Here is a 54,768-nt window from a genome sequence, read left to right on the forward strand (position 1 = left end):
TAAAAAAATAGTACAATAAAAGTTTCAAAAATACTAAATATAAATCTAAAAAATACTAAGTCCCACAAGGATATCGTGATGCCCGTGGTCGCTTGGACCTTCTAAGGAAGATCCTCAACGGCCGCTCCTACTCCTGTATCTGCTGTGATGGCTCCTCTATATCAATGGAGGTCTGCTGGTCATGCTGCTCAAGAATAACCTCCTCAATCTCTTCAGAAATGATCTGCTGTGCTGTCGGAGCATTTGCGGACTGAGTGACACCCTCAATCCCCTCATCTGAATTTACGGATGGCCCTGAAAAGAAAATGTCATACTCATGTGGCCAATTGGTACTCGGTGATGTTATCTGGGGTATGTAGGAAGAAGAAGGCTCTGTCATCCATAGATCAAGTGATGACATCTGTGGAATATGCGGTGATGGCATATGTGAAACATATGATGATGGCGTATATCTCATATGTGACGCATCGGCTGCCCCATACCAAGACGCACAGCTATCTGGGTCAACGCCAATCACCACCAATGGTCCCGAACTTATTCTCTCTATCTCACGTAGTATGTGGATTCGCTCGTCCTCATCAGCCGTAGATAAAGCACGACGAGCATCCAACATAAGACCTGACATAGAATCAGTTTACGTAATAAAAATAAAATTAACAATATATTATAAAATATAAAATAAAAATATAACAGAACTACATAAAATATTTTTTAACTTAAATTATTAGAAATAAATAAAGTATAATTTTCGTGATCTTACCAAAAGACGTACAGTAGAACTCTCATCCTCATACCCTGGAACTGCATACCGAAGCTATCCAATGACTCGCACTGTAATGCTAAGAAATTAAGCCATGTAGTCTTCGATATATAGACGACCTCTCAAAATAGGATCACCATGAACTATGTGATCTCGACATGCATCCCAAATGGTGATGTACTCTGCATGTCTGATACGCCAGTCAATACGAGCTCTCCCTCATCGATCAATACGATGAAGTCTCTGGCTGATATCAAACTACTCTGAGATGCTCTGAATCTGGCCAAACTGCCGCATGACACGATCTGAAAGATGCCACTCCACCACATCAAAACAAATAAGTAGTATCTTAGCAGTCCATATATCATGTCCAACTGTACACATCTGTGGCAATATAGCCAATATCTCGTCTGTATATGGCTCCCACAAAAATTGATAGAGTTAAAATAAAAATAAAATTAGTAAGCTAAAATTTTAATAGATTATGAATACTATAAAATGATATTTGTAAATAAATCAAATTTATCCATCTATATGTATCAACTAATGTATCCAGTTGGCACCTATAAACCCGTGCCACTCTTGTCGATACGTGATGAACGTTGAATGCAACGTTCCATCTGTTTCACAGTTTACACATGTTAAATAAATTTTATCGAATTTAAAATAGTACTAAATTTTAAATAAAAGAAGTAATATTTTTATACATATATCCCAATGATCCGTCTAGTCTGAATAGAACATCAGGATCATGCTGCTCCGGTGGCATCTCGAGCAACTATCGTCGTAATAGACTGATAGTCGGTATACGCTTTCATACCCAAATCTACAAATTTAAAAAAAATCATACATGATATACCCAATCTGAGCTACAATAGAATATCGATAACGATAAAAATTTTTAATTCACATACCTGTAATAATACAAGATAACCACAAATCTCGCTCTGATCAGCATAAAAACTCCAACACATAGCTCTGTACAAACAAGCTAGTACTGCATTGTGCCAATTGAGTCTACGAGCGAAATCTAAATTCTCTAATAATAATAAAAATATTAACTTCATCTTATTCGATGAAGTATCAGATAATAAAACACCATCTAACAACTGCACTCCTAACATACTAATAAAATTTATTTACAAATATCATAAAATACCACCAAGAGAAGAAGATCTCTCCCCAAAATACCACTGGGAGAAGAAGAATGGATAGAGGAAACAAAACGGCGGACACCATGGCTGAGTGGATGTCTCAGGTGCAGTCGGATTCCCCGGAAGCTCATAATGATGCCCTGCAGGCGCTCTCTTCCCTCACCAAGGTCAGCACTCACAACAGGAACCTCCTCGCCCAGACACAGGACGCCATCCCCCACATCCTCGCCCTCTCCCAGTCCCCCTCCACCCTCACCCAGACCCTCTCCCTCTCCGTGCTCTTCAACCTCTCCCTCAACCCCAACCTCAAGCAGTCCTTGGTCGAAGCCAACATCATCCACCACCTCAACTCCATCATCTTCTCCCCCAGCTCGCCGCAGGCCGGCAAGCTGGCCGCCTTCCTTCTCTGCAGCCTCGCCATGCTGGTCAAGAACAAGGCACCTTTCGGCGTCGCGGGCACCGTGGAAGTGGTCATCCAAGCGCTCAAAAGCCATTCCAACAGCTCTGCGGCCCACCACCTTCTCAGCTCTTTGTCTGAGCTGGTGCAGTTCCACGGCAACTGCACCCTCGCTATCCGGGCCGGAGCGGTGCTTGCCCTGGTTCAGATCATGGAAGGACCCGCACGGGACCTCGCCGGCCCTTCCCTTGCAATACTTGGCCTCATGGCAAGGTTCGAGGAAGGCATCCAGGCAATTCGGGCGGTCGATGGAGTTGTCGGCTTGCTGGTGGATGGGCTGACGTCGGGATGCATGGTGAGCAGGGAGAGCGCCGCGGAAATTCTAATCACATTGTTCGCGGCGAGTGAGGAGTGTCTGAGGGAGGCTGCGAGGAAGCACGAATTCTCTTCTGTGCTCGCCGATTTGTCGATTCGGGGCTCAGACAAGGCTCGCCAGAAGGCCGGGGTGCTCATGCAGATAGATACTCATGGAGGCCAATTTGGATTGCTATGTTCAAGAAGGGGGTCTCCATGCCTCCGTGGTTCTGAGATGAGATCACCAAGCAGGCAGTTGCAGCTAGCGGAACAACAAAAGCATCAGAAACTCCTTCAAGATTCTCTTCCTTCATGGGCTTTGCTCCCTTCCATATTTTGTTTCATTGTTTGCCGGCACCTTCCTCTACGTCATATGTAGGTTTCTTCTGTTCCGGACACCGTTTTCTAATCGTCATGATTATTCTGAGATTGTGATGCATGTGGTGATCCAATGATTTAGCTCTTTGCAAATTCTAGACTTGCAAATTTAGGCTTGGATTTAATATGAAAGCATCAAAATCGTTTCGTACGTAGGCATTATACGTTGCACATCCCAGGCTTACAGTCCATGATGAATTTCAGATTTTTTTCTTTATTTATATCCAAATTTATTTCTTCTTATATCCCTCTAAACTAAAATTCTAAAAGATTCCTTCAAGAAAATTGAATTCTTGATGAATTAAACAAAAAATCATTTTTTGTATTACTTGATCTAAATAGAAGTGGAAATCAAGTAATTTTAAGGAAAATTTCTCCAAATTCTTATCAAAAATTATGAATCTTAAAATTTAGAATTCAAGCTCGACAATTCTTCTTATCTATTTTATCTATTCTTTTTTATCTTCTTTATTATAGAGATGCAACAAGATCATGGTCGTTGTCTATCCCTTCCTTTAGTCCATCCTTGCGAAGGCCACACAATCCTCCCATCTATACAAATACCCACATTTCCCAACTAGTATTGCTGCCTCCAACACCTGGACTAGTTCATGCTAGGCCTCATCATAGTCACTGGTATTGGCCAACGAGGCGATCATGATCAAGAGGGTGACATTTTGAAAGTGATAACATCATTGAGTAAGGTGAAGTATCCGAACTTCATGGTGTCAAGGGGATACACAAGATACTATACCAGTCGATAGCTAGATTTTTTATTGTTAATTGATAATTATATGTCTAGCAATAAGCTGATAACATCATTAAGCATTTTGCTAGGATGGCCACGTCCTTAAGTCGCCCATGCACCACCTCATTGTGTTCAATATGGTCGGTGATCTAGTTTTCTTAGCAACATCATCCATAAGGACATCAAGTCCCTTAGCATACTAATCGATATGGATTTCGAGATACATCTATCAAACTTTTAGCTAGAGCAACCGGTGGTGATGGCAATAATGGCAAAGGAGACAGTAATGGTGTTGATGTCATTGATGCTAGTGGAGTTATTGAGATATGTAGCATCAAAAACCATGATAGCATAGTGCATGATGAGGGAAGGAGGTGTGTATTGATTTAGGATAGTGTTGTCAGAGTCACTGAGTAGGCCACGGCCGAGAATGTTCGCAAGCAAGGAGGATATCATGAAGTGGGTGAAGACTTAGTTCTAACAAGTCCTAATCTTAGAGCTCTTAGAGCCTAAGTTGCTAGAGCTAGACTCTTAATCATTGAAGCGGAAGGGCTTCCACCTCAAAATGAATGTAGTCTCCTCTATGCAACCTCTAAGCTGCTTGATCAACCCTCCATGTGGGCATTATCTTCATGCTTGAAAGCTGTTGGGTGTAGAGAGGAGAGAGAGAGTAGCATCAACGTTGACAAAAAGAATGGAGGGAGTGGATAAGGAGGATTGGGAGCTACCTTTGGTGGTTGGCATGGTGGAGGATTAGATTCCTCTTTGCCACAAGAACTCCAAACCTCTCCACCAATTGTGCTAGGATTTCTTAGAGTACTCTCTCGTGGTCTAATTAAAAGAAAGAGATACTCAAGGAACAACATCATCTATTAGTTATCATATAATGATCACATGATAATTTATGCTAAACTTTGCCTTACAAATTTAGGCAGCAACCGGACCGCATCACTGTGATAAATTAATTTGATAGTGCTACTTAAAATTTTTTTAGTTTTGGACCCAAGTACTATTCATGAAAATGTGAAGGATCAAAGTGTATTTTTGTCATTTTCGCCAATTGAACTCGTTTCCCTTTCGATTCCCATGCGTAGCAAGATCCCTGCCCTTTGTGGCCATTGCCATTCTCCCACGACGCCTTCCTAGGCACCGGGGAGAACCCAATTCCCGCCCTTCTCTCCACTCTCCTCCTCCTCGAGACCTCTCCGCTCTCTGGCGTCTCCTCCCCCTCTCCTCCCGCCTCCTCCCCTTTCTCTCGTTGGTCCAACATTCGATCTATATGAAGAGGCCCAGATGTGTTCTTCTTCCCCAGACCCCATTTTCTCGTCTCCTGCTCATTTTTTACATCATTTCGAGCTCTGTTCCCGGTAAAGAAATCAATTTCTCTACCTTTTTCTTGATGTATGTATGTATGTATTTGCAGATACTTTGTGTGGATTTCCCTCTTATTTGAAAAGGGAAAGTATTTGCAGATACTTTGTGTGGATTTCCCTCTTATTTGAAAAGGGAAAAGAGAGAAAATTGATTGTCTGCATATGTTGTTATTAGAATTTTCTGGGAAACGTTGGGAGATTTCATAGGCTTCCAATTGACGTGGTGAGAAAGAGGAAGATAAAGAATAGAGTTTGAACTGATGCTAAACTCTACTTAAATTTTAGATATGATTTTCGGGATTTACAAGTAAAATGACGAAAACAAGAGTTGGGAGTTTGGAGATTAATTTATTTAAGCATCACATGGTGAAAGTACAAGTTTTGTTTAGGGTAGGTGTGAAATTATTATTGTTCATCAGATTCTTCATTGTTCATTGATTTTTTTTTCCCTTTTTCCTCAAAAATACTTAATATGAGCTTGAGGGTGCAGGTTGACATACAGTGCTTGATTGTTGCATGTGTAGCTCCTTTGCCCATATAAATTTGTGGCTTACTATATCTACCATGAAAGATATGGAATATACATCCAAGCCTAAAGGTGTTTAGGAAGAATAGGAAAATTTGGAAATTGAGCTATAGTGGAGTTTGCAGCAGTTGATAGAATAGACAATATTTCAGTGCAAACTGAAAAGAAGATATGGTTTTCTTTGCATACGTTTATATATTTATTGAAAAGATTAAAATTCATAAACACAATGAAGCATGATGATTGGTGTGATATGATGCCTTGCTGGAAAATGCTATCAAGTTGTCAATTATGTATTTGTATTGGTTTCTATCATTATGTGGTGGAGGTTTTGAAGACTTTCTTTGCAGGAAGTTTCTCAACAGAGACTGTTACACTTGGGTCAATCCAGATTTTTAAAACGCATGAATTTCTGGCTCGAAAACCAACCATTTATTTTTATTGTAAAGGAGAGAACAAGATAATCCTGCCAGATGTGAAGGAAAAACACTTCCTCTATACTTTCAAGGGCAAAGAATCTTGGCAGGTCTGCAATTCTTCCATTATGTAGATTACTCTGAATTCGTCAATGTTTCATAATTATGCTATGTTTTTTTATTTATCATCCACAATTACTATTTTCTCTTGGTGTAGTGTGAATAACCTTAGATAAATCAAGTTAGTACTAAATGCATAAACAACAATCATTCTCCTATCTGTTAGTGGTTAGCCCTAATTAACTGTGCTTGTGTGCGAGAATTACTTCATAGCTATATATATTGTTTTCCTTTGGTCAATTTAATTTGCAACAAACAAAGGTATATATGGTTGGTCCCAGGGGAGCACCTTTGCTGAATAATCATGACTGTTGTAAGCTTATTCTGAATTATAATTGGAATATGCCTTCTCTTGAATGCTTAGAGAAAAAAAGGATGAATAATTTGGTATGTGTGTTAATAAGGTTATTGTTTTCCGATTCTACTATTGTCTCCTCATTTTATAGCGGCCTCATGTTCTACTGCTGATTCAAACTAGTTTTTCTAGAAGTTTGTTATTGGGAATTGGGTTCGCTAGTTGGTACCCCTCTCCTCAGCTCAAGCGCAGGGAAAAGGTTATGGGTTCCAACCAAGAAAAATTGAAAAAATATAAAAGTTCATGAGTTTTGCTCTTTTTGGAATGTTAATAAGTGAATCCTGTCCATTTTCAATTCTGCACTCTTCTAGAATTTTTGGTTTCATGTAAGCTTTTTTTTTTTGGTTGGGGTTGGAGGGGTGGCAAGGCAGGCTAGATATGGTTAAAACCAAAATATTTGAAAGATATTAGCCTCAGCAGAGTCAGCAATGCCCAACTGGCTGCTGTACTTATGTGGGGAATAGAGAGCCTTGTGTTGTATTTGTTTTTCTTGCTCTAAGTTCTAATAGGTTGTGGTATGTTGATTCAATAGCCCTAATCATTGCCATGGCCATATTTAAGATCTTAGAAATTCTTGTAAAGATGAGATCGAGCCTATAAAAATGTTAACTTGAGACTGTATTCTTTTCTTCTGAACTGAAGAAAGATATATTTTCCCATTTGCCTCCGAAGTCGATTGAAAAATGAATTTTTCTCCTATAATTCATCATTCAAGAGTAACTCTGCATATAACTTATTTTAGATCATCACACCTTTTGCAGTTTAAAAGGTTTACTTGATTTTGCTGCTAATAATTCATCAATTTACATTAAAAATTCCCTGAATAATTGATGCTTTATTTGTTGTTTTTGACTGGTATGAAGAATAAATAGAAATCAATCCATGTTTATCTTATCATGCCTCTTCTTAAGAAATTCAAGACATGATGTCTTTGATCATCTAGAGGGCTTAACAGTTGTATACAACTCTTGACATCACCCTAGCAACAATGTCAATCTTAAGCATCCAGAACAAGTATATATTCTCAAGAGCACAAAACCTCCATAATGTCCTCTCTGGTATATAAGCACACTCATTTAAGCAATTAGGTTGAAACTCTTTTTTTTAATGGCTGAGCATGGAACTCAAATTTTGGGAGTCCATACTCTACAAAGTACCATATTGTTTTCCAAATTATAAGGTGGCCTTGTGATTTAAGCACTGAATCAAAGACGTTCTTGGCAAATCATCAACATACAGCAATTCTTCACTAAATTTTGCATGGATAATTGTAATGTGATGAAGGCATAGGCATGCTTGAATATTTTGCTCAATGTCTGAGCGGGATCACAGATTTTTTACCTCCATACTTAAACTATAGAAAGGCAGATAATTATATTCCAATTAGTTTCAAACATACTTGAATATAATCCTAAAAAAAATAAAAAATTGAAAACTCATTGTCTTTCAATTAGTTCCATCATTATATTGAAGATGCTCTTCAAAAAAGGCATCTGACTACGATCAAGACATGGTTCTTCAAGGAGATGACATCCTCCTTGCTATATCTGGCTTTTCTTCAGCATTGACATCAGCTTTTTTAATTACTATCTTTGAAATAGGAGGCCTAAAGTTCCCCCCTAATTTTCATTGAATGATGAAAGATATACAAAGTTTAGAATGAAATTCTTACAAAACCAGTATGGAACTGATAATAGATATCCTATTTACCAGCTTTTCTGTCAATTAGAAGGTCCAGTGGAGAAAGTTACCTCTGATGTGATTAGCTACTGTGGCATCTCGGGTGATAGTGTTGAAAATTCTGTTATTACACTCTTTCCAAATATGTCAGATGCCTGCTGCAGATGAGTGGTCCCTGCCTTGCCGAATAGGAGGATGTGAGTCATTTGTCCAAGTCGACCAGAAGGACTCAAGATTGGCTGTTGGAGGCTTGCTGATATTTAAGAAAGAGAGAAAATGTTGCCAAATCTGGGCTGTGTAATTTTGGGATAAGAATAGATGGTCATTATTTTCCGATAAGGTTGACAAAGCACATATTTTGAGCTTATGGCTGGTTTTTAGCTTTGCAATTTGACTTCTTTTAGTTTTGAACTTTTCTCATCATCACCTCTATGCTGACGATTATGAGAGTTTGCCTGCAATGTCTCTCCTAAGCAGAAAATTACAACCTATTGTAAATGCTAAGGCACTTGTTCAGCAAATCCATAATCCTCTCTTGTCTGCAAGTCCTAAGAGCAACCAAGGACCCTCTTGTCCCTGTTTTTGCCTCAAACTTCTACTTCACTGACAGAGGGTCTTTCAACTGCCATCTGTCAATGTTTCAGCTTTAAATACAGAAGCCTAGCTGACAAGAGAAGTGTTTGTTTTTGGGAAATTAACCATAATACTTTATTCCACTTGCAGCCTCTGACAGAGCTTACAGAAAATAAGTGCAAGCGCTGTGGTCTCTATGAGATGGACAGGATAAAATCTGATGATGTTTTTGATGAGTGGGAGCTGTGCCTTGATGATTTTATTGATGGAAAATCTATACATTTTAAGGAGAAGGAGTTCAATGCCACATTCATATGTGAGCAATGTAGAGCTGCTGCTGGTCAGCTGTCCATCTCTCTCTCTCTCTGTCTCCACCACTCCCTCCTCCTCAACCCCCCCCCCTTCTCACTCTCTGCTTTGTATATATTTAATGTTTTTGCATTCACAATTTTCATCCTAATTCACAGATTTAGTGCTGTAGTGGTGAGGAGAATTGCTTTTTAAAGTCTTATTAGCAGATTTGTCCAATTTTTCTTTTTTTCTTTTTTTTTTTTAAAAAGACCAAATTTTCAGCATGCTTATCTCTGAATTTTATCTTCAACAATATATTTTGCATCTATCATGTCCTCTTCATGCCATTTCTGAGTTATGGCCACCAATGTTATGTTGACAGCTGTTCCAGTTGTAGATTCTGGTATGACTTCTAGCTCAAAGAGTGGTTCTGCCAACAAGAAAATGAATGTGGTTCTAGTGATGGTTATCAGTGCATTGGTTTCTGTTATAGCTGCTGCGGGAACGGTTGGTGCATACAAATACTGGCAGAAGAGGAAGAGGGAACAAGACCAAGCTCGATTTCTAAAGCTTTTCGAAGATGGAGATGACATTGAAGATGAACTTGGTCTGGAGCAGATATAACAAAAACCTATAGCTTCATTTTTTCAAAAAATCAACAATGTACTATATATGGTGTTCGACCAATTTCTGTTGGATGTTCTACAGGCATCAGAATACTCTACCCAGATTCTGGATCACACACCAAGGCAACTTAAGGAGTGGACAAATACAATGTTCTTTGGAAGAATTCTCATAATTTTGAGCTGAAGTTCAACATTGTGTTGTATCACGATGAGAGATCAGAACAGATTCAAATATATCTGGGAGGTGAGATAGAGATACTTGAGCTTTTGATAAGATTTCATGCTGTTTTTATATTTTTGCCAAGCATCATGATGAAATGGCAATTAACTTATTCTTGCCCATACCTACACGGAAATTTTATCATATAAAATCCTCATTAGGCTAATCAAGCTGGCAAGTTTGTAATATATTTCTTTAGCTTTTTATATACGCATGAGACAGGCTCTTCCATCGTGGAACTATCAATAACCAAAGTGAACATTCACTTCTATCAAAGGATATAAGACTCTTGGACCATGCAGGTTTGGTTGGAGTCAGTCATGTTTTAATGCTTATCCAAGTGTACAATTCGTTGACTAATTAGGTGCTTTATGAAGACGGTCAGAAAGAAGCGGCCTTAGAGGTGGGGGAGGTGGAATAAACAAGGTCAGATATTGGGAAACAACACCAAGATTTGAATCCAGAATTTCCTACGAAAGCTGCAAATGAAACTGGTGGAGTATAAGCAGTCACATTCTGGTTAATTTACAAGGTTGCTCTTATCAATGGTGATGCAATTCCGGGAGCCTCATTTGTGGGTGTCGCTGAATGGGATTTTGTGGATTAAGCTAACTTCTATACGGCCAACTCATTACAGATTGCAAGGTTAAAACTCAATGCCCTATGTTCCTACAATCACCAAACTGTTTAAGTATTGATTTTTGCAGAGGCCGTAACCTACAAAATATGTTGATTTATGCAAGATTTTAAATTTCATGGGACAGGACTGTTCTGATTTTTTCATGAAACAGAATGCGAAGCCATCCTGTCCCGCCCCAACATTTGTCCCAAAGAATGTCTCAAAGCATCCCGATCAGAACGCTGAGATGCTAGTAGAACGGTTTGTCCCAATGTACCGGATGGTATCCTATCTCGATGTCTCACCGGATGTTTTGAAACGTTCTGCTGGAACTTGAATCTTCGAATTTATGATTATGAGAGACCACAACCTCCCAATATAGAAGGATTTTGCATTCAAGGAGATTGCTAACTTACTGATGCTATAGTACTCATGCTCTGTATTGTATCATCGCATTCCAAAACGACCCAGGATTTACAGGGACGCAAAATTGGCTAGCCAATTTGCTGCATATTGCCCTCATGGAAGATATGAGATAACCACACATCCTGGAGTGAATCCAGCCAAGAACAAACCTGACGTAAAACATGGTTATAGATTATATAAGATCTTTGGGGAAGCCAAAATATGACAGTGGAAGAATTCTCCTCAATCCACAATTTCAGAACCTGTAGATGAAAGAAAGAATAAATTTACCTATCGAAGCAGCACATAGCTCTGATTAGGTGACTGAAACTCCTGACAAATGGCTGCATTACGCTGCCGCAAATAAAACATTTCTAAATTCAACACCTCTGTCACCATTCAGTCCATTCATAACTGGAGCAAAGGGGCAAACCCATAGGATAACCCAGAGTAAAACCCTGGCTGTCAGAAATAAAATGGTACAAATTTTCTCTCTCTTTACCTTAATAATACCATGCAGCCTTTGATTTCACAAAAATAAAACATTAAGAAAATCCATTGGGAATAGAAACTGTACAAAGTACGGGTTACATCGATAGAGTTTACAGATGATATGGTAGTCAAGCACAAAGTCCCCTCGAACAGAGTCAACAGAAATCTATGCAATAGTCATTGGAGAATATAAAGCATAGCTAGCAATGTCAACCATCTAAGAACCTCAACAATCACTTCCACTTCTTGAACTTGCCAAACATTCGATGCTTCCCTCCAAACATTCGATGCTTCCCAAACCTCATATGCTTCCCATGTTTGAACTTGCCATGCTTGAACTTTCCATGATGGTACCCATGGAACATCCCATGGCCAAGATGATGATAGCCATGGGCCATATGGTGAGCCCCATAAGCAGCTGCAGCAGCAGCTGCACCCCCAGCCATTAGTGCCCCCATGCCACTAGATCCATGACCTGGATACAGAATTTCCAAAGTAAATAACAATAAAATAGTAGAAATTCAAGAAAAAAGGGGGGGAAAACATAGCAACACTGAAGGCTCTTCAAGTTATTTCCTTGTCTAGTGTTCACTGAAGTTGAGTTTTAGGAGCGTGTCCAATAAAATCGGAAAAGGGCTCATCCTAATGAGAACAAGCATCTTTTCTTTGGTTTTTTCTTTTTTTTTTTTTTTTGTTCTTGAAGCTGATGATGGTAATGATGGTGATAATGATATATAAAAGCAACAAATATCTACGATGATGTTATCAGTGTTTTACAGCCTTGAAGGCATTGGCTAATTTATTGTTGGAATATAGAAGACCGATGGGTTTATACTACTAAAATAGCATGAAATGAAGCACTATATAATTTCTGATATATTAACAAGGTCGCTAAGCATATCAGTAAGGGTTTGGAAAAATAATCACAGATGCTCTATGATGAATACCATGATATGGGGGAGCAGATGGACTAGCACCAGGATAACCTGATGGTGGGTATCCACCAGCAGGTGGATATCCAGAGGGTGGGTATCCATGAGGGGGATACCCTGCTGGGGGGTAACCATGTGGGGGGTAACCATGTGGAGGATATGGGCCAGGCGCAGGTGGATATCCTTGTGGTGGGTATTGGCCAGGTGGTGGGGCATATGGATATCCAGCATGGTATCCTGGTGGATGTCCAGCAAGCCCATATGCAATGTTTGATAAAAACCCTTTGTCACTGGTGTCTGAGCCATCAGGCTTATCCTTCCCACCTCCCATTTTCTTTACTGAGATGACTGCAAAAGAAAGGACAAAAAACACATATTAAAAGTATTATTCAGAAATCAGAACTTTGTACCAAAAAAAAAAAGTATTATTCAGAACGTGACATGTCAAATATCCTTCAGCAATCTTGAACTCAACCAAGAACAACCAAATATAAAGCCACATGATCCAAGAGCACAAATTGTTTGACCAAGTCCATCACTGATAAAAAAAAATTCCTCTTTTTTTTTTTTTTGAGTAAACACTGATTAAAAAAAAGTCATGGACGGCTTTCTTATTAGAACTTTAATCAGGTTGTGACACACGCCATATATATGAAGCATGTGACAAGGTGATAAACACCAAAGGACAACCAGTCTTCTTGAGCATGTAGACATACATCCATCCAAAGTTTGTTGTACCATCACGTACATACCATACCACACCGAACCACATACCAATACCGTAATAGGATAGTACCCGAACAGAGTTCGGTACTGAGATGGCAAGCCTTGCATCCATCTATGTCTTGCATGAGAAACCAACAAAAAGATTCTGATCAGACAGTGTACACAAACTACCTGAGACTGCAAACTTAGCAAATATCCTTAGCAGCTTGTTGGGTCATGAAAATTGTTTTGGTTAACAATAATTTCTTGTAAGGTCTTTCTCGCAGGGGTTGTATGGTATAGTTTCCATAAAAACATAACATGAAGAAACTGCCACCTTTGGATGCACAGATTTTGACCCTGCAATGTATCAACTGGTCTAATCAAAACACATCACTATGCAACACGAGGGCTTGCCAGGGTGAAAACACACTACCATGGACCAGTCAATAGTGTGAGAGAAAAGAAAATACATATACTCCGGTTAAGAATTTTTTATTTTCTTTATTTTTTTTTTCTAGTGTGCGCAATCCATAATATTAGACCAAAAAATGTACCCAACAAACCCCTCCTCTATTCTTCCTGACATTTACTAACCCAATCAGTTTCTCGCTGTTTTACTTGACCCGTCATTTTATTCGCCATCCATGAAGACCCCAATCTTCCTCAATCAATGGTTTCCTAAATTATTTTTCCTAATTTTATTAAATTACAACACCTAATAACAGGTTCTTCAAAAAAAAAAAAAAAAAAAAAAAAAATGCTGTGCTCTTGTCTTGTCCTGATGTTATTTTCTTTCTGTATTAAGAACAATGCGTTTGAGACTCTACTTTATTCATGAGCACACATATAAACATATTTAATGGAGCATACATGCAAAATTATGTGTTGATCAAGGCTTTTATCTTTTCTTGTATCAGTCCGTTTTTGAGAATTCATCATGTATTAGCTTGAAATCTTGCAGCGATATGATCATCAAAGACCAACAAGTAAAAGAAAACAGTAATAAAGCTCTAGTTGCTGATGTATCAACAGATGTGCGCCAATTACTTGGAATCAATGGAACATCTGTGGTAACTTGTAGCAGTGATGAGAAAGCAAAATCCTACAAGTGATGACAGAGCAAAATCCCATAAAAAAGCTGACTTACCACCTTTTCCAAGAGGAGGGAAAAAAGTCAAAGGACATACAGAATTACTTTAAATCATCCCAGGAACGAGCCATCTGACTAAACATTCTAGGAAGAACCAAAAGAGCATGCTATCACCAATAACAGATAATAACAAAAATTGGTGCAAAATACGTCAATGTTAAACAGGTTCTGTATTCTCATCACTATATGAACTCCATCTACAATCATCTGAAAAGGAAAATAACATTCCATACCCTCTTACTTTGCTTTATGGTTTTAAATTCCAATTGCATTCACACATTAGATGGAATATTAAATAAAACTTGCGCTTTCTAATACTCAATGGACATGTCTGTCTATAGGTGATATAAAAATGAATAATGAACACAAGAGTATGAGACCAAGATTAATAAATTATTTATGCTGTGCTTGTTTGTGTGTGCTTTGTGCTATGTGCGCAAGAATGCATGCAGGAGTATGTCCATGCATGCATGATTAGGAGTCATGCATCTTAGCTGCCTCGGCATCAAAGGTGCAGAATGCTGAAGTCATAACCAAGCCCATATAATATCACTTTAGTGTACATCATGGGATGCTGACTCTGTGACGCTTGTTTTCATTTAGATAACACTTTCGAATGCAAGGTTACTCATTCTGCCCTCCGACAGCCCTTTTCATGGTAATTTTACTTGAACACTTTCTCAAGTCTTAACCAAGTTCCCTGAAAAGGAAAAAAAAAAAAGGTCTTAACCAAGTTTCTAACAATGGGGTCCTCTTACACTCACTCTAACCCCCTCAAACACAAGAAAAGGGGGAGCATTTCTCCAAATCCAACAAGTGACGAATAACTTGTACTCACCACTACCATCGCCGATTCAAGAAACCGTGTCTATATCATCAGCACACCAAATCCAAGAATAATCAGCCCATCAGCATTTATAAACATACTTCACCCCGATACAACCCAAATAATTTTGAAAAACGTCAAGATTCCTCTACTCAATAATTTTGAGGCCCGATTTACCTAATGCAAAGCAAATATCGAAATATAACGACTAATCTCAATCATTTTTTTTTTCTTTAGTTTTAAATTAATATTGGATCAACAAAATAAAAGAACACCGCAACCATCACCTCGTTACGAGGAAACTCTTTTACTTTTAATTTTTTTGATATAGGTCTTTGATTAGAAATTATTCAGAATTTCTAATACCCTATCCAAAACAAAAATCCCAGCTTTTTCCTCACCGACAACAAACTCCAACATACTAGAACCAAATAGAACGACAATACACAAAATTTCAGATGATTCACGTTTTTCCTATTAAAGAATCGCCACATGATGCTCAAATACATGGAAAACAACAAAGTAACGATTGGATTCATCATGCAATCGGTCCCAAAAATCCAAATAAACCAACAGATCAATATAAGGGGAAAAACACACAATATAGAGGCGCAAAAACCACACCGTTTCTCGGAGATCAATCGTTCACGATTCCGGAACGACGAAGACGAAAGCGACAGAGATCACAGCGGGGAGCGCCTTTCTGCCGCGGATGTTTATATATAGAAGGGGATTGTTTGGAGGCGACGCGCTCTGTTAGCGCGGTGGCGTACGAGGAGATCGGATGAGCCTTCCTTTATCTCCAAGCAAACGCCGCAGTGGCACGCGTGACCGTCCATCCGCTTTTTCGTGTATTTTTTTTTTCTGAATTGGGTTACGTGTCGATGATGTAGTGGCGTTTTATGGTTGGAGTAAATGAGAAGTATCGTACGTCATCCGATTCGACGACGGGCGGGATAAGCGTGAACGAACGATAAAACTAAAAGCTTCCGACTGATACGACACCTTTCGAGAAAGCTGGCAATCCCCTCGCACGAAAAGTTCCTCGGGCCCAATGAAGAGGCCAATCAGGTCATGCCACATGGCATAAAAAAAAAGAACCCCATGCTCCAAGCAATTAAGCGAAATATAAGAAATAATTATTGTATTTGCTGCACAATAACACTGATATATACCATACCATCGATTACCAGATGCATCAGTGGGGATTTTATTGAATGCTATGATCTATGACCGAGACAAGCGATGAATGCAATCCATGCTCGTATATTTAGATGATTGATGGTGCGTATAATTTGGATCACGCATGGAGTATATATAATAATTTTTCAATCTCCAGAGGATTGGATTGATGTGCTCGTTGAATGCAAGTTGTTCATTTATATGATCCAAAGGGATGAGGTAGGCCTGGATAGACTTGGAAGAATGTATTATAAATAAAATCTATAAAAAAATATTAGTAATTTGTATTGAAAAAAAAATTTACTACCATTTCTCAATATATTGCTGCTTAACCATCTCAACATGTTGTTGTTGTTGAGATACTTATAGAAGTTTTTTAACATTCAAAATGATGATATGGTTTTTTTTTTTTTTTTAATTGGTTTTATCTGCACAAAAATCTAGCCAGAAATTCCTCGTCATTGGGATGGTGCGTACTTTCAACGCGGCTCTCAGAGAACACGGTGGATTAGGTTGAGCCGATGAGAAGAAGGTGCTACTTTCACTTTCCAAACTGCTCCACTGCGCCCATCTTGCGCGGGCCAGTAACAAATCCGTTTTTGTTTAATGTCAGGAACAAATCCTCTTTTCCTCTTTGAACCGAATGGTGCATAAAGTGCTTACTCGCACACATAAGGAAGGACCATATTCGTTGAATTCTAATTCTATAATAAACTAACTTGCCATGTTTGGCAACAAATTCATGTGTTACATTACTCTTGCCAGGTCATGCGTACTTTATCAAAGTTGCTTAGCATCACTTATAAGTTTTATTCATCATATATATATATATATATATATATGTGTGTGTGTGTGTGTGTGTGTGTTTGAAGACTAATGAGTGTAATCCCCATTAGTCGCCAAGTTTATTCAGAAATAAAAAGAAGAGAAGGATGTACAGTCAGCATAAGTTCATAGAATATAACAATACAAGATTAAGAGGGAATGAAAACTGCTGCTTCCAAGAGTTTCCAAGGAAAAAACACTTTCTCATGGGTTGCAGGCAAAAAGGGGAAAACAACACTTGTTCGCAGAATACTTGAACTATCATTTTACATCTGTGACATGGATGCAGGAGGTAGAGTGGGAAAGTTATGTCCCTGTGGTAAATATCCTACGAAAATGGGAGGGAAGGCACCGTAGAAACATGGATATAGAAAATAAGAATATAAAGTGAAAAAGAGGGATTAGGATTGACAAGAATATGGTCATGTACAATATTCAAGTCTTAAGAATAAAAAGAACCAAAAGAATTGCTTGATAAAATTAGAGATGCTTGAATCCTAGATAGAACCCATTGCTCTGGAAATGATATTGTTTGAAGATTGTAATAAATTCCAAATTGCAGAATAAATTTTTGTGTGTGAGAGACGATTTGTTTTTTCTATTCATTTAGACCCTTTTTTTTGTCCCCTCAATTATCCTTTCAAAAATCCTATGTTTAAGCATACCAGCATGAAAAATGCTTTCATGTTATTTGTAACAAAGTTATATACTTGTATATCGATAATTCCATAGATATGCCGGCCAGTTAAATTTAAACCAAGGATCCTCCAAATCTCAGCAATCCTATTACTTTTGCAGTCTACATTCCTTCTCTTACATTCTTTTGACAAATATTAAATTGAGAAAAGAAAGACAATTGCTTTGATTCCAAGCAAGTAAAAAAATTAAAGTGGCACATCATAAGGGACTCGTTGGTTCTTGCTTGTGGTTCCATATATATAATTTATACACCATGTCTTGTGGTTCCAAGCAAGAGTAAGTCCCATCTTGTGGATGGTTAGCAAGTTTTCTTGGATCAGCAAACATGATGTAAAGTATTGGCAGGAAAAAAATAACACAGCCAGGTTACATTTCGTTATTGCAATATTGTGGCCCCAAAAGCAGGTGTAAAAATGAGTCTTGTAAGATCACAAAAGAAACCAAAAACCAGTTCACAAGATGCCCAGAAAACTCTTTGCATGTGATCAAGGAAATGATGAGGACTGAAAGAAGATCCAACACCAAGTCAGATTTTATGTTGGAAACCCTGTTCTTAAATCACTGTATTGTTTGTGCAGTGCTGGATTCATGCATGAAAATATCGATGGCTTCTTAGGCTTAGCACCAAATAAGAAGGTCTTCAATGGTATTATATGCTTGCTTGATACATGCCTGAGAGACTGTTGGTAATTGTGGTTTCTTGATCCAGTCAACTTGAAATCCTCACGAAGCTTGGACAGAGCCGTTCCAACCTCGACCTGAAGCCCTTTCACATGATCCAGTCCGGTCTGCAGCTCTTTTGCCACCTTGTTGTTCTCTTGTTGCATGTTGAGAACCTCACCTTGGAACTTTGCAGCCTGATAAGGAGTGAATTGCACATCTTGGGCCTCACTTTCGTTTGAGACCTTCAATATCTCCTCTTGTACGTTGCAAAGTGATGAGAATCTGCATTGTAGCTCGTTCTTTAGCACCCCATTCTTTTCCAACCAGACTTGGAGTTCTGTGTTCAATTCTCTCAGCTTCTTCTCGAGTGGAACCGATTCCTGTTTTATTGTCTGCCCAGCAGCAACCATAGCACCACCACTCCCCTCTTGTGGTTTGACATCCTTCAGTTTCTCCATCTCAGCTTCCAAGTCTTTAAATGTTGTTTGGAATTTCTGGATTTGATGGTATGATGTGCTGAACCTTAACCAGAAGTCCAAGTTCTCCTCTAGCAGCGTATCAATATCTGCTCTAAATTTTTCTTCGATGGGTGAGGAGGTGTGTGATTCATTGACTTGGTAGAGCTTGAGGTCTACTTCTGCACAAGGGCTATCAGTATTTGTAGCATCAAATGGTGCATTTATTTTTGCTGTGTTGTCTGCAACTTTAGTGTCAGAATTCTCTGAGTTCTTCGGTGCACTTTCATTTACAGTCCTTTGTAATGAGCTCAACATTTTCCTTAGAGATCGGATCTCATCATCTTTCATGGCATTGGCACTCCTCAATTCTTTTACCTGTTCCATTGTCTCGACGTGATATTCTTCATTTTTCTTCTCTATCTCAGTAAGCATTTTCTTTGTATCTTTATAGTCCCGAAGGATGGATGTGTACTCAGCTAGCAACATCTTTTCTTTGCCTTCTAATCCCTTCACTAGCAAGTTGTGCAAGTCGGGTGCATCATCTAGCTCTTCTAATTGGGAACTTTGAGAATTGCTATCACCTGAACCCATCTCCTTGCTCCTTCCTTCTTGCCTGCCATCTCCCAGTGGCTTATTCTCTTCTTGATGTTTAGGGGACTGCAATTTGTCTGAAAGATCATTGAGGCTATCACAAGCTTCAGTGAAATGCATTTCAACCATGCCCTTTTCATCTTGAACACACTTCTCGAGATGCTGAATTGTTCGCAACTCTTCTTCTGCTTGCTTTAACCTCTCAGTCAAGATATTGGAGTCCCCTATCAGAGTTGCCTTATCTTCCTCCAAGTTGCGCAAGTGCTTTTGAAGCTCATCTGTTTCTGATCTTAATCTCTGAATCTGTGCAGTCTGGGATGAAACTGTGAGCTCTAGGCCGATGACCTTATCTACAAGCTCGTCGATCTTTTCTGCAAGCTCCACCACAGATGTATCAGAGCTCATCTCAAAGTGTTCCTTTACCTTCTGGCATATTGACTGTAAATCTAGCCCCTCTGGCTTCCAAGCACAAACTTCACTCTCTCTATTCATGGTATCAGAATTTTGCTCTATGGTTTGATCAGAGTTCTCCTCAATCTCCATCTGAGACTGACCGTACTCAACTTTAAGTGCCTTCAGCATCTGCTTGGCATCCTTAATTCTTTCCGACTCTATTCTTGCCTCCTCTGTCGATTTCTTTTGCTTCTTGTGCAAGTTCACTAAGGTATCCTCGCAGGACTTAATGGCTTTTGCCGCGATCAAAGCTCGGGCGTCATCATCTTCAATGACTGCACTGGTATTGAAAGTATCTTGTAATGAAGAAACTTCCTCCTGCAACTCGGTCATCTGCCTTTCTATGTCCCAATATTTTTTCAGCCCACTCTCATAAGAGCTCTTCACAAATTCCTTCTCAGTTTGTAGTACTAAGATTTCCTTCTGAAGCCTGTCTATCTTTTCCTGTGCCTTCTCTTTACTAATTTGAGAGCTAATCCTCTTATGGTTTGTCTTCTTCAAGACGGGCTGGTTTTCCTTGTGTATTCTTCTCAAACTAAATGGTGGGATTTCTGCAGGTGGCTTGGGAAGTTTAATGTTATCGACAGAAGGGATTTGCTTTGTAGAGCTATCATCATCATCATCATCCACATCAAACTGGACTTGATCAGGGAAAGCAGTTGCAATTGTGTGGTTGGCCTTGTGCAATTCTCCTGATATTCGATCATACCTATCGGCCAATGCTTTGTATGCTTTGTAGGTTTCATCAACAAAGTTCAAGAGCTCTGGTCTCCTTCTAAAGTACAGCTCTGCCTTCTTAGCAAAGGAATCAGCATCCGCCTCTATGAGCTTGATCATGGATTTTACCTTCTCCTCCATCTCTGCAGACCAAAAAGTCCAGAACTTTACATTATCAACTACAAAAACACAAATATGTAGCATTCTCTTGGGTGGGGGAGGACATAGTGAGTATATACAATATCAAATGCAACTTTGTTAAATATTATTTTGATCATTTGCAATTAGTTAAGCAACAATGCAACTTATAATCCCTTTTCTCAAAAAAAATAAAGGAGATCACAAAAAAAAAGAAAAAATGTCAAAGCTGTGGGGGGTGGGGGGTGGAGAGAGAGAGAGTATCAGAAGGGTTGTTCACTCTGTGCAGAGGACAAGAAGATAAAAGTACAGACTTCCTCGTTCCTAGTTTCATAAAACTCATGAAAACTATTGTTTACCTTCCTTCTCAAAAGGTCATTTTAAGTGACAGATAAGATTTCAGTTAATTTTGGAATTGAGCCTACCGGTAGACACATATACTACAACAATGACGATATCATTTAAGAGAATGGCTTACCTTGATTAAGAGGGATACAAATTCTGAGATATTTTGCCGAATGATTTGTCGCTTTCAATAGAATAGATATATATATTCATGCATTACTTAATAAGTTCAACACATTGTCAAGATTAAAGTGTCAAACAATTGCTATAGTATAATGAATCAAATAAAGAAATTATGTTGTCATTTTTTGTCAAAAATAGATGAATATAGATGCCATAGAAAAAATAATCTACTCCACTATGTATTCTAACATAAAAGCCAAACTTCAGAATGTTGAGCCTATAGGACGTGGTGTTTTCTATCTCCGCGTGCTATACCAAGTCTAATTATAAGTTACCAACCCCATGGTGTTCAGTTTTGAGGCAAAGGAACAAGAAAAGTGCATCTTAGAAAGTTGGAAGCATATTTATCAAAATACATAAAAAATATAAAATAATTTTCAGATTGCAGGATCATAACTATCCATAGCATCTGATGCGCACATTTTGAGGTCTCTCAACACTATAATTTCTCCAATATCACATAACCATACTTTGCTTGTTTTACTTATTGCTTTGATCACTTTGGAGATATCTAATAAGAATTTACTTATTGCTATGAATGGGAGAAACAAAAAGATGCACCTCTTAAAATTCGTCAAACTATACAGGTAATAAAAAGATGTTAATGAGCAACCTTCTGTATTACCTCTTGAATTCATGGGGTTATATGCCAGTCTTTAATGAAGAAAAGAGCCAAAATAATTGCTTGATGAAATTACAGGAACTCACTTCTGTTGGAATGGATATTGTTGGAAAATTATGATGAAGTCCAAATTGTAAACAAATTAGGGGAAGAGAGAGAGAGAGAGGGTTCTCTTTTTCTATTCAGTCAGACAATTTTTTGTCCCCTCAATTATCGTTCCAAAGATCCTTTCCTATGTTCAAGCAGACCAAATAACATGAAAATACTTTCACATGAAAATACTGTTTGTGAATCCAACATAAAGAAAACAATGGAGATCTCCTTCTTATATATATTTTTTCATCGAAATATTTCACTGATCTCACATGTGGTATATGAAAAAATTCTTCAAAGGGAAAAAAACTAATCAATGTATGACTTTATCGAATCTTAGCTGCAATGAAACATTTCAAATCACATAAGATATTTATATATATAATGGAGATCAAGAAGGCTAACCTTGGAGGTTGTTGTCGAGCCATTTGGACTGTTTGGTCCTGATGTGGCTGGCCCACCACCAGGAATAAGCGTTGCTCGCCGCCCTCTGCAGCATCTTCTTCCCACCTCTTTCTCTCAATCTCTCTCTGGGACTTATACTGGATCAGAAGATCCCATTAGAGAGAAGTAAACAAGCTGCAGGTGGAGGAAGAGGAGGCCATCACCATGACGAGGGGTTTGAACATTTTGCTGGTAGGAATAAGAGGCCCGGACGTTAAGAGGACAGGAAGCAATCCGGAAGACGGGGATAAACGTGTGGGGAGAGCGCTCTAATAGGAAGGGAGGAGGCAAAGGAACGGCTCTGCTATGGCACGGGGGGGAAGTGCTCTGGTGCTGTTGTGCTCGCTACTAGTTAGATGGAAACTTTGGCATGGCTCATATCATGAGGACAGCATTGTTCTAGATTACGACAGTTGGTTTAGTAAGCTCTTTATGGTTGGTCGGTTACTTCGTTATATGTAGCTTAACCTAACCATCAATAAAAGCAATCATTGGTTCTCATGAAATCACTGGGTCAAGCTGGATGATTCAATTCATGAGAGGTTCAAACCGAGTGATTCCAATCCATTGTTGGGATGGATGATATTTTGCATGAAATTTGCAAGAATACTAACTTTATCCACGCCAAACCCAACCCATCAATTGTGGTCTTCACGTGAGATCCAAGAAGCCAATTTGTGAATAAGGTCCACCATGCAAAAAACTTTATTGTTTATGGTGAGTGCGGTGCAGTACATGTCGAGCTTAGGCTTTGTGTTTGGTGTATTTCTTGGATTACGTTGTCACAAGCGCTTGTTTTTTTTCTTTTTTTTTTTTAAAAAAAAAAGAGAGAGTGGGATTGCTTGGTAATGTATTGAGACATAGATCTCCAAGCAACATGCATGCATACATTCTCCGTCATTTATTTTTATGACGACTAAGCTAAAACTCAAATAGCTCAGGCAAACAAATTACTTCTGGTAATATGATTAACTACTGAATAAGTATTCATAATTTTCAAAAATTGATATGGGAAAAAAGAAATATCACTTTTCATGACATAGGGTTCCGGGCTTAGCAACCGCATCATTGCTTCATATTTATATCACACTCTCTTACTGTATGGATAATTCGGAGAATATGATTATATAAGGGAAATAGCTTTTGAAGAAAACTTGTTGGTTGGCTTGTAAGTACCAAATGTTTGTAAGTAGATTTGGCTTTCAAATGACTCAATTTATGGTATATAATTTTGTTGTTCTTTCGGTTACATCAAAAGAAATGACAAAAAAAAAAGTACAAACATGCATTAAGGAAAAAATCTTTGGTTTTTGCTGGTTTGAGAAGAATAACTTGGACTGATGTCCTCATCAACCATGAACCTCCCAAAACTATAATGGGTCGGAGTGAAATTTGATGGCGAGATCTGTTGCGGCCAATCCCCTCGTCGTCTGGTCGTCGGAAATGAGCACCTGCAAAAAAGAAGTCCACACTGACCGGAGGCGGCTCCGGCGGGGACCCTCCGTCGGTCAAGTCAGAGAGGTGACTGGACAATAGTGAAATGAAGATAGAGAGTTCAATCGAGAGAGAATGAGAAAGGGAGCAAGCCTGTTGTTTCGAAGGGCCCCTAGTACTGTAGCCTTCCCCGATATATATAGTGGAGCGTGGTATGGCACCGTCATTAATAGCGCGGACAAGTGAGGAATTGTCAACTCACCGTAGACTGTCAGAGTCACCGTGAAAGTGTCACATCACCGTGGGGTTGTCAAATCGCTAGGGTTGACAATGCCCTAGGTGGGATAATGCCTTTAGGCGGCGGTGCTGCGTGCTGCTGTCAGGGGCTGACAGTCTCTGGCAGCTGTACGGCGATCGGAGGAGTCGACCGACCCTAGGCCGGTAGCCAGCTGTGTGGCGTCGGGTGGAGATTCAGGCCCCTCCGACGGTCAGTCGGGCGTGTTGCTAGAGTCGGCCATCGGACTCTCTGGTGCAGTCGGTCGGGAGAGTAAAAAAGGTCCGCCCGACCAACATACCCTCAGTCGGTAATGGCATCCGGCGAATGGTTGGTCGGTCGGTCGCTCGGTCGGACGGTCGGTCGCTCGGTCGGACGGTCGGTCGGTCGGTCGGTCGAGTATGACCGACCATAAGCCGTCGTGAGCGGGGTCGATCGGTATTCCCCAACAGTTGCCCCCCTCCACTCCTGAGTCGGACGGTGTGCTGGCTGATGCCTCTGTTTGGGCAGCAACGCCGGGCGAAAAGGAGTGGATTCACCGTATGCCAAATTCCGACCGTACCGCGAGTTGATACGATGTCGGGCGTTTCATGAATGCTGAGCGATTTGCTAGCGTCAGGTGCCCAGTCAGTGTCAGACATCCCGTCCTGTCGGCGTCAGGTGTTACGTCGGTGTCAGACGATCGAGTGCCGGACGATTTGGTGTCAGGCGATCGGGTGTCCGACGCTTTTTGGGGAACACAAACCACCGCCCCGCGTCGGTCTGGGAGTGTGGGGCACTGTCAGGCATCCCATCGGGAACGCGAATCACCGTGGGCGATTTAACTCGAAACCGCGGCCCTTTCGCCACGTGTCGGAGGTGGTTGGGCCGACGTCCTCCGCATTAAATGAAGGCGGTGCGGCCATCCCGGGATGGGCGCGCCGAACCATCGGGCCGAAGGAAGGGCCCGGATGCCGCCACGTGTCGCCCATCCGGGGGATCTCGGTCGGTGCGGGGTCATCTCGGCCGTCAAACGGCCCTATATATATAGGACCACTTGCGCTTGAAGCCCCATCTTGGACGATTTGCTGCAGAGGCTCTGCCCAAGTGACTCCTCCGTCGTCGCCAGCGGCTGCTCCTTCTCCCACTCTCGCAAGGGTCCGCCTGGGGTTTGTGATTCTTCCCTTCGGCCGTAGTTTCCCTTTAAATCTTCTTTTCGTTATTCTTCTTCTTCTTCTTCGGCATCGCCTTTCTCTTGGTTCTGGTGCGATGGTCGGAAACTCATCTCAGGGGGCTCGGTCGGGAAATCCGACCGATGACCCTCGGTCGACTCCGAAAGTTGAGGTTTCCTCGCTTTCGGGGCCGAACGTTGATCGGCTCCGGGATCAGTATTGTATCCCGAAGCAGTTCCAACTTTCCACCCCAGGGGTCGGCGGTCGGGTTAACAACCCTCCACCGGGCCAGGTGGCGCTGTACGTCGAAGATCTTCGCGCGGGTCTTCGGCTTTCGATTCCGGAGTTCGTCCGGAATCTGCTGGATTATTACGGACTTTATCCGGCGTAACTGGCGTCGAACTCTGTCCGACTAATAATCAGCTTCGCCTTGTTGTGTCAGCTTCTGCCGACCAACCCTCGTATCTCTCTCTTCTGGGCATTTTTTATCCTCCGACCCCACCCTAAGGCCCGAGGGTGGTGGCTCTTCAACCCCCGGAAGGGTCTTTCCTTCATCACTGGTCTTCCCTCGTCCATCCACGGGTGGAAGAACCAGTTTTTCTTTGTTTCATCTTCTTCTCCCTGGGGCTTCCCTTCTCACTGGGGCGTGCCCCGAACCGAGGCAAACGAGAACAGCCGGGTTGAGGCGGACGACCGGGAGGACTTCCACCGACTCAAGGACATGTCGGTCCTGAAGCAGAGGGAGCTTGATACCGAACAAGCCCTCTATGACGCTGGCCTGAGCTTGGTCCCCCATCTAGGTATCGCCCGATCCATCGGTTGTCTTTTCATTCTGGCCTTCGTTCTTGTTCTTATATTAATATTGCTGTCGGTATCGCAGGGACACCTCCGAGGATGAGGCCGACCGACGCCGAAATCCGTCAGTACGCGGCGAGGAAGAGGCCGGCATCGGGGGCCGGACCTTCGCGTCCGCCGAAGAAACCTTCCACAGCGGTGCCGACCATCGAGGCGTCGGCTACTGACCAGTCGGAGCCGGTGATAGCACTCGCGGCTCCGACGATGCAACCGGAGGAGAGGCCGGCGGAGGAAGCGGCTGAAGGGACATCGGCGGCTTCGCCGGCGGGTGTGGCACCGGATGACGTTCGGGAACTCGAACACCATCCAATAACATCTGCAGCCGCAACGGGGGGTGCCGCGTCAAACTCGAGCATCCCCTCCTTACCGGATCCGCTGGTTGGGGTGGTCGATCGGGGGAAAGCCCCGGTGGACCCCACGGACGACACAAGGTCGGGGAGTCGCACTGTGCCACCCAGCGCTCAGTTCCCCGAAGGAGCGTCGGCGCTGGCCCACCACAACCTGGCCAGGAGGCTATGCCAGGGGATCCTCCTCCCAGCCGACGTGGAGGTGCTGAGGTCTCGACAAGTGATCGAGATGCTGTCTTCGTTTTACCCGACCATGGTCGGGGTAAGTTCTACTTCACCTCCCTTTTCTTTAGCGTCTTCATTATTTTATCTTTCTGACGTAACGCTCACGTCGGCAGCTGATCTACACCATGTCCGAACTTGAAGCTGGGTACCGGAGGTTCGGGAACGTCCGAGCGGCTTGGAAGGACAGGGCGGCGGCGGCCGAAGCCGACCGGGCAATGCTGGTCGACCACCTGAAGCAGTCGACCGATCGGGAGGCGAAGTTGGTGGACGAGGTCTCTCATCTCGGGTCCGAACTCAAGTCGGCTCGGAAAGAAGCCAAACGCAAGGGTCGGACCATGCACCGTCTGCGGCGCGAGCGTGACGGCGTCGCCGCCGAACTCGAGGGCGAACGCGAGCAGCTCTGGGTCAGCCTGGAGAAGCTCGCCAAGGCTGAGGAGGATCTGTCAATCGCCCAGGCCGACGTCGACATATCAAAGGCAGAGGCAGAGTCGGCAAAAGACTCTCTCGACCGGGCGGAAGCGGAAGCGAGGTCGGCGAAGGCGTCGGCGAGTCGGGCGGTGGACGACTTTCGTGGCACCGACCAGTACCGAGAGAAGATGTTGGAGTCTGGCTTCGCGTCGTACCGGGTGGGGTACGAGGATGGTCGGGATGCGGTTCAAGCCCTGTACCCGGAGCTGGATCTCAGTAGCATCGTCCCGTCGGGAGTCGAGAACCAAGCCACGGAAGAAATGGCCGACCCGTCGTCGGGAGGCGTCGCCGTGGCGGAAGAGGTCGTCCAGGAACAGACGGCCGCGACTCGTGATCCGACGCCGACCGCCTGTCCATCGCCGACCGACGGTCCTGTTCCGGCCGTCGACCCAGTGCCGATCGCGGTGGACACGCAGGTCATCCCCGAGCTTCCATCGGTCGAGGAGATTGACTCGGAAGGATGACCGTGGCCTCATTCTCTTTTATCCTTTTTGTTTTTTCCAAAATACTTGTAACCGGGCTTCGGTCCGATTTTGTAAGCTTCTTTTGATCTTTAATGAAGTCAAAGTCATAGACTTAAACTTTTTTTCTTGTGTTGTAGAATGTATCTGAACACGTAAGTCGCCAACCCATATAGGTCGGTTAGGTCGTTCGGCAACTCGTGCCACCATGAAGGTACGACATGTCCCGACTTTGGCTCGGCCTTCAATGGTCGAGGTCGTAAGTCGGGCATCCTTTCCCCGATCGCGTGTCGGGCGGGTTCGTTGAGTCGGAAGCTGACGGACCGCCAAATAAATGTTTGGTAGTCAGGTCTCTTCCGACGCGTTCAGTCGAATGTCGTTCGGCGCATTTAGTCGGGGAACGCCGATAAGTCGGATCCCGATACCCTTGTGTCGGGTATTTATACTGCGCCAAATAATATACGGTGATAAGCCGAATATCTTCCGACCGTCCGTAGCTCGGTCGGTGAGCTATGAATGCGACTGTGGTCGCATCGTGTGATAGACGGTGGTAAGCCGAATATTCTTCGACCGGCCGTAGCTCGGTCGGCAAGTTATGACGGCAGTCGCATAGGCATTTCGTCTTTCCTTGGTCGGGGCTCAATCGGTAAGTTAGCCGATAGTCTGGCCCGAAAGTTCGACCGTAGAAGGAGTGTCAACTCCCATCACCGTGGATGGCCCTTGGGAGCGCCCGATACATCATCGGCGGTCGGGCCGTTGGTTCCATGCGGATACCAAGTCCGAGTCGGGACGTCGGGACCCAACCTTCTTGGTGAGCGCCGATCGTCAGTCGAAGAGTTAAAACTCTGCAATTTTAAACTGGATTTGTATTCCGAATGAACAAGTACAAAGTTCATTGGTGATACAACTTCAGGTTGTCGGCGTTCCATGTCCGGAGAATGAGTTTCCCTTCCAGAGTCTCCAGTCGGTAGGCTCTCGGACCATAGGTGTCTGCTACCGTGTAGGGCCCTTCCCAGTTCGGAGCCAGCTTCCCTTGGTCCAGGGGCTTCGAGACCTCTGCCTTTCTCAGGACTAAGTCACTAGGCCTGAAGAGCTTCGGTCTGACTTTGGCGTTGTAATACCGGGCTACCTTCTGTCGGTATGAAGCCATGCGAAGTTGGACCTCGTTTCGTAATTCGGGGAGGAGGTCTAGGTCGGCCCTCCGACAATCAGAGTTGTCCGGCTCTCGATACCGCTCGACCCTGGTAGATGGCAGCCCAATTTCGAGTGGGATCATCGCCTCCGTCCCATAGGCCAAACCGAAAGGCGACTCTCCGGTTAGAACGCGGGGGGTCGTTCGGTAAGCCCACAGAATGGAGCCCAGCTCGTCGACCCAGAGGCCTTTGGCTTCGTTTAGTCGGATTTTGAGCCCGTGTAGTATGGTCCGGTTGGTCACCTCGACTTCGCCGTTGGACTGTGGGTGCCCGACCGAAGTCAGTTGGTGCGTGATGTGAAACCTTGCGCAGAAATCTCTGAAATCTTGGTTATCAAATTGCCGCCCATTGTCGGTGATAATGGTATGCGGCAATCCGAACCTGAAGATGATGGATTTTTGGACAAAGTCTTCCATCTTTCGTTCGATAATCTGCGCCAGGGGCTTGGCCTCCACCCACTTGATGAAGTAGTCGATGGCGACGACTATGAACTTTCTTTGACCCGATGCTGGAAGGAAAGGGTCGAGAATATCGACCCCCCACTGAGCGAAGGGCCATGGAGCGACAATAGGAGCGATTTGGCTGGCCGGTTGGTGCTGTACGTTGGCGTACTTCTGACAAGGTTCGCACCTCCGGACCAACTCAGCCGCGTCCTTCCTCATGGTGGGCCAGTAGTAGCCCTGTCGTAGGACTTTGTAGGCTAGAGATTTGCCCCCGAAGTGACTCCCGCAGATTCCTTCATGCACTTCTCGGAGGGCATAGTCTGCGTCGGTCGGTCCCAAGCACCTAAGTAAGGGAAGGAAGAACGATCTTTTGTAGAGTCGGCCATCCATGATCAAATATTGGGAGGCCGACCATCGGAGCCGTCTGGCCTCCGTGGGATCTTCAGGACTGATTCCGTCAGTCAGGAACCGAACAATCAGATCCATCCAGCTTGGTTCAGTTGTTAGTTGTAGTATCTCTTCGACTTGGTCGATACTCGGTTGCTCGAGGTTCTCCACGAACATCCGACCCAAAGAGTCGAAAGCCGAAGTCGCCAGTCTGGAGAGTGCGTCGGCCCGGGCGTTCTCCGACCTAGGGATGTGGGAAATTTTAAAATATCTGAGGTGCGTTACGAGATCCTTCACTTTCTGGAGATATTTGGCCATGGCCGGATCTCGCACCTCGAATTCACCTTTGACCTGCCCCACGATCAGTTGAGAATCGGAGAATGTCCGGAGACTGTCGATCCCAAGTTCCTTTGCCATCCTCAAGCCGGCGAGGAGCGCTTCGTACTCGGCTTGGTTATTGGAGGCTTTGAAGTCGAATCGGAGGGCATACTCGGTGACTACCCCATCCGAGTTGGTGAGCAGGAACCCAGCCCCGCTCCCTTGAGCGTTTGAAGCTCCGTCGATGTGCAGTACCCAGGTGGAGAACGGGTCTGGCTCGGAGACCGCGTCTCATCCCGGGTCCACACCTTCCGACCCTTGGTCGGCTGTCGGGCATTCGACGATGAAGTCAGCCAGGACCTGGGCCTTCAAGGAAGGTTGCGGTCGGTACTGTATGTCGAACTCGCTGAGCTTCATTGCCCACTTCGTCAGTCATCCTGACGTATCCGGTCGGTGCAATATCGCCCTCAAGGGCTGGTTGGTGAGAACCACTATGGCATGAGCCTGGAAGTATGGGCGGAGTCGTTGTGCGGAGATGGTCAAGGCGAAAATCATCTTTTCTGTCTCTGAATATTGAGCTTCAGCACCGCGGAGCACTTTGCTGGTGTAGTAGATAGGCTGATGGGTTCGGCTCTCGTTCTCTCGGATGAGCACCGAACTGACCGCCTCGGAGGAGGTGGCCAAATAGAGATACAAGGTCTCCCCAACCTCCGGCTTCACAAGCAGTGGCGGGGAAGCCAAGTACTTCTTCAGATATTTGAAGGCCCGTTGGCACTCATCCGACCAAGAAAAACCCTTCGCCTGCCGTAAAGTTTTGAAAAACGAGAGGCACCTTTCAGCTGATCGAGAAATGAACCGGTTGAGAGCGATGATTTTTTCGTTCAGCTGCTGGACCTCCTTCTTGATGTTCGGATGACGCATGTCGATGATCGCCTTTATTTTCTCAGGGTTGGCCTCGATTCCTCGCTGAGAAACGAGGAATCCGAGAAACTTCCCTGAGGTCACCTCAAAAGCGCACTTAGTCGGATTCAGCTTCATTCGATGTTGTCGTAGAGTGCGGAAGGTCTCCTCGAGATCCCGAATATGATCCGAAATCTGGGCACTTTTCACCAGCATGTCGTCCACGTATACCTCCATATTGCGCCCGATCTGATCTTTAAAGACCTTATTGACAAGTCGTTGGTAGGTGGCGCCGGCGTTCTTCAGCCCGAAGGGCATCACTCGATAACAGTAGAGGCCCTTGGGGGTCACGAAGGCAGTGTGCTCCTCGTCTTCGGGCGTCATCCGGATCTGGTTGTACCCGACGAAGGCGTCCATGAAGCTGAGCAGTTGAAATCTGGATGTCGCATCCACCAGCTGATCGATCTTTGGAAGTGGAAAGCTATCTTTTGGACAGGCCCGATTCAGGTCGGTGTAGTCGATGCAAATCCTCCACTTCCCGTTGGCTTTCCTGACCATGACGACATTGGCGAGCCAATCGGGATATGTGGCTTCTCTGATGAAGCCCGCCTCGAGCAGCTTGTCCACTTCTTCGTCGATGGCCCTCTGTCTTTCGGGAGCAAAGGACCTTTTCTTCTGCCTCATCGGCCTCATCGTCGGGTCGATGTTGAGTCGGTGGGTTATTGTCTCTGGGGGGATGCCCGACATATCTGCTGCCGACCAAGCAAATATGTCGGCGTTGGCTGTTAGCAGCTCCGTCAATCGTCGCCGTTCTGGGTCGGGTAGTTGAGACCCGACCCATACCTTTCGGTCGGGGTCTCTCGCAATCGGGGTTGACACGAGTTGTTCGGCCGGCGAGCCCCGTTCTTCCTCCTCCCGTTGGTCTAGTTTGTCGATCGTCAGGGAGCCCCTCAACTCATCATTCTGAGCGGAGATCTGGAAGCATCGGCGAGCGAGTTGTTGGTCTCCGCGCATCTCTCTGACTCCGTTCCTAGTCGGAAACCGAACTAGGAGATGGTACGTCGAGACGATCGCCTTGAGGGCGTTAAGTCCGGGTCTTCCAAGTATGGCGTTGTAGGCCGAAGGCACTTGGACGACCGCAAAAGTCAAATGAACCGTGTTTTATCGTGGTTCGGTGCCGGCCGTCACAGGCAGGGTAATTTCACCTTCCGTTGCGACGGCGTCCCCGGCAAAGCCTATCAAGGGCGTTGGGACCCTCTTGAGTCGGTCGGTAGACAGTCGCATCCGGGAGAAGGTCGAGTAAAATAAAATATTTGTCGAACTTCCATTATCTATAAAAATTCTTTTTACATCATAGTTTGCTATTGTTGCCGAAACAACAACAGCGTCGTCGTGGGGAGTTTGGATGCCCCGAACGTCCTCCTCTGTAAAAGTAATCACGTCGTTCGGGCGCGGCTTCTTCATGGGCTCCCCTTCAGCAGACGTCCCCGGGCCAAGTCGTTTGGAAATCATATTGATGATCCCGGCCGTCGGCTGATTGGTGGTCGCTTCCTCAGTCGGCTGGGGTCGTCGGTCGGCCACAGGTCGAGTCGGTGGGTTCCTCCAAAATTTATCGAGATACCCCCGATGGATGAGAGCTTCGATCTCATCCTTAAGCTGGATGCATTGCTCGATATTGTGGTCGTGGCCCCGGTGGAATCGGCAGTACTTCCATCGGTCGAGGCTTTTTGCCTTCAGAGGCGGAGGCCGTCGCAGGTATTCTTCCCCCTCGATCTCCATCAAAATCTGCGCACGGGGAGCGGAGAGAGGAGTGTAGGAGTCATACCTGGGGCGTGTCGGCCTTGGAGTCTACCGTCGGGGCGACTTTCGGTTTCGTCACGGGGGGAGACCCGACCATCAGTCGGGGGCCTGCTAGATTCGGCGGGGACCCGACCCTTCCTTCGTTTTTCCTTCGGACCCTTGAACTCGGTTGAGCACCGGTCGGAGGCTCCTTCGTCCGCGCGCATATACTTGTACGCGTGCTCCAATAATTCAGCATATGTGCGGGGGAGGATCTTGTCAAGGGAATAGGTAAATCGGGATGCCCTCAGCCTCCGTTTCATGACTGAGATAGCCATGTCTTCGTTGAGGTCCCGGACCTCAAGCGTGGCCGTATTGAATCGCGTCACGAAGTGTCGGAGCGTCTCATTTTCTCCTTGTTTGAGGGAGAAAAGGCTGTCCGACGTTCGCGGTGGCTTCCAACTGGTACTGAAGTGAGCCACGAAAGAGTACTCGAGCTGTCCGAAGGAGTGGATACTTCTCGATCGAAGATCGGAGTACCAGGCCCTGGCAGCCTTGCGGAGTGTGGTGGGGAAGCCGATGCAAAAGAGAGCGTCGGTTGCCCCCTGAATCGTCATGAGAGCTTTATAGCTCTCCAGGTGGTCGATTGGGTCGGTGGAGCCGTCGTATGGCTCCACGTGTGGCATCTTGAACCGACTGGGGATCGGTTCGTCGAGAATGAGTCGGGAAAGAGGTTGGGCAGTCTGGAAGTCGACGTCATTCGAAGACTTCTGTCCGTCCACCTGCAACTGCGAAAGCCGACGGTCGATTTTCTCGAACCTGCGTTCGTAGTCGTCCGTCCGTCGGTGCTGGGAGATCCCAGGAGTGGAGTCTCCGAAAGATTCCGAGAGGGAGGCGGACGGCGTTCGCGGTCGCTTCTCCTTCCTCGCTCGCTCCAGCTGGAGGGGAGAGAGCTGCTGGGACTGACGGACATCGCGCCGTAGCCGCCCCTCCTCCTCTCTGTGGGAGCGCTGTGGTAGGCGCTCGCACGGAGACGACAGAGATCGACGCACGCGTCGGTGGCTGCTCTTGGAGGGCATCGGACATGCCACCGGTTGTTGCTGGAGGCTCTTGACCGCATCCGTCAGCACGGTTATCTGCAGTACGATTGCTGCGATCTGCGCCTCCGCGGTCACCGCGGGGTGCGGAGAGCTGGGTTCCGCCGCGGAGGGTGGCGGAGAGGTCTCTTCCCGACGGGAAGAGCGCCTCGCCGACCCTGTGACTCTTGATCGTTGGGCTCTTGTCTTTGTCATTAGTATCTATTGTTTGAGAATGCCTGCCCCCCTTCCTGGCGTGCCAATCTGTTGCGGCCAATCCCCTCGTCGCCTGGTCGCCGGGAACGAGCGCCTGCAAAAAGGAAGTCCACACTGACCGGAGGCGGCTCCGGTGGGGATCCTCCGACGGTCAAGTCAGAGAAGTGACTGGGCAACAGTGAAATGAAGACAGAGAGCTCAATCGAGAGAGAATGAGAAAGGGAGCAAGCCTGTTGTTTCGAAGGGCCCCTAGCACTGTAGCCTTCCCCGATATATATAGTGGAGCGTGGTATGGCGTCGTCATTAATGGCGCGGACAAGTGAGGAATTGTCAACTCACCGTAGACTGTCAGAGTCACCGTGAAAGTGTCACATCGCCGTGGGACTGTCAAATCGCTAGGGTTGACAATGCCCTAGGTGGGATAATGCCCTTAGGCGGCGGTGCCGCGTGCTGCTGTCAGGGCTGACAGTCTCTGGCAGCTGTACGGCGATCGGAGGAGTCGACCGACCCTAGGCCGGTAGCCAACTGTGTGGCGTCGGGTGGAGATTCAGACCCCTCCGACGGTCAGTCGGGCGTGTTACTAGAGTCGGCCATCGGACTCCCTGGTGCAGTCGGTCGGGAGAGTAAAAAAGGTCCGCCCGACTGACATACCCTCAGTCGGTAATGACATCCGGCGATTGGTCGGTCACTCGGTCGGACGGTCGGTCGGTCGGCTGATCGGTCGGACGGTCGGTCGGTCGGTCGGGTATGACCGATCATAAACCGTCGTGAGCGGGGTCGATCGGTATTCCCCAACAAGATCAATACTCGAGAAGTTGGGGGATTGGTTTTCTTCTCATAGATTGTTGGTGTCATGCAGCCAGGCATCCAACATTTTTCACTGTCTGCTTCTCAATCTATAGAATTGCTCGAAAGCATGGCTTAGAATCCTTTATGTGGTAGTAAATTTGGGACAGACATGTGAGCCACATTTATTTTCAAAACCATTAGCAGTTACAAAGGATGGCAAGAAATTGCCTAGCACCTTACCTGGTGGACCTCAATCGGATTAGTATCAATGTAGTTAAGCCTAAAGCAAATTGTGCATCCAACGGAAAAAAAAAGTCACTCATAACCAGCCTACGTGTGAAATTGATCACGAGAAAAGATGGACCTCTAGTATTTTTAGCAATATAGTCTTATCATCCCGTATTGATGCTACTATCATGTTTGAGTGCTTCTAATCGAAAAGTTTGCTTTTTTATTTTTTTGATTATAAAAATATATTTTATAAATTTTTTATGTAAATTTTAATAAAAATTACTATTATCTTACTATGATTACATATTTTTTGATATAAATATTTTTTTTCAACACGTACTATATTTTTTTTTATATGGCAACATACAATTACATAAAGCATATATCCTATGCCTAATCTATTACATTTAGAAAGTGTAAAAAAATTATAAAAATGAGAGCGATCTCACCCATTCATTTTTATAAAGTAGCTAGATAAATAAAATTATATTCAAGATGGAGTTCAAATCCTCCATATAGATCATGCAGCAAAGTGATCAATCACTACTATACCACAGACAATGTATCAGGCAAGCTCATTGGAGAACCATCCATCAACTTTGTTCTATATGAATCAATACCATTCATTCAATCACCGATGCAGTGCACCCACTAATCCATGATTAATTTTTAGTTGGATCAAATCTACTAGTGATAGTGGAACAGTTAACCTTAAAAGCAACATGCATAAACACCATGTATTGCACTCTTTCCTGTTTTTTCAGTCTCTCAGCATGCTGCTTCGTAGCTGGACTGGTCCATTGGATCTGCCAACAATAATTACTGCTAATCCACCCTCTAATAAAAACGTACCAAAAAACCAAAATAGCAATTTTTCATCCTAATTACTCACCAACGCATACAGCTTTTAGCATGTGCAAGAGCTACACACAAGAAACGCAGGCAGTAGTTGATCCGGTCAAGACCATCTGAGCCGTCCGTTCAAATACCTGGTCCTATAATACTTATCGCGAAGTCCCTTCCGGCCTGCCTGCGAGGCGTCCTCTCGAGCGGCTAGGGTTTTCCGTTCTCCCAGACATCTCTCAGGTGCGGTTCTCTTCTCGATTCTGGATTCCAGGGTTTCTTGTCCGAATTTTCGTTCTAATCTCTTGTTTCGTCGTTGGATTGGTTCGAAATTACGTCTCTCTTCTACCCTCAAGGAAGATTTTTGTGGATTTGAGATGTTTCTCCCACTCTTTGATCCTGTTAGATCTGATCTGGTTTCCTGCGGTGATCATGCACGAATGGTCTTTGTTTTTTCTTTAAAAAAGCAACACTTTTTCCTTTGTTTTGATCGAATAGGTATTAGTATTGAAATCAAATAGTATCGATGTCTGCTATATTATTTTTATGTGAGCGAGCTGTAATAGACTAGGGTTTGGAGAGATATAGAAGGGGGGAGGGATGGAGCGTTATATGTGGTCTGAAATTTCTGATTTTTTTCAGCGTTTCCACATTTCTTTGCCGCTTGTTATTTCCCAACCTTCTAGCTTAATTCTTGAATCTAGTTGTTACTTTAGATAAATCTAGAGATCTGCTGAGCATTGGAGCGATCCATTCTTTTCCGCATGACTCGAGCTTTTGACATGCTCTTGGTATCAGTCTTTGATCTAAGGTTTTCTCCTAACGAAAAATTTAGCCAAGATCGGTAAGATATCAGGGTTGAGATGAGCGTCCATACGCCTAGGGTTGAAGGTTGTACTCGGAGTCTTTCAAAGTTATGATTCTTTTCTTTTCTTTTCTTTTCTTTTTTTAAAATTCAAGATTGTATGTTTGGTTTTTGAAAAGGAGATTTTTTTTTATTTTTTTTTTGAGGAGGTTTTTGGTTGTTGAAAAGAGAACAGGGATGGTGAGGAAAGCAAGAATGTCATCACATAATTATACTCAAAAAGCTGAAATTTCCAATTTCATGGTTTTAGTGCTTTTGAGAAATTCTATGATGCAACAAGAAACACACCTATAATGTGCACTTCTTATTGTGCCTCCAAAAAAGCAGTCCCGAACTATATTTTCTACTACCTTGATACTATTAGTAACAAAGCTGTAATGAAAAGAACATTGCATATAGAAGTAAGCCTGGTAGACAAATATGTTACATATATTTAATATCACTAGTTAGGGTTGGAAACGGGTTGGGCTGGGTCAGGCCACACCCCTACCTGAGCCCGGCCTAAAATAATTTTTCGAGCTTCGGGTTGGACTTAGGCTCAAAAATATTTTAACATTTAAGGCTCGAGCCCAAGCCTGAGTCTGCCCAAACCCAATCAGGTTGGCCCGAGCTCGAGCCCGAGCCTTGACCCAAAGCCCCTCCCTCGCCCTCTGTTTCTCTCCTTCCTTTCTCCCTCTCTCGAAACTTCCACACCTCTAAGTGACTTCCTGCTTCAGCGCGAGCGCTCCCACTCCCTCTCCCTTTCGTGTAGCTGTCGCGGTTGGTGATGGCGTCGGCCACCTCTTGCTTGGGCTTCTGCTTCAGGTTCCCTCGGCTAAGCTCCAAGTATCGCTTTCCTCACATGTCGATCAGGATCGAGGTGATGCCCTCCCTCGAGCAGTCCTTGCTGCCGCCGCCAGAGCATCTCTAGATGGGGAGGGCCAGAGTTAGGGTGTTCTGGGGAGGGGTGGCGACGATGACGGGCTTGATGATGGTGCGGCCGTTGCAGTGGGAGGTGGCGGCAGCGGCAGAAGAGGGCGCCACTATAGAGATGGGGGGTGTCAGTGGCGATAGCAACGGGGATTGGGATTGCGATGGTGACTTGGATGGGGACTCGGAGTGGCCGTCATCATCGTCCTCCATGGGAAAGGGGAGGGAGAGGCTAGGGTTTAGAGGAAGAGGATGAAGAGCTTACCAAAGAAAGCTGCTATTTAATCGAGCTATGGATGGAGAGGGTCCGGAGTCTCGAGCCTAACTTGCGTTAGATGGCTAAGCTTGGCCATCTTTTATATAATAAAAGATTATATTTGGACTTCGGGCTTGGACCTGAATTTTGGGCTGGGATCGGGCTTGCAGAGGGGCTTAGGCCCGGGCCGGCCCAATGATAGGCCCGAGCCCGGCCCGAAAATGAAATGGGCTCCATATTCGAGCCCAAACCCGGCCTGCTTTTGTTTCGGGCCTAGCCCGAAGCCCATCGGGCCCGCCCGAGCCCATTTCCAGCCTTATTACTAGTACATATGCTTAATTATGTGTTCATCTCAGAAATTTCATTGTAGCTAAAGTATGGTATCTAGTATAGTAGTATCTGGTAGTTAGGTTGTATTCTTCTTCTTCTTCTTCTTCTTCTTCTTTTAAAGACTTTTAAATTGATAATTTTCATACCAGTTCCTTCTTTTGTTTTTCCATTCTATCTTGATTTTAGTCAGTTGCTATATGCATATGTGCATATGGCTGTTTATCAGAATTTTGTGGTATATTTATTTCTGGATATGTTTGTTGCATTTTTTTTTATTTGAGTTGCAGTAAGAAAATGCCTCGCTACGATGATCGCTATGGCGGCACACGTCTTTATGTTGGTCATCTCTCATCTCGCACTCGTCCACGTGATCTTGAAGACCTTTTCAGCAGATACGGAAGGTAATTTAGCCAACGTTATATCAATAGTGCATGCTTTGTTTCGATTGGTGTGCAAGTGTGATGATGTTGTGAATGTCCATTTTGTATGTTTGCATGCCACATCTTGTTCCAAGTAGCTGCCAAATGTCCTAACAACCATCCCCTGACTCTTTTCTATATCTAGTGGTTTTGCATGTCATTTATCTTCTATAATTTGAGTTTTCCTCTATGACTAGTTGAGGCACTGATCCTTCATCCTTGTTTGCTTTTCATGTGTATGTGTGTGTGTGTGTGTGTGTATTTTTTTTTGGTGTGGCGGTATGTTTAGTTGTTATGGTTTTAATGGGGAAAGTCAATTTTCTTATTCAGACTTTTGTTTAAAAAATGGGCACATCTTTTGCATGGGTTTGTGATTCTGACTGATGTATTGTGATAACAACCTTTCCCATTTCCGTTTTTGAAATGTGTTTATTCAAATTAGTTGTAGTGTGGGCCTTGAAGTGACTCTCTGAGGTGATATCAGATGTAGTCCTTCGCCAAGCCAGTTTTATGTGCTTGGGTATATGTCTCTTTCCTTTTTATTATCTTGTGAGAAGGTTGAGAAAAGGTGTCGTGTGTTTTAACTTGAACGATCTTGTTGAAGGTTGTTGGGTTTTTGCCCAACCAGGAGGTCTGTGGTGAGAGGGTGCCCTTGGTGGAATTGGTGGCTATTCTTGCAAAGTTTATAAGAGACTTTGGCGATTCTTTCTGTAGTGTTATTGCGTGTTTTTATGGAATTGGCTGGAACCACAAAGTGGTGTTTTGTTCTTCTGAGGGGCGAAGTAACATACCCTCCGCTACTTAAGTCATGATGGCCTTACTGTTTCTGGCAACCGTTTCCGCAGAGTACGAGATGTGGACATGAAGCGTGACTATGCCTTCATTGTATGTATACCTCTACTCCATGCATTACTTTTTCTTTAGCTGTTATTAGCATCTTGACGTTACATTTATTAGCAACAGTAATATTCTCTTCTTCAAATATGAGCTTCCCCCTATTGCTTTTCTGGTGTCTGTCCACTACTTTAATAGGAATTTAGTGATCCTCGAGATGCCGACGATGCTAGATACAGCTTAGATGGGCGAGAATTTGATGGAAGTCGTATTATAGTTGAATTTGCCAGAGGGGTATGTAACTTAGATGGTGCTTAAACTGAATATTAATAATAATATTATTATTGATTCTATTTTTCTGGCTTTGTTGTATAACTTTTCCCACCATTTATAGGGCCCACGTGGTCCTAGAGGTTCTCGGGAATATCTGGGAAGAGGCCCTCCTCCTGGATCAGGCCGTTGCTTTAATTGTGGAATTGATGGCCATTGGGCTCGAGACTGCAAAGCTGGAGACTGGAAGAACAAGTGTTATCGCTGTGGTGAAAGAGGTCATATCGAAAGAAACTGCCAAAATAGTCCCAAGAATCTCAAGTAGGCTATTTTTGAAACTTACATTGTTTTCCTTTTTGATGAATTATTTCTTCACAGTGCCAATCTGGAATTGACTAAGTGATTGTTTACTGATGTTGCAGACGTGGACGGAGTTATTCACGGTCTCCATCCCCTCGCCGTGGTAGGAGCCGAAGTCGGAGCTACAGCCGAAGCCGCAGTTACAGGTATGCTAAACATATTGTACGGTTCTGAACTTTTTCCTGAATGGTTGATGGAATATGGTTGCTTTTAAATATACTGAGAAAAATAAGACCTGGGAGCCTTCTGTTGGCTGGCTTCATGTATTTCAATTAGTTTGGTGGGAATACAAATCTGCTTTTGGACTGCAAGCAGATTTGTATCATTTGATGTGAATTTGCATTAAGCTGAGGAATGTATATTCCCATGAATGGTGAACAAGCAGTGGTTTGGATGAGGGCATGATGCTAGTGTAATGCTAAAAAGTTAAAACTTGGTAAATTCGAGATAGGGCCTTTAGAACTGTTTGCTATGCCTTTATGATTTGTGCAATGTAGGTTGTACCCCTGATATTTCCTGTTGATTAACCAATTTCTTCATTGTTTTCTTTTTTTTTTTTTTTTGTTGTCTTTTTGCTTGTAAAATATTTTAACCTTTTATAATTTTATCATTATACCACATTTGTGTAGGGCGCATGTACCAGTTGTTTGAACTTGCTATTTGTACTTAGAGGCTTTAGTTGCAAAATTTTCTGTCAGATGTCCCTCAAACCCCATAAATATGGATCCTTTGGAAAGATTAGTTGAGGGGTTTTTCTAGTTATGTTTCTTTTTATCAAATTATTTTTTTTGGTGGGCCCTCCTCGCTGGTGGTGGGTGGTCCTTTCCAAGTTGGAAGGGCAAATGACATTCCAAATTCGTTTTATTTATTGTTTATTTTAGTTGACGTGCATTTCACATTTCAGTGAATGGTTGCATATCTGCTTGCTTGCTGGTGGTGTTTATTTTCACTTGAGCTCTTCTTCTGTTTCTTTTCTACATGGGAAAAAGGCGTAACCGGTCTCAGGAAATCTACTGTTTTACTTTTCTTCCTTCTTCCCTTCTTTTTTTGTTTCTTTTCTTTCTTTTTTGTTTTCGGCAGTGGGTGGTGGTTTTGGTTTCTGCAGGAGGGCTTTTGGGGAGGGTTGCAAATGTGACTTTTGAGGAGCATGTATATTTACAATCCGCCTTTAGTTACCTTTCTTCTTTCAACAAATAATATTCTAAGATTTTGTTTTAAAAAAAAAAAAATATTGTTGGGTTGATAATGGATTCTTCTTTCAGTATACTGTTTTACTTAACAGAATAGTGTCCCGATTTTTGCAAGTTATTCGGGAAAAACATTTACATTTTGGTTAAGACCAAATAGCATGTTGTTATGACAGAATATGCACTCCCTCAATTAAGGAGTGCAAACACCATGATCATCATCCTCAGAAAATCAACTCGATGCATCCCTCACTTTAATTATGCCTCATTGCTGTATTTGCCTGTGCAGATTCGTTTAATGGCTGTTAGTGCCCCCCACGCCCCCCCCCCCCCCCCCACCCCCCACCTTCTTTTTTTTTTTCTCTCTCTCTTTTGAGGATATTGTTAGTTGAATCCCTCGTTGGTCCTTTTGGTGTTGAAGAGTTTATCACTTTCTGAATGCAAATCTCGTTACACATTGCTAATGCGGTAGACGAGCATTTCTAACTTTGTGCTGTCTATGATCAGTCGGTCCAGGTCTCCTGCACCCAGAAGGGATGGGCGCAGTGTTGAACGTGATGACAGGAGATCAAGGAGCCCTAGATACAGCAGGAGCCCGAAGCCAAGGAGGAGCCCATCTCCGTCTAGGGGGAGAAAGCACAGCCTGTCACCTGATGGTAGCAGGAGCCCGCAAGATAGCAGGAGCCCTCCACCTAAAGAACGTAGGCAAGCTGAGCGCAACGGGTCAGATTATGGTGAGAGCCCGAGGAGGGAGAACAGCAGGAGCCCCATGAGCCAGGAGCGAGAGAGCCCTCCTATGGTCCAGAGGCATCGGAGCCCTGAGACTAACGGGAGGAGTCCCAGTCCTAGGGATGACAGGGATGATGGTAACCATATGTCTCCAAGGGGCAGCGAGTCCCCACAGGACTGAGTGCTACCGGAGTTTGATGTTAGCTAGTTAAACAGTTTGCGGACTCTCTTGAAACAAGTGACTGACTGATGAACATTGCTTGCTTTTGAAATTGTTGATGAAATACTTGATCTCAGTAACTTGCTCTCTGTTGTTGTTTGTCTTGGATGCTGAGGGTGTAGTGATGTGGAGCTCCGGCCCTAATGGCATCGATCTTTGTTGTTGGGGCTGGTAGCACCTACTTTTGTTATCGGGGATGGTCACCGTCCGAGTTTGCTAGCTTATTAGACCTAGGGCCAAATTTGAGCTGTTACTGAACCTCGTTGTCCGTAATGTTTACATATCTACGTACGCCTAAGTTAATTTTGGCGGTGAGACCTCATTTAAACTCTTCCTAGCAGTTGATTATGAAAGAATATTTTATTTATAAATGATTACTGCGTGTTTTATTTATAATCAATTATTATAACATTATGTGATATATATTTAAATTTTCGTATGGATTATGTTTAATTAAGTTGAACGTGAATGGGTTAGGCATGGCTCTAGCTTGACTCAACTTGTGAGACCCTGTCAAGCTGAATATGAGCGGTTTGTGTGACAGCTTCTGATTATCACGAGGATTTTGCAAGACAGGATTGGTTGTTTTTAAATTTGTAGATTCTTCTCTTTCTATAGAGTGGGCAAAATATTTTAGAGGGCTCGGATGAAAGTTCTCTGAATCCTTTCATGCTATTTCACTGACTTATTATGTTGTTCAGGTTCTCTGAGTCATGAATGTAATTTGTTCAAATATTGAATAGTTGATTTTAGAATATAGTAGGTATAATGAAAAATTATTTAGATTTGTGCAAGTTTGTCATCTTCAAACTTCCTTTAAGAAATTAAAATATTGTTTATTCTATATAATTAGTATTAATAAATTTTATAATGTGTTTTTGAACAACGTTTTTTTGGAAATCCTGTTCACAACTTGTGCGAAAAGGTATTAGAAACTCAAAAATAACAAAAACAAGGCTCAAGCTTAGAAGTTTATGTCGTGGCTTGTTGATTGTTCAACTCTAAATAGTACGCTCAAAATAGATCGGGTTGAGCGATTGTTCAATTCTAAATAGTAGTGTCAAAATGGATCAGTCCATAAAAGCTTAAAATTTGATGGATCGGATCGGACTAAGCCCATCCAAAAAATGAGATATAATATTGTTGGTCCAGCCTAACCCTTTTAAGGGTCGTGGGTCGAGTCGGATCAACCCATGGGTCTTGAAAGATCAGGATAGAGATCGAGAGAGGAAGAGGAGGGGCCCGGTGATGGAGAGAGACCGAGAGAAGCAGAGAGCTTGAGAGGAAGAGACCGAACTCTGGAGCCTGACTTAAAGGTGGCAGCATTAGCGACAAGGAGGAGGAGAATCGTTCGATCTTCGGCGTTGGTCATCCATCGATCGACAGAAAGGAGGAGGGGTCCGAAGGAGTAGGGGGATCGTCCGAAGGTTGGATGGAGGGGCGTCTGTCAGCGGAAGAGAGGAGGGGGCCGGTGATGTGGGGCTTTGTGATTGGATTCGAAGGCCGAAGGTGGTGGCACCGACGAGGAGGAGGAGGGGGCGAAAGGGAGAGAAACCGGCAAAGATGGTCGTCCTGCGATGATGTGGGGGCAGCATGGCGGCGGCGGTGGTCGGCGATGTGGGGTAGCGGTCGGAAGTTGGGATTAAAAAACTTAGGGCCCCAGGCTCCCAGCCTCCCAGAGTGATTAGAAATTTAGAATTAGAAATCTAATAGTAATAAAGTTTTATTTTTTTAAAATTTTTATAGCCCATCTGGACTAACCCAGCCCAACCTATATCAGTCCCTGGGCTGATGTGGGGCGGGCGAAATAGGTCCGATTGTTATTTGGGCTATTCATATGGCAGTCCAGCCCACTCTATTTACAGGATTGGGTCAGATCGGGTCTGTGGGCTAAATCTATTTCGACAGCCCTAACTCTAAATATGCTTGAAGCTTCTGCGTCATTTTGTTTTGGCTTCGCTTGTTTTTTATTTTTGTGCCCGTTTAGATGGTTCAAGTTTTGCTTTGTTTAGCTCTGTGGCTGTGATCCAACGTGCAAACTAAGTAAACCTTGATCGAATTCTGAATCAATGTCAGACCCATTGAAGCTTTCCAATCAGATTTTGGAGTTGAGACTTTCATGCCGAATCTAAATCTGCATAATTTACCTGATATATCATATGCATATATACATTCATGCGTGCACAAGCACATAAAGGCACTTTTACAGACATATATACATATACAATTAATTATGAAGGGATTGTTCGTGATTTAATTTTTATAATATGTATTAGATGTTTCATTGGTAAACCCATTAAAGTACTGATTGTTAAGCCTGATCAACCTTTTGAGATATAATATTTGATACTAATAGATACTTAGATCAAATTTTTACCTGACCTGGATCTTGATTTGATCTAATCCTTCAATGGAACAATATGAAAGAAAAGTTAGAATCAAAATCTCAATAGGTATCAATTTGGATTTAATGGACCCAAATCAGACCTAACTTGATGGTACCTCTAATCCTTATTTAGCTCTTAACCGATAGATTCTCTCTTCGAGAAACTACTATATTCGTTTGACTTAATGATGATGGTTTTTCTTAACGACATGTAGGCATGGTTTCTATCTGAAAAAGAGTGGTTTGAATGAAAAAATTAATAGAACAATCTAAAGTTTTGAGATACATAAATTACTATTTTTAAAATTATATTTGCTCTCATTCAACTAATTTCGTTAATAGATTCATGGCAGGTCATCTAATTCAACAAAGGCTTATAGAATTCTATAAATAATAATTATAAAAACATTTCAAAAACACTTTAAAAAACTATTTAGAAGCTAAAAAATAATATAAATATTCTTAGATGAATGGTAGAAAGTTGCTATTTATAATTAGCAGGCTCTATATTTGTAAAGTTCAAATAGATGCAAAAATATCTTTTATGTATATGACTTTTCAATCCATAAATACATAATTTTTATAAATACATGATTTTTTTTTTTGTTTCAATTGAAGTTTAATACTAATGGTCCCGTGAATACAGCGAATTTACATCTTTCCAAAAAAAAAATAAATAAAAGAAAAATCAGTACACCTTTTTTTTTTTATATATATAAACTATTACAACCTATTCAACGGTCTCCATCGCCGCCATCCGGTGGTCCCGCCTTTCCGGAGAGATGGACGGGAGAACTTGTGAGGCCGCAGACCGGTAGTCCACATGGAACAAAAAAGCGATGGACCCGTGAGACTTGTAACCTTTGACTTTTTCGCTTGATGCGCCGGAGAGCTCAGCCGATAGAGCTTCAATTAATAATCAAATCAAAGGATCCGGAACAGACAATAACGTTGGTCCAACTCGGACCGGATCCAGATTCAGAAAGAATCCGATGCAATAAAAAAAATCCAACAATCTCGGGTCCATTCATCAGAATATAAATTGCCCAATCATTTCCACCCTAGCGGATCCGGATCGCTATACCCATTCGCATCCGGATGATATCAAAAAGCCGGAAACATCCGGGAAGAAGCGGACCAAGGCGGCGACGGCGGAGATGGGAGTCGCGATCGAGCGCAGGGCGTACGCGCGGATAGGGCTCCTCGGGAATCCTAGCGATGTCTACTTCGGCCGCACCATCTCCTTCTCGCTCGGGAATTTCTGGGCCACCGTCCGGCTGGAGCCCTCCGAGCATCTCGTCATCCGCCCCCACCCCACCCACGATCTTGTCTCCTTCACCTCCATCCACCATTTGGTCTACTTTATTTCCCTCTCTTGCTGATGTTTCTGATCTCTCCTAGTTTCAAATAGATCGTTGGTGGTTTTGTGTCTAGATTGGATTTGTTGCTTGTGGACTAAGCTAGCGACTTAAAAAGCTAAAATACTGGGATTTATTTTAGGTAATTAAGGAATTTTGATCGGTGGTGACGCTTGGAACTCTTGAATTTGATTATATGATAGCATTTATAAGGTGAAATGTTGGGAATGATTGGAGTATATCTCTATATCGGATGATTTCATTGTTTCCATTTGGTAATTTTCTATATCCGAGATTTATACTTCCTTGGTTTGCTAATATAGAAATCCTGTCTGTGGGTTTAAATGTTTCGGATATAGAGTTTGAAGGAATGGCTTCTGCTCTCGGTATGAATTTAGATCCAAGAGTCAAGCAGAAGATGCTGTTCTGTTTTTGAGTTCCAACATCAATTTATTTTTTTTATGCGGTAGTCATGCAACTAAATAGTTTTCTTATGTTTGCCTACGTGATAAAATGAAGAAAACCAGGACAATGTGATTTAACTATAACATGGCGAGATGATCAGATGGATTTGTTTTTATTTCTTAAAATTATCTGGCATGGCTCTACATGGTATGCATAGAGTAATGAGCATATGACTGTTTTGGTTTATTTTTTGGTTTGAAATATATTTTTGATATCTATACCTCAGGTCAATCGTTTGCAAAGTGAAGGCTATTATGGAGGTGTTCGCTTGCTTATGGCAATTTGTAAAGTTTTCTACAAGTACTGCACTGATAATAAGATCGAGTTAAAAGAAAGAAATTTCACTCTATCGTATGACACCAATATTCCTCGCCAGGTGGAGCTTCAAATAAACCCATCCTACTTATGCTTGCAAAATAAATTTTGAGAACCTTTCGAATCCAATGTGCTTCATTTGCCTATTAATATGATTATTGGTGAAATTTGTCAAATAATATTTGGAGCTTGTATTAATTATGTTCTGAGCTTACAGTTTCAGTTGCATTATTCTAATAAATAATTTCACCATCCATCATGCAATATTTATGTTATTGGAATTTAAATACATTCCTTTACAAGAATAGTAACCTAGGCTAATCTATTTATTTTGCTTTATTATTATGATCATTGGTGATATTCGCAAAATGTAGCTGAGCATATTGTATTTACTTTATTTGCTCACAAGTTTGACTCATTTAAAAGTGTACTAGCCATCATGCAGAATTCATCTTTCTAAATGAAATATTTACTTCAATCTTTTGGTGAATTTAATGTTGTTCAATTCTTGGATAATTGGTCCACATGATAGGAGCATGTTTGTTATGTGTCAACACCTAACATTAGAGAACTTTAGATTGATGTCTTCCTAACTACCCGCATGTTGAGGGTGATGTTAGGAGAAATTTTCAAGAGTTTAAACATCACCATAACAGGGTAGACCCAAAAGGAAAAAGGTAATGGAGTCCTAGGGATGAAACAGGTTTCCTGTTAAAGCCATTTATGCAATTCTTATAAATGGTTTGCAGGCTCATTACGGCCTCTTGCCCTGGTGAATGTTCTTGCCCATAAATATTTTATGGTTCTTGGAAGATTATGCCTTGCTATTGTTACCAAAATCGGAGAGGCCTCAAAAAATGCTCAGAGAATCAAGCGAACCTTCTTACTCTGAGTTGGATGATCCCTTCATTTTGAGTGAGTAATTTCTCAAGTTCATTAAGCTAGCAGTTATGGAGTTTTTTGATCTTTTTGTTACCCAGACTAAACCTCCACTCTTCTTTGCTTATTGCTATCCTACATGGCCTGATCCATGACGGTTTCATATTATCTTCTCAGCTACACTTGTAATTACGTATAAAAGAGTAGTTGATATGTTATGAAAAAAATTCCACTGGCATATGCCTATCCTGCAGCATTGCACTAGATGAAGAAATACTTGACTTATTGAGGCCTTTTTTGTTATCACAAGAATGTACAATTATCTTGTAATTGTTAAAGTTAATGATGTTCTTTCATTAGTTGATTAAAAAATATGTATTGTTTCGACTTTTCCAGACAGGGCTTTCAGGTTCAAGTGCCATTGTTTGTGCTACCTTAAACTGCCTCCTTGACTTCTATCAAATTAGACACCTTGTAAAAGTCGAAATCAGACCGGAGCTGATTCTTGGTGCAGAAAAGGAACTTGGAATTGTTGCTGGACTTCAAGATCGAGTTGCACAGGTCTATGGAGGCCTTGTGTACATGGTACGTGATACTATAAATGTTGAAGGAGAAACATAGTGAAGCAAGTGCCTGAACGTGTGTCACAGAAACCAGACCACATGAGTGTAATTGCATGTGTTTGTTGATGCACAGCTCTGTATGTGCTTATTGCCTGCCTTTGTGTCTCTGTTCACAACAATCATTTATCAACTTTGCAGGATTTTAGCAAGGAATATATGGATAAATTAGGGCATGGCATGTATACACTGATGGATATTGGTCTTCTTCCCCCACTCTATCTCATCTATGCTGAAAATCCAAGTGATTCTGGAAAGGTTGGTCTTGCATAATCTCTTCTTGTCCTTAAACAGTCTTTTTTTTTTTTTGTTCTTTTTATTATTAAAGACAACATTGTTCAATTTGTGAACCGTGATTCTTTAATAGGCAGACTGGCAAAGACTGTCTATTGTTTAGGCATCAGATGCAATGTGATATTATCTGAAATAAAACAGGTTTTGATACTACAGAATTGACTGTTCACCTGTGCTGTGAAAATTTATGACTTCCATAGAACTAAGGAAATGAATGTCGATTTTTTCTGTACAATGTACCATATTTATGATCTCAGTTTGCTCCAATTAGTGACATAGCATCACCTAATATTCTCAAAGTTTTAAATTAAAAATAATTGAATCAAAGGGTGAAATTGCTATTTTGCCCAAAAAAAAGAAAAGGAAAATCATATGGATATCTACTTGATAAGAAAGAGAAAATAGCATATTGATTTACTTTACTCAAGTCAAAATGGTGAATAATATGGCTTAAACAAGTGAACGATTTGATATGAAATGTCAGAATCTTCTTGTCTCTAGATCTTAGTTAGAGTTGTGCTTGATAGTCAGCACCATTCTGATGAGAAGAGGCTTGTTTATTGTGTCCTCATAATTCTGCCTTTTCTTAGCACATGGAGGCATCTTTGCTGATGCAATCTCTAAATGTTTGGGATTCTTGGAGCCGTAAGTTTTTTATGGGAAGACAATGCTGATTGTTAGTTGCTTCCTAGCATATAAACAAGAGTGTGAATTCATCATCTGTTTGGAATGTCTTGTTTGTTTGCAGATGTCATAACATTTTCATTCTCCTTTACTGGAAGACTGTTGCCTCATCATCCCTTCGTTCCAGGAAATCACGTGATCCATTTGCTTGCTCTTAGCTGATTGGACTGATGATTAATGAATTCGTACTGTTGAAACTGACATACAATACATTTAAACTTGCCTGATTCAAATGCTTGTTAAGGCACAGTTTATTTGTTTTACAGTCATTGCTCTCTTGTATTCAGGTGCACAGCACCGTTCGGCAACGGTGGCTAGAGGGTGATGAGTTTATAATATCATCAATGGAAGAAGTTGCAAAGCTAGCCTTAGAGGGTCGCAAGGCTTTATTGGAAAAGAATTATACCGAACTTGCAGATCTAATGAACCGAAACTTTGAGCTTCGTAGGTAATTAAAACTAATGTATTTGATGAAGTGTAACACTGATATATTCATACTGGATGGGCATGGCTTAGCTTCTTGGTTCCAACATTGTGGAAAAATTATTTTTATAAGCTTCATAACATCTTATTGTTCATTGCTTCGAACTACTATGATCTATATGTTTCAATTTATAATATCATCAACTGTTTGCATAGTATAATCTTCTGTGTCATATAACCTATAGGTTTTCTTCATTGATATGAGATGTCATCAATGACTATATGACTTTAAGAGGAGAATCCATAGAAATTTATGGTGGGAAATGGGGGAAGGGATCTCAATCCTGGTAATGGTTCTCTCTGGTTCAGCCTCTAGGATAATTTGCATGGATGCATTAAGAACCTTGGGAACAAATAATTAAATAAGAGCCTTGGGAACAAATAGTTAAAGGGCTTATACTATCCTATTATGTGATCCACTAGTATGGATCAGGTGATTCAACTGCAGTATTCCATGGCTGAAATCGGCTATGAGGGCCCTTTGCTCCAGTCGACTAGTCTGATGATGTTGGGATGCTTTGCCACTGCAGCTTGGCTCAATTACGAATGTTATCATGCACCATGCGAGCTTGCGGACTGTGGACTGTCCAGGGAAGGCTTAGTTAGGACTATATCTATTAAGTGGAGCTCTTGTTTTCTACTGGTTTTATGAGTTGGCTGCTAGAGGTAGGAAGTTGTTTTTGTTTTATAGAGCGGTTCGGATGTAATCCTGGCCTTACAAAATAAATGAATAAATAAAACACCAGAATCTTTTTGTGAACAGTTTCATATTGCTTTTTTCTTTTTCTCATCCTGCCCTATCTACTGCTTCTTTTAGTGTTTTGTGGCATATTGATCTAGTTTATTGAGCTAGGTGAATGTGGGACAAAGGCATCTGTCTTAGAGTCATAAGCATATTAAATTGGCATCACCCATAGAGAAAAGGTGAAGGCTTGATGTTAAGCAGCCAGTAAGTCGTAAAGAGGCCAAAACATGAAATAGTAACCACCATAAAGATGCGGACTGTTGAAATGGCTTGAATGACAATGATGATGGCAGCGTTAACATGCCTCAAAAAAGACAATGATGATGACAGTGGCAACAGTTTGATTGCCTTTATTATCTACTCACTGGTTTTCTCTATCAAAGCTATGGATATTTGTTTAATGTGCCGTCTTCACATTTTTGTTTGTGACGGCACCCTTGTGGCTTTCCCATCTTCAGTGGCAACTTGATCAACCGTCGTATCCATCTATTATATGAACCTTGCTTGTAGACATGTTTACTTATTCCAGTTCCTTTATCTTAAAATCTAGTCATAACTCAGAAAGGTAAATTATTAGTTGACGAACAACTGTTGTTTTTGTCCTGAATTTCCATATTGCTGGAAAAATACTTAAAGCAAATTCAGGAAATGGAAGAATCATACATGGGAGTTTAACTCATTTTCATGTAACCTATTACCTTTTGTTGCTGCTGATATGGTTTGATCTTGTCTGTCATTATGTGGTGCAGTTGATACCAATTTAAGGCAGTTTAATTAATGGTTGTTGTATTTTCTTATATTACTGATTTCTTTGTGTCTGTATTACTCAGGAAAATGTTTGGAGATGGTGTGCTAGGTTCTCTAAACATCCAGATGGTTGAGGTTGCCAGGAGTGTCGGTGCCGCATCTAAGTTTACTGGCAGTGGAGGAGCAGTGGTTGCATTTTGCCCCGATGGACCTGATCAAGCTAAGCTTCTTGAAGAGGCTTGCAAAAAAGCCGGTTTTATTGTACAGCAGGTCATCATTGTTCCTCCTGTTCTTAATGATGAAGACCTGAAAACTGTGTCTGGCTAATAAAACGTCTGGAGCCAGTTTGCATTTTCTCTATATTATTGACTAACAGAACCACCATGAAATAGTGAGTCATTTATCAGTTATATTTTACGTAATAAGTTACAATTTTATTAGCTTGAAGGGGGATTAAAAGTTTTGATTGTTTCATCCTGCACAGTGGTTATTCTGTTTTAATTCTTTTTAATTCTTACTCTCTCTTTCAAAAAAAAAAAAAAAAATCACAGCTGCATTATACACTAAACTACCATATGTGCTTTGGCCACATATGGCTGTGAGGTTTGGTTTTCCTCTAAAGGTTGCAGCAGCCAATTCATTCCATTTAAATAGAGATCATCAGTGCCACTTTCCTTGATTCTTTTGGGGGAAATTATGCCATTCAAAACTACAATGCATTAAGTATCCCTTTCATAAGCACATTCTATTGGCACTTTGTAATCCAAGATAAGGTTCTAAATAATGCACTATGCTGTCATGAAAGACCTCCACTGAATTTGTTATTGATGGCTATAATATTTTTTTGATGTTATTTTTGATGGTTTTATTGATGGTTTTTTTGGATGGCTATAATAGTTGCGATAACTATAATAACAATTACGCTGCTGTTATTTTAAAACTTGACCTGGGGAGGCCCCACTTAGTTTGGTGGAAGACTCTTGCCATGGTTTTCTTGCTTTCCCCTTTTTTCCATGAAAGTCAATCAATTTGTTTTAGCATTTATAATAGGTAGTTTATATGATTTGGATGGAGATAATCTGGCACAAATCTCCTAGCTAAATCAGCCCTGAGGTTAGAAGCACAATATTTGATAAAATAATTAATAATTTCATACCAAAGCATCAATATCTTGTTGATCATTATAGCAAAATGAAAAATGGTTATAATTGCTAACCTTTTAACTCTAAATGTTTACATAAACTCTGACTTGGGTCAAGTTGGGAGATCTAGCTCCATTCAGTTGAAACTTTTGCTTGCATATATTCATTCGAATCCTAACTTGGTTCTTACTTCCTCTCTATGGCTTCGGTGGAGATACTTAGCTCCACATCTCTATAGCTTCAATGGAGATAGCCTTCCTCCTCTCGCAAAAAGTCTGGCTATTCTTCTTGTTCGATGATCATAGAGGTGTGGAGGGTCTTAAACTCACTTTGGGCAACAGGAGAAAAAGAAAGAGTAACGTATAATAATTTGATCTATATATTTGGTATCTTGGGCTCTCTGTTATAAAGAGAGAGTTTTTGTTCTATTAGGGCTGGACACTTCAGAGTTGAGTCAAATGGAGAACTGTCTCTAGATTTTTCTTTTATCTGGATCAACATAAAAATATAAGTTCCACTAAAATTGGCCTCTTGCTATGCCATGCATTGGCCAATAATAGGCAGGTTGGTTTTAGGCCACAACATGAACCGTGTGGGGGAAGTAGTCATTTCAGTACCCTGAAAGTTGAAACAAGTAACATGAAATCTGCTGGTTACAAAGATGTAAAAACTGAACCATGTGTGAGGTTTGCAAGAAACAATGAGACCAACAGGTTTTGATGATCTAAAATCATCACACGAAGTGGCTATAAGACCAGGATGTTGGATGAAAAATCATTTAAGATGGGATCTATTGCGGTCCGATCATTCAGGCTCATAAAATTGGACCGGCTTCCAAAATACGCTCATAACCCGTATCGGACATAAGATGGCCCCATCCAGCATGTGAGGTATTGTCCGCTTTGGACATCCCCATGGGATTTCCGCACGATTTTGTCCCCGTGAGATCTCCGCATAGCTTTGTCCCCATAGATCGTTTTGTGGGCCAAAAAGTGCCTCACAAGGGGCAGGAGGGTTTCGATGTCTTATGAGGCGAGGTGGCTTGACTAAACAGCCGATGTGGGACTAAAAAGTCTACTCTCCCTCCACAACAGTGGCCCCTTCAGTCAGGAGACCGAGCCTATTGGGGGGAGATCTGTATGGACCACCAGTATTGTGGTCCGGTCAATCAGGCTCATAAGGTTGGATCGACTTTCGGGACGTGTCCATAGCCCATGTCGAACGTAAGATAGCCCTACCCAGCATGTGAGGTATTGTCCACTTTGGACATCCTCGTGAGATCCCACATGGCTTTATCTCCGTGGGCCGCTTTACGGATCAAAAGGTGCCTCACAAGGAGTTGAAGGGTTTCGATATCTTATAACGCAATGTGGCCTAATTGAACAGCTGATATGGGACTAAAGAATCCACTCCCCCTCCGCAATAGAATCCAATTATAGTTTTTCAGTGTTCCTGCTTTGATGTTCTATGGTGTCCTCTACTTTCATGTGAGCCTCACCTTATCATCTATCACCTTATGGACATTTGCAATATGAGTCAGCATAAAATAAATGTTTGATGACATAACCACATCATGACATGAAAAATTAGGGCAAAAAAGGATGAAAGAAGATGAAAAGGATTGCTGGAGAAATTTTGAACATTTGAAATTGGATTTCTGTTCATGAATCTAAATAATGGCTGGCTAAAGATATAAAGATGCCATCTTCTTTATAGGGTCGTGTTGGGGCAATCGGATCTGCTCCCCCCAACTTAATATCAGCCTCCCCGACTATAGCCAATCATCTCGACTGTAAGTCAGCAACAGGTGATGAAACATCAAAGTTAGGTCGATAAAGGATTGCAGTGCATTATCCGATTTTATATATCAATACCAGAGAATAGATGGCCGACTGTCAATTGGTAAGCTGACTGACAGTCAGCAATTCTCAATCGACTTTTTGGGCGGGTGCGGAGCGACTACAAGGCCTATCCTCCGATTAACGATCGGTGGCATAAACACAGATATCTGACTGATAGTTTGTTACACTGATATATAGTCAGAATTCTCGATTGACCCCTTAGTGGGACCAAATCAATCATGATGACCCAACCGACTTCATAACCGATGGCCAGTCGGTATATCAAAGTCACCGATCAATGGTCATTCAAATTTCTATAATTGCCAATATACAATTGACGCATTCAGACTATCGACATAAAATCGGTATAACAGAAACTGCTAGCGCAGAAAGTGCATAATGACCACATATCATGATCATCACTGGACATGAGCTGTCCATCCCATGATTATATAGTGTCGGAATAAGTGAAACCCACGTGCCTAATCATTACAAACAGTTATCAACAATTCGTCTATAAAAAG

General features: G+C 42.6%; 6 protein-coding genes across 10 annotated transcripts; 4 read left to right on the forward strand and 2 right to left on the reverse strand.

Annotated features, from left to right (window-relative positions):
* Positions 1–1,997: 1,997 nt before the first annotated feature.
* Positions 1,998–3,044, forward strand: LOC140858060 (U-box domain-containing protein 8-like). The gene has a single exon (XM_073257498.1). The coding sequence runs from the start codon at positions 1,998–2,000 to the stop codon at positions 3,042–3,044; it is 1,047 nt and encodes a 348-aa protein (XP_073113599.1).
* Positions 3,045–4,878: 1,834 nt separating this feature from the next.
* LOC105045764 (uncharacterized) lies at positions 4,879–10,677 on the forward strand. Of its 3 annotated transcripts, none has more exons than XM_019850424.3 (6): positions 4,879–5,158; positions 6,041–6,216; positions 8,985–9,174; positions 9,508–9,528; positions 9,619–9,732; positions 9,834–10,159. In XM_019850424.3, exons 1-6 carry the CDS (start codon positions 5,071–5,073, stop codon positions 9,881–9,883), a joined length of 639 nt encoding a protein of 212 aa, XP_019705983.1. In that variant the 5' UTR covers positions 4,879–5,070; the 3' UTR covers positions 9,884–10,159. The 3 variants fall into 3 exon arrangements, 2 of the variants coding, with proteins under 2 accessions (XP_019705983.1, XP_010922455.1); XR_832117.4 differs by adding an exon at positions 10,336–10,677 and having other exon boundaries at positions 4,883–5,158; positions 9,508–9,732; positions 9,834–9,995; XM_010924153.4 differs by having other exon boundaries at positions 4,883–5,158; positions 9,508–9,732; positions 9,834–10,137.
* An 815-nt stretch (positions 10,678–11,492) lies between these two features.
* LOC105045763 (uncharacterized) lies at positions 11,493–15,939 on the reverse strand. Its single transcript, XM_010924152.3, has 3 exons — positions 15,728–15,939; positions 12,435–12,767; positions 11,493–11,962 (listed from the first exon to the last, which is right to left on the reverse strand). Exons 2-3 carry the CDS (start codon positions 12,748–12,750, stop codon positions 11,721–11,723), a joined length of 558 nt encoding a protein of 185 aa, XP_010922454.1. The 5' UTR covers positions 12,751–12,767; positions 15,728–15,939; the 3' UTR covers positions 11,493–11,720.
* Positions 15,940–18,147: 2,208 nt separating this feature from the next.
* LOC105045762 (protein NETWORKED 2A-like) lies at positions 18,148–22,893 on the reverse strand. The gene is made up of 2 exons (XM_073258528.1): positions 22,478–22,893; positions 18,148–20,834 (listed from the first exon to the last, which is right to left on the reverse strand). Exons 1-2 carry the CDS (start codon positions 22,569–22,571, stop codon positions 18,343–18,345), a joined length of 2,586 nt encoding a protein of 861 aa, XP_073114629.1. The 5' UTR covers positions 22,572–22,893; the 3' UTR covers positions 18,148–18,342.
* Positions 22,894–36,011: 13,118 nt separating this feature from the next.
* Positions 36,012–42,361, forward strand: LOC105045761 (uncharacterized). Of its 3 annotated transcripts, none has more exons than XM_010924148.4 (7): positions 36,012–36,149; positions 38,554–38,667; positions 39,531–39,570; positions 39,718–39,813; positions 39,914–40,110; positions 40,212–40,295; positions 41,844–42,361. In XM_010924148.4, exons 2-7 carry the CDS (start codon positions 38,561–38,563, stop codon positions 42,244–42,246), a joined length of 927 nt encoding a protein of 308 aa, XP_010922450.1. In that variant the 5' UTR covers positions 36,012–36,149; positions 38,554–38,560; the 3' UTR covers positions 42,247–42,361. The 3 variants fall into 3 exon arrangements, with proteins under 3 accessions (XP_010922450.1, XP_019706403.1, XP_073114630.1); XM_019850844.3 differs by having other exon boundaries at positions 36,101–36,149; positions 39,290–39,570; XM_073258529.1 differs by lacking the exon at positions 36,012–36,149 and adding an exon at positions 39,128–39,205 and having other exon boundaries at positions 39,290–39,570.
* A 3,365-nt stretch (positions 42,362–45,726) lies between these two features.
* LOC105045760 (glucuronokinase 1) lies at positions 45,727–51,708 on the forward strand. Its single transcript, XM_073258530.1, has 6 exons — positions 45,727–46,026; positions 46,721–46,870; positions 48,085–48,273; positions 48,450–48,566; positions 49,574–49,734; positions 51,345–51,708. Exons 1-6 carry the CDS (start codon positions 45,829–45,831, stop codon positions 51,586–51,588), a joined length of 1,059 nt encoding a protein of 352 aa, XP_073114631.1. The 5' UTR covers positions 45,727–45,828; the 3' UTR covers positions 51,589–51,708.
* The last annotated feature ends 3,060 nt before the right edge of the window (positions 51,709–54,768 follow it).

This window comes from Elaeis guineensis, chromosome 5 (assembly GCF_000442705.2).
Source record: "Elaeis guineensis isolate ETL-2024a chromosome 5, EG11, whole genome shotgun sequence".
NCBI classification, from domain to species: Eukaryota; Viridiplantae; Streptophyta; class Magnoliopsida; order Arecales; family Arecaceae; genus Elaeis; species Elaeis guineensis.

What these genes read in the sequence shown, in the direction of transcription:
- LOC140858060 (XM_073257498.1), top strand. Translation starts at nt 1,998, where the DNA reads ATGGCTGAGTGGATGTCTCAGGTGCAGTCGGATTCCCCGGAAGCTCAT.
- LOC105045764 (XM_010924153.4), top strand. Translation starts at nt 5,071, where the DNA reads ATGAAGAGGCCCAGATGTGTTCTTCTTCCCCAGACCCCATTTTCTCGT. An exon ending in AGGGCAAAGAATCTTGGCAG is followed by an intron (nt 6,217 to 8,984) that starts GTCTGCAATTCT and finishes TTCCACTTGCAG; the next exon opens with CCTCTGACAGAGCTTACAGA. An exon ending in TGACATTGAAGATGAACTTG is followed by an intron (nt 9,733 to 9,833) that starts GTCTGGAGCAGA and finishes GATGTTCTACAG; the next exon opens with GCATCAGAATACTCTACCCA.
- LOC105045763 (XM_010924152.3), bottom strand. Translation starts at nt 12,750, where the DNA reads ATGGGAGGTGGGAAGGATAAGCCTGATGGCTCAGACACCAGTGACAAA. An exon ending in ATCTGCTCCCCCATATCATG is followed by an intron (nt 11,963 to 12,434) that starts GTATTCATCATA and finishes TTCTGTATCCAG; the next exon opens with GTCATGGATCTAGTGGCATG.
- LOC105045762 (XM_073258528.1), bottom strand. Translation starts at nt 22,571, where the DNA reads ATGCTGCAGAGGGCGGCGAGCAACGCTTATTCCTGGTGGTGGGCCAGC. An exon ending in GCTCGACAACAACCTCCAAG is followed by an intron (nt 20,835 to 22,477) that starts GTTAGCCTTCTT and finishes TTTGGTCTGCAG; the next exon opens with AGATGGAGGAGAAGGTAAAA.
- LOC105045761 (XM_010924148.4), top strand. Translation starts at nt 38,561, where the DNA reads ATGCCTCGCTACGATGATCGCTATGGCGGCACACGTCTTTATGTTGGT. An exon ending in CTTTTCAGCAGATACGGAAG is followed by an intron (nt 38,668 to 39,530) that starts GTAATTTAGCCA and finishes CCGTTTCCGCAG; the next exon opens with AGTACGAGATGTGGACATGA. An exon ending in AATAGTCCCAAGAATCTCAA is followed by an intron (nt 40,111 to 40,211) that starts GTAGGCTATTTT and finishes CTGATGTTGCAG; the next exon opens with ACGTGGACGGAGTTATTCAC.
- LOC105045760 (XM_073258530.1), top strand. Translation starts at nt 45,829, where the DNA reads ATGGGAGTCGCGATCGAGCGCAGGGCGTACGCGCGGATAGGGCTCCTC. An exon ending in TCACCTCCATCCACCATTTG is followed by an intron (nt 46,027 to 46,720) that starts GTCTACTTTATT and finishes TCTATACCTCAG; the next exon opens with GTCAATCGTTTGCAAAGTGA. An exon ending in ATGGAGGCCTTGTGTACATG is followed by an intron (nt 48,274 to 48,449) that starts GTACGTGATACT and finishes TCAACTTTGCAG; the next exon opens with GATTTTAGCAAGGAATATAT.